The sequence below is a fragment of the Nelumbo lutea genome, chromosome 1, assembly GCF_056320005.1.
Source record: "Nelumbo lutea isolate HS-2025 chromosome 1, American lotus-T2T, whole genome shotgun sequence".
Classification (NCBI taxonomy): domain Eukaryota; kingdom Viridiplantae; phylum Streptophyta; class Magnoliopsida; order Proteales; family Nelumbonaceae; genus Nelumbo; species Nelumbo lutea.
Window position 1 is genome coordinate 138,982,362 of NC_142684.1, and position 72,089 is coordinate 139,054,450.

Genomic DNA, 72,089 nt, shown 5'->3' on the forward strand with positions numbered 1-72,089 from the left:
CTTTTTTATATATGTAATTGTATTGGGCTAGGCCGTCGGGCTACCTGGCCCATGAATAGGTCTAATTATATATATAAACAATTGTATACATAAAAAATCATATGGAATAAAAATTTAAACATCTTTTTCATTTTTTTTAAAGTGGACCTCTCATAACTTGGTCCGGTTCGCGACATGGTCTAGCCCAAGGCTTGGCACGACATGATTCGATTTACACTTCTACTTGAATTTGCCCAATATTGGGAACGAGGCGGGGAAATTCAAGGGTTCCCCATCCTTGATGAAGAGTGGTTGCCTTGCCTTGAACCTGCCTGACATTGGGGACGGGGCGGGATGGGGTAGAGTGTCTTGACTATGGGGCAACAATAGGGATGGGGTGCCCCGCCCTAAATCCAACTTGTTGTCATTTCTATATATAATTGTTAATTATTAGTAAAATTAATTAAAATGTTAGCTTTTGTAATTATTTTTATTTATTTAAAGTTAATCAAAATTTTATTTAAAAGTAATAACAATTATTAAAATTATTAATAAAACTAAATTTATTAAAAAAATATTTGTTCATATTAAATTAACAATAATTATTTTCTATAAATCAACATTAAATAAAAATATAATTATTAAAATTTTAGATATTAACAATAACTTTGAGTACTTTTAGCTAATTAACAACATATTTTAATTATTAAATGGTAAACTTCTTAAGCTACACTTATAGTTTAGTTAATTGACTAAGTGTACCTTTACTGTTTTAAAATTGACTAACATTACCCCCACTGTTTTTGACAATTGATTAACTCTACCTTTTACCATTAGCATCCTTTAAAAGTCATGTGATTAATATATTTTATAAAAAAATTCTAAAAATACCCTTCCCACTTTCATTCCTAAAAATACCACATTTATTCCTAAAATACCATCTCTAAAATCTCTCAGTGGAAAACCAGAAACCAAGAGATGAATGGAGATCGATCATCTTGTTAATTTCCATCTACAGGTAACGTTACTTTTTTCACAAAAAGAAATTTTACTGAAAAAATTCATTAGTTGTTGTGGAGAGAGAGAACCGAACAGCCAAGACAGAAGACGATGAATAGTTGATCGGCCGACCTAAGAGGATGAACTAAAAACGATAGCATCATCGCATGAAATCACCCTCACCTCCGATCTCTCCACAGATCCTTGCCAAATCCAGCACCATGAGCCGACGCTCGTCTTCAGTGCTGGTGGCTACACGGGTGATCTCTTCCACGACTTCAGCGATGGGTTGGTGTTTCTGCTCGTCTTCAGTTTCTCTAATGGTTTTGACAGATCGACTACAACACACCAAAAGCAACAGCAGGCACAGCACATCGAACAACAAAGCCGGAGGGACAAACTAAGGGTGCAAGGGTTCAAGGTGCCTCCACCTTTGGTGGGAATAGAAGCGGAAGCATCTGGGGAGTTGCCGGGTTATGAAACGGGTGGGATGTTATCGGAGATGTTCAATTTTCAGGTAGGTGTCCTCGTGGCTGCCGACCTCTTTATAGAATTAGATCGTGTCAATTTTCACACTATGAGTAAAATTAGCCAATTCGCTAAACTACAAGATAGTTTAAAAAATTTACCTATTTAAAACAGACTAGATAGCGCCGTCATCGATGCCAAACATCACCAAAAATGTCTCCTTTAAATATTTCTGTCTCGAACATAATCCACCGTATAGACTTCTTCCTGGAACGATTACTTGCAACAAAAATATCTCTAAGCCTATCCGAGAGTTACAGATAGAGGATTGAAGATCATTTGACTAGATTAATCAACTGCATGCAAGACACGTGGATAAGGCAATATCCTTTTCTTTGGCTTGGGGGTAAAATTGTGAATATGTACACGGTTTATGAAATGGGCAATTAGATTTTAATATCTCTGTGGTATAAAATCCATGTCTTCTCCACCATAAAAATCCTCCTTTGGTGCTTAACAGAGGATATAACCAAATTTAGGACGAAAGCTCTTGTTATTAACTACATACCCACCCACCATGAATCCCCTATAGACACCCCCAATCACAGTTTTGTCTATATAAAACAGTCACAAGTTCTCCATGACCACCCTTCAGATTTCAAGAATTAACGTTCCAGTGTTCAACGGCTTATCCGGTGATATTAGCAAGAAGAGAAGCTCCTTTGGGCTTAGATTCCTTCAACCCATCAACTGTTGTTCTCAATCAAGAAGAAAAGTCAGTTATTTCCAGGAGAATGCATTCAGATGGAGGGCTTCTGTGGAGAGATGGTCTTTGTTTAGGGAGAGCGCAGGGAAAGATGAGATTTTCATGAAAGAGAAGAAGGGGAGGAAGAAGAGGGATGTTTTAGTTAAAGTTAACCAGGGCTTTGGATTTAATGGTGGTGGGGGCGGAAGAGATAACAGCAACACTGTGAGGGTTTTGGGTAATCTTGCTTTGGCTATTGGATTAACTTATCTTTCAATGACAGGGCAGCTTGGTTGGGTTTTGGATGCAATTGTTTCGATATGGGTAAGTTGTCCTTTCTTCTTTTTAGGCTTTTGGTCCAGTTCAGGTGCTCGTAGTTCTTGGATAAGCTTTTCTTAATGCACAGTGGGATATCAATTGCAACTTCTCTCGTTTTTTTGTGTTGAGAAAATACTCTCACATGTCATTTGTTCGTGATTTTGGTTGCATTTGATGGTAGTATGCTTCACTGGGACTTTTTACTTGTTAATAGTAGAGCTAGAACAGGTAACTATAATTTCGTAGGGCTGAGACCCTGAAACATTCTTGTGAAAATAGCTCCATTGTGAAAAAGATGGTGGGATTAGCATGTTTTAGATGGCGGAATCTCATGTTCACCAGAGGTCCTCCTTTAGAGTATTACATCTTAGATGTTTCTATAATTTCCAGCATTTCTTTCTGTACTTTATGATTTTTCCTATTTCCACTAAAAAGGTGCCTTGGCCAAAGGAACACTAATGAGTAAGCAAAGTTACAAAGGAACTCTCCTAATTATTATTCTTTCAATTTAGTTAATGATGTTTGCATAATCAATATTATGATTTTTTATATTTCAACTCATTTTAGATTCTATTCAAGGCTTTTTTTTTTATAAATAATTTCAAGGATAGCTAATCATATAACTATATGAACATATTATTCTGTCGTGCCTCTGGGGCTTAATGTATCCAACAACAATCTGTTTCTAGTATTCTGCTTCTAGCAGCCAATTCTGCATTAATCTCTAATTGCTTTGTCTCTCTTTATCTCACCCCTCTGGCTTTTGACTGATTCCACCATGCTTTTCATTAACAGCTTCTTGCAGTGCTGTTGCCAATTGTGGGGTTGGGTGCTTTCCTCTGGTGGGCAGGACGAGATATAATTAAAGGCAACGTAAGACCTATTTCACTTGTGATTTTTCTCTTATTATTTGAAAATTCTATTATCTTTTATTGTTTCTTCTGTATGGGGAATATGAGAATATGTTGACTTGCATAGAAGAAAAAGAACCGAGGGAATCTTTATTTAAGATTAATCTAGTCTAAGTGAAACCCAATTCTTGAGCTCATTTCCCAGTTCTCATTTTGCTTCAATGTCTTTGACATGTTTAATAGCTTTGATATTTCCATATGGGGTTCCTTCTTTTTCTTTTCTTTTTCTTTGTATACTCAACCTATAACCATGGGTAGGACCTATAATCACCAGGATACTTATACATGCTTACTATACCCTTGCCAGACTTGATACATACTCAATACAATGCAGCAAAGTGCATGGGCACTTCAAGGTACACTTCATAACATTAACATTTCTAAATATATAAACATTATATTTCAACGAACCATGCTATAAAAAATGTACACAATAGAAATTTAATTAAAGTTGGCAAGATAGTTATTGGGAAATGATGCTTAGGTTGAAAACTAAACATAGGAGTATGATAAGAGAATATAAGACGGGGTACTTGCACTGTATCCATGATTTAGATCTCACAAAATGGAGAGTTGAATTCCTGTCTCCCCTATCTGTGTCCATGTCGATATCCATATTGGGACATCTTAGGATAGGATACTATCATTAGATGTGAAGTATTTCCATTTCTTGGTAAGGTGGTGAAAAGTGATGTGCAACCATATAAAAGGACTTTATATAGCCCAATACATAGTTTGATCTATTATTCCTAATTATCATATGCTTCAATGCCTTCCCCATTTTTTATTTTTATTTTTTTACAACCTTATAATAAGCCCATACATCAAAACCTCTTTCTGTGTCTTTACAAAGACATTATCTTATGATTTTCCATCCATGAACACATCATGCCCATTACCCTCTTGATAACCTCCTCCACTGAACCCTGTTTCCGTTCAAATATGCGAGCAGTCCTTTCTACCCACATTGCCCAAAATAATGCTGCCAAAATAATATTTCATGCCGCTTTACCACCTTTACTCAAACCTTTTAAATCCCATGCTCCTAGAAAACTCTTAAGCACATCTCCACCCCAAACAAATTCAGCATTTTTGTCCATAATGGCATAAGAAAATTCACAATGTATCAATAAGTGGTATTCTTTTTCCTCATTTGTGCCGCACGTAACACAACCAACATCATCTATTTCTATGCCCTTTCTGATTAAATTGTCCCTAGTCACAATCCTGTTCAAAACTGCAGTCCAAAAAAATTATTAGTAAGATAGCCATAAAAGTCTCTTCAGAGAAACATGTAAAGATGGAACTACTCTTCCCTTCTTTCCTTCTTAGAATGAGATGGTGAAAGGCATAATTTAGGGCATATGCTAGAGCTGTGCATACTCTGGCTTAGAGAGCTAAATCTTTTGATGATGATTTTATGAAATTTATATGAGTGCATCACTGTTTAATTGATATTTTTAGAACTCCATTTAAAAAAAATATATTTTATTTTTGTATACCATTATTTTTATTTTCTCTTAATATGTAGAATTAATTTGATATTACTATTTCTAGGAGTAAAAGTGAAATGTCTAAAATATAATAAACTAACAAATAATTTGGTAGACCCATTTATTGAAATCATCTTAGGCCACAATTTTATGTAGAATATGATACTATGGGATACATCTAAAGCCCAATAAATTAAGGCACTATTTTGTTTCCCAAATTGATTAGTGAATAAAACAGTCCGTTAAATATTCTCTATGTTCTTTTTTCTTCTATGGTACTATGGATTATATTTGGTGTCCAGTACATACATGTAATAGACATTTAAACCTGATAAATTACTTAGTAAAATACAAACATAAAGGAGTTAAAAGACAAAATCTATGAAGGGACCCAACATTGGATAAATAGAAACTGACAAACTGCCCATATTGTCCAAAAATACGGGTGATAAGAAAAATCAAATAATCCAGTGGAACCATTCTTTTTCTTACTTGCATTTTGCATCATGTGTATGATTACGGGTTCATAAACTACAAATCAAATGCTTGATACTTGCTTGGCATAGTTCTCTGGATATTCACAGATTGATGCATCCATATAATAGGAATATCTAGATTAGTAGTTTATGGAAGTGTATACCTTTTGCCTATTGCTTCTTCCATAGTTGCATTAATTCTTATGTAATTTGTTTTCCTTAAGCAAAAGGAGCTCTATAATGTTATCTAGGTGTTAATGTTGCATGGTTTTCTGGACAATGATTGACCATTTTCTGTTGCTACTATGGTGTATGTGCAGTGCCCTAACTGTGGGAACGATTTTCAGATTTTCAGGTAACAGCCGTAAAAAATCCTTATCATATACTAGAATAGTGTTGATCCCTTTGATACCTCCCTCTCTCAACCAGATTTTAGAGTGATTTGACTTTCTCTTGCAGATCTTCTCTAAAGGATGGTTTGCAGCTCTGCCCCTTCTGTACCCAACCTTTCTCTGGTAATAACTAATATATATCTATATATATATATATATATATATATATAAGTAAAAGCCAACAAAATTCAATTTGTAATTTAATGCGGTACACTTTACACATTTTAGTTTTCCCTTATTGTGGGGGGAATTCCTCATATTGCAATATGTGGAGGAAAAAAAACACAGAAAGACAATCTAGTTTTGGGGGAACGGGGTCTTGCTTCTCCCAGCAGAATGGTGCTACTCTTAGTTTATTAGGTGAAGTCATATTTAACTACTGTTGATACTGAGGCCCTTGTTATTAATAGTGCCATATAAAACAGAATGTTTGGTCCTTTTTGGAGGAACCCTTTTTTGGTGACTTGGGGAGTAAAGCTTCCTGATGATTTGCCAGAACCTATGGGAAATAAGCTTTCTATGCTGTATTGATGTTCTCTTCGGAGTTTCATCCAATTTATAAACCTAATATTTATATTGTTACCTTCTTGCTTTTGAGGCAAATGCAAATTTTCAAATATATATATATACTATCTTTCTTCCCCTGATTTCTAAGTCGATGTAAATCAACTCCAGTGGAGGGCAATGAGTTCGTTAAAGAACCTACCAAGTTCTCTTCAAACCAGTCTAGGACATTTGGACAAGCATTCAATGGTTTCTCCCCCCGCTCAAAGAAAGGTACATTGTCCTGCCCAAATGATTTCTACTTTATTCTTCCAGGTTATTTGTATAATGCTTGTTACCATAATAACTGGATTTGTTCTTGGATTCTGTAATCCAATTTCAGGAGTTACTGGTTTAGATTCCTCTAACATCCTGTTCCCTGTAAATATATGCAGGAAAAGACTCTTCTGTAACAGTTGTAGACATAGAAGCTGAAGTGAAGGATGTGGATTGATGAGCTGATGGCTATTGTACATGTTAATTTTACCTGGTGACTTTTAAGGTACCCTTTTCTGCCTTCTCCTCATAATGTTATCTTCTTAAACCAGTTTGATATTTACCAAAAAAACCAGTTAGATGCAACATGACATCAGAGTTCTGTCTATAATGGGAAAAGTAGAAAAGGTCCATGTTTTGAGATAAATGTATGCATATATTAGTACAGAGTATTAAGACAATATTCTTATTTCTTATGGTTCTGGATTTTTTTTTCTTGACCAAAAACAGATTATTTTATTAAAAGAAAAAGTAGTCCATGTTTCAACTCCCCTTAACACTTTGAAAGAAGATAACGACCAAAAGAATCACTTCAAATGTAGCATTTTTTTTTTCAAAATAACAATGGAAAAGCACTTTCTTTAAATGGGTTGGGGGTTGATCATGGGTTGATCATATAGTGGATCGTCGAGATTGATCATGGGTTGGGGGGGGGCAATCCAACCATTTTTTTTATGAGTGAGGGTTTCTTTTTCTTTTTATGTTTTTGGAGTGGGTTTATTGTACATTGTGAAAGCTAATGATGCTTTTAAGACTATACTCTAAATAATTTAAACAAGGTCATCTTCCTCTTTTATTTTCTTTTACTTCTATTATTGGTGTTTTTTGTAGGAAAATTTTGCATCGATTTTACCTTAACCAGAAAAGGTTCAAAGTATAAAATAAGGTAAATAACTTTAAATAATTAATTAGAAATAAGAACTGTTCCCACATCTACCTTTCTCAAATATATCACACAAGATCCCACTACTGCATTTTGACTGTAGTACTTGTTCATCAATTTTTGTGGTTATTTGTGGTTCTGCTGTCTTCTACCATGTATTATCACTGATGATAAATTCTAAAGATATGAGATATTCTTGGGCTATGTTTGGGAAATAAGTGCTTGTTCGAGTAAGGACTTACTCAATAAGTTCTTGTTTTTAAGTATTTATTCAAATAAGTACTTATTAGTGTTTGGGAGGTCTTTTCTCAAATCACTTATTTTAAATACTTATTTGTGTTGCAGTGTTTGGTGAGCTGCTTATCCCACAAGAACTTGTACTTTCAGAAATGACAATTATAGCCCTAACTTAACATAGACATATATTTGATATTTATGATATTATATTGACATGATGGAGAGAACGATAGCTGTTGCCACTGCTGTAATTTAACATTTGGTGGTAGAGAACAATAGGGTTCTATTGGCTTTTGGGGGCAGTCCTTTGGAAAATAAACAAAACATTGGGGACAGTCTTGTTTCACAAAAAAAGTGTTTATTGAATAAGCACTTAAAAAAAGCCACCCAACTTTGGCTTATTTTTTAAGTGCTTATCTTTAAAATAAGTACTTATTCTAGTCTCATTTTCCAAACACGAATAAGTACTTATTTTCCACTTATTGTGTGGTTCTAGCACTTAAAATTAAGTACTTATAGTTTTACGTAATAATCATAGTTGTTACTCGAATATACTTCCCGCATTAAATATCTTATTTTTTACAATTTGCAGAGTCTGACACCTGTAACAAGATTAATGCAACATAGCTGCCATAGTTGCTGAAGTAATTGTGTTTTTTTATATTTGATATATCTATGATTCATTTTTAATATATGCTGTGTTTGTAAGAACAATCTATAGATTCTATATCACAATAGTATTTCTCAATAATATCATCAAACTTTGGCATTGATCTTGTGGAGTTGTGCCTTTAATTCTTTCTTGCTTGCAGCCCACTTCATATCCTAACCCACATTTGTGGAAAAAACTCGAAGGCAAAATTTCATAGTGGTCTGTGGTGGAAGTGGAGGTGGACCCAATCCATTTTTAGCTTATCAGTCTGACCCGAATGTGTTAAGTTGGGGTTTTCTCTTTTATGTAGCTTGGGCTTGTACTAGAAGATATCGCGCAGGTCTGAGTGAGGGCTGTATTAGGGTTTAGGATTTTCTGTGAGAGTGAGATTGCACAACATTGCATTTTCCATTGCCATTTTCTTATAGTGGATGTTTGTTACTCTGCCCATTGACATAAGCTATAAGCGCCGAACCACGTAAATCTTTGTGTGCTTTCTTGAGTTCCTCTGTTCTGTGATTTCTTGTTTTCTCTCTGTCAATCAGTTTTGATCTTGGGTTTGTTCTATTGCAACAGATCTTGTTTTGCATGTTGGGCTTGAAGATCTCATGTTATTGTTCTGAGATTACTTTGTTCATCTGATTTTCTTTGTATACTTCCATTTGTAGGTGAACTGAACTGGATTGCAGCGGGAACTGCTATATGAGCTTCTAAAAGCATTTTGTTCACAAGCAATGGTAGCTTTGGCATCAAACGTGAGCACTTTTTGCATACAAGTTGTATATCCTTTACTGCATGCTTCTTCAAAATACCGAATATGTCTCACAATTCAGTACAAGAGTTCAGGAACAAGGGTTTCTTGTTCTCCCATGTGTGTTTATAGTATTTTGTTGATATATAGTTCCTCATCTGTTTTCTCTAACTTCATGTTTTTTTTTTTTTCCTCCATTGGTGTAAGTTGGCATGAACATATAAATAGAAAATAGATCCTGATTGCGTGTTCTGATGGTTGGGTCTAATAATAGACGAGGCATTAACCGTCATGGTAACCAATTAACCATGTTAACTTTGTATCTGGCTTCTGCATTTGATTTTTGAAGCCACTTCTGCTCTGTTGATTTTGGGTAAAACCCGAGAAAGGATTATCTGTCTTGTATTAACGTATGGAATTTGTCGATAGAGTGGTCATATTTCATATAGTTCCCACAAATTCCATTCCATCTTGTTCGTCATCTATTAGAAATAGGCAAGAGGTCTCTCACCAGTCACCCACAGGCTGCACGTCTCAAACTTGAATGTCGTCATTGATGGGGTCGTAAGTGAGATGTATGGCTGTAGTGTCTTGTAAATGGATCGGAATTCACTATTAAATGCGCTTCACGTGCAATCCAAACAGTTCTAAATCTTTCTAAAATCCATTATCTTCAGCGACGATGAATGCCCAAACATATTTTTAGAGTGATATTACTCATGTAACTCGTGTCCTGGTTGGTTTTGGCAATAGGACAACATTCCATATCCATTGCATCGATATCTCTCAAGTATTCGTACTAAGTTTTACATTAACCAATGAGAATTCATCAAAATTTATAGGGTGGTTTTAATTGGTCATACTTTCAAAAGTGAGAATAGGTGTTTTTTTTTTTTTAATACAGAAAAAAAAACTTTTTATCTTTTTAAATCGTAGGTATGGTTAAGGATCAAATTATTGATAATGGGTATTGTATCAGATAATTCAGATATGAATATGAATATAGATATGCTTTAGAACCACATGGATACATATAAAAGCTATGGAAACACTTGGATACTCTAGGGAAATGTATTCAAATCACATAAATAATATTAAATTTAAAGTTTAATTATCTATGAATAAGGTATAAACACATTAAAAATGTACTTTAATAGGTTATATGAAGAGCAACAATACTATGACTCTAGAACATGTAAACATAATTTTGGAAAAAATTATTTATTAGTATTTTTATCTAAATATTAACTCCAGTTTTCAAATCATAAATATATATTCATTTTTAACATATAATTGTTTTATACTACATATTGTAAAATAAAACATATAAATCATTTAAGCTTGATAAAATCAATTATTTTTTAATTTTTATTAATTTTATTGAGAAATTTATTTATTTAGTATTTTTACATAAATAATAACTCAATGTTTTGAATAATAAATATGCTTTCATTTTAACATATAATTTGTATGTAAAGTAAAAACATATAAATCATTTAAGGTAGATAAGTAAATTATTTTTATAATTTGTAGTTTTTATTAAATTTGTGGGGAAAATTATATCTTAAATTATTTGTTTTAGTTTTATAATTATAATTTTCATTTATTAAAATTCATAAACAACCCAAAAGCGGTTAACATGCAGTCCATCAAACTAGGCACTGATTTTATATTTTTATGTGAAACTAAAATCCCTAACGATAAATTAACTAAATTAGCAAATAGTTGACATTATTCTAATACTTATTTGATTCTTTTGGCTGCTACATTATCCTAATGTTTCTCTTTCTTTGGGAGCATGTTAGGGCTCTGATCACCATCCATTGATTTTCAACCTTACTCCTCAAACAATACAACTTCCCAAGCCTTTTAGGTTTTATGAGATGTCGCTCTCTGATAGCTCTTGTAAGGATGTAATTGAGGATGGTTGGAATTTTCAAATCAATGGTCATGCATCCTATAGATTGACTCTAAAAATGGATTGAATTAACACTTATCTAATAAAATGGAGAAAATCTACTTTCACTGATCCAAAAGATGGACTTAAAGTTTTAGATAATCAAATTATTTTGATGGAACAATCTAAAACTTGGGATTCCCAAAATGATTTGTATAAAGGATATGAGGATTTATTATCGCAAGTTGAGAGTTTTTGGAGACAGAAATCTTGACGGTTATGACTGCATTTGTGGGATAGGAATACTAATTTTTCCATAAAAGCACAATTTTTAGGTAGAAGAGAAATTATATTGAAGGTGCAAAGGATGATCAAAATAGTTGGATTTCTTCTCATAAAGATATTACTCAAGTTTTTGTTAAATATTTTTCGGAGTTATTTACCTCTCAACAACCAGAGGAGCTTGATGATCTATCTCATCTAATTTGCCCAGCCATTTCTGAGGAAGAGAATAATTTCGTACTGGCAATACCTTAAGAGGAATAAGTCAAAAAAGTACATTTTAGTATTGGCAGTTTGTGATGTCAGCCTTGGTGTTTAAAAAATGTTGGGATATGATGGGAAGGAGATCATGCTCTCTGTTTAGGAGTTTTTTTTTTTTTTTTTTGTAAATAGACGTTTGTTAAGATGTTGAGTCGCCCATTTATCTCTCGTCTAAAAAGGTCGATTGTACAAAAGTACAAGACTATATACCTATTAATTTGTGTAATGTTCTGTATAAAGTTATAGCGAAAATGTGTTAGATAAATGTATTGCTCCTACTCAAACAGCTTTTGTTTCTATACGTCAGATGGTGGATTACTCTATCATTATTCATGAAATGTTTTACTTTTTAAAAAATTAGAAACGAGGTACAGGCCATCTGGCAATAACGTTAGATATGTAGTCTAAAGCCTATGGTAGATTAGAATGATCCTTTTTATTAAAAATACTCCATCCCCTAGGGTTTTCAGAAGGTTTTTGTCAAATGATTAAAGAATGTTTTTCTTCTGTCTTCTTTTTTCTCTTGATTAATGGCACTTTGGAAGGACATTTCTTTCCCTCTAGAGGCTTAAGACAAGGTGACCCTCTTCACCTTACTTGTTTATTTTAGCTGTGGAGGGTCTTTCCTGCATGATTTCTCACCTCTTTTTTCTTTCTGACAATATCATGTTTTTTCTTAGAGCCCATAGGGAGAATTTGGACAATTTAAAACAAAATTTAGATCAATTTCAGTCCTCTGGTCAGATGATTAATTTTGAAAAATCAGGAATATTTTTCAGTAAGAGCATTCATCCGCGCCATCAAAGGATGATTAAAAGGCAACTTCCTATCAGTCCCCTTAATCCTCATTCTAGATATTTAGAGATTCCCCTGTGTTGGTCCAGAAAAATAAGCATGCTAATTTGAATTGTGTTTTGGGCAATCTTAACTCGAAACTAAATAGGTGGAAAGCATCAACTCTCAGTCAGGCAGGTAAGAAAGTTTTTATTCAATCTGTTCTTCAACCCGTTCCCCTACATTCAATGAGTACAATCCAGTACCCTCAAAAGACTATTCACAGTGTGGAAAAAGTAATTAAAAAATTCTGGTGGGAAAAGTCAGAGGTACGAAGTCACCCCTATAGGTGGTGTTCGTGGTACAAGATTACTTTACCAAAAGCCTTTTTGCCTTTGGTGGTTTGGAACTTAAAAATTTGAAAATGATCTTAAAGAAATTGGGTTGGAGGTATCTTAAATGAGCAATATAAGCTATGGGCTCAGTTGTGGAAGTCAAAGTATTTAAAAAAATAAAAAATAATAGTCTCTTTCAGGTCCTAAACGTTTTGGGAGTTGGAATTCATTTATGTTTTTTTTTCATTGTTTTTTATTTTTAATTATTTTGACAGATAATAAAATAATGGATAATTTCTATCTAATGGAGCAAAAGCGTTTGGATGAAAGACATATTAATTGGGACATGTGTCACACAGCTATTACATGCCCACTCATTGTACTTATCTAATTAACGTGCCTACTACATCCTGACCCATCTCCTTCCTCATTCCATTTAGAAGTGAGGATTATTGGAAATCAGTAGCTCTAAAAATTCGAGAGTTGGCCTCAAAATGTGAATACTTGATAAAAGAAAACTCTGAAATCACTTTGGATCAGTTCCTTGGATCCAATCAAGTAATGCTTTTACAATGGTGGCGCAGCCAATGTCTTCAAATCTTAGAAATTCTCCTATTTCAAATCTCATTTCTTCAAGTCCGGATCTCCTGCCCACGTTTATTGCAACCACACATGGAGAACATCTCATCCTCTGCATAGTATCAGGGGGAGATGTTTCCAATTCATGGGGGGTAGTGTATTATGGGTAGGCATGGGCAGGGTTCTTGGGCAGGAGATCCAGACTCCATTTGTTCAGGCCAATGGAATGAACTTTTGATTCCACAAAGGCTACTAAAATTATTCAAACACCCATTTTTCCTCCCGAAAAATCTATATGCATTGGGACTGGACTCCTCATAAATCAGGTAAATTTACCACTAAAGAGGCTTATAAAAAGCTTCAACAACTGTTCCTAACAAGGTTTTAAATTTCGACTCGAAAATAGAACTGTTTTGGGCATCGTTTTTCGGTTCGGCAGTTCAATTATTTGGGTTGAACCGTTCAACCCACGATGTCATAAATAAATTAAAAAAATAAAAATACCATAAAAATTAAATAAAATACATAGAAAATTATAGGAAAAATAAAACGTAGTATTGCAATAAATACCACAAAAATACAGTGGTTCTTGGCTCCAATGGAGTGGTCGCCAGCGCAAATGGTGATTCCTGATGCAAGAAATCGTAGTATTGCAATAAAAAGGAAATGAATAAATGGCTTAATGCACGGAGATTGGTGGTTCCTGATGTGAAACAAAGATCAAATGAGAGAAAAACAAAAAGAAAAAAACACAATCAAATGCAAGTTTTTTACCTTATAGTCGTCGTTGTACCCCTTCCAGAGTGGTCGTAGGCAGCCGCAACGAAGATTGGTCACCAGAGGTTGGATGTCCACAGCGATCGCCATCTTTCTCTTCAAGAGATGTCGTTCCTTTCAAGAGATCAGAGATGTTTAGAAATAAAGTGTTCCACCGTGTTTGCCGGTTGCTGCTGCAAATCTTGGTCGCTGGCGGGTGGTTGTTCAGACTTCGGGAAGGTAGGTGTCAGTGTGCCGTTGTCGTCTTCTTCGGCGAAGCTGGTGAAGATGTTGGATTTTCAGTTTTGGAGGGATCATCGAATGTTTAGGAGTTGGGATATGTTTGTCATTTTCTTTTTTGTTTTACTTTTATTTTAAAATAAAATATAAATCAAAATAAATTTAAATGCCAAACCGCTAACTATTGACCGGGTCAAATGGGTCAACGGTTCGACCATCTAGGTCAACGATTTTTTGACAATTTCAATGGTTTTGGACTAAACGACGGTTTGAGGTAAAACCGAAATCATTCAAATGATCATTTTCTGGTCCAAATGGTCCGACCAAAAACTTTGGTTTTCCTACTGACTTCCAATTTTGTCTTAAATGGATTTGGAAATTGACTATTCCCCCCTGGTTATCAGCTGGAGGGTAGTTAAAGAGTTGCTATGTTTGGAGCAGCAAGAGAAACATTGTGTGTTATGCCATGGGTTTGTGAAGTCTTTTAATTATTTATTTTTTGAATGTAGTTTTGCACAAGCTATCTTCTTTGCGGTGCCATGGAATATTAACCTTGTGTTCATATCTCTGTGAGATAAACATTGTGTGTTTTAGGTTGGATTGCAATTGCCATTTACTATATTTAGTTTGCTAGGAATGAAAATGGTTTTAGAAACCACCAAATTTTACCTCAGAATCTTTTAATTATTATTAACCAAGCATTCCAAAATTCTAGATTGTCACAATCTGATCTAAGTCGTACACAAGATTTTCGGCCAAAAATTTTTGCTTCAAGTAAAACACTCAACAGGGTTGATAATTACTACCAAGGAATCTATCATGTTTGAGAATATATGGGGGCAGGGTTGATAATTTTGATTTTATTGATCAAGCTGAGCTCTTTGCTGTACAGCAATTAATGGAATTCTGGGAGTGTAGTTTTATGTTCTGATTCGCAAAGGCCAAAGCGCCACAAGAGAAGTTTCTGTTGCCTTGGTCTTGCCATTGGCTGGCTAAACTTGGCGATCGATGTCAGCCCATGCAGCGGCCCCAGTTGGCTAAGCGCCATCCACAGAACTCCCTTTCTTTTGATACTTATCCCACTGCAATACCGGTGGTTCAGGACTATGTAGATATAACTGTTGTTTAATATATTATTCTTGTCTTTCAAAAAAAAAAAAAATCAAATTAGGCACTGATGCGCTTTCATATCGGTGCATGTCTGACCGTATCCATATTCATGGCTAGACCTGTTCATGGGCCGGGCCAGGTCGGGCTTGGGTCGGGCTTTGACTCTTTATTAATAGAAAAATATTAGGCCCAAGCCTGAACCCGGCCCGACTAACGAGCCTACAACTTGAGCCCGAGCCCGGCTTTGATAAAAAGCCTGAAGCCCGACCTAATAAGAAAAATTCAAAATTTTCTCTATTAAAATAGACATTATCTATTTTAATTCAGATTTTTCCCCTATTTAAATGAACAATGGGCCTACAAGTGAATCAATAACATTCTCAAATCAAAAAATTTATTCAAATGGACATCACATAGGGTTTTTACTTAGGTTTAACTATAAGTCGGCGGGCCGGGCTCGGGTCGAGCTATTTTGGCAAAGCCTGAGTCCGGTTCGAATTTTATGCGGGCCTTTTTTGCCCAAGGTTAAGCCCGCGGGCCAAAAAGCCTGTTCAAACCCGTTCGGGGGTCGGGCCGAGCCAAATCGGCCCGTCGGGCCACCCGGCCCATGAACAAGTCTATTCATGGCCATGTATTGGGCTTATTGTATCAATACTTTAAACCTTGAGTATAATTGCTTTTCATGTGGATGATAAGACTAAACCTCCTCATTTTTGTAAAAGCTTGTAATAGAAGCCAAATTTCTCTTACTTCTTTACCAAAAAACAAAACAAATTTCTCTTTAGATTTGTATCCATGCTTGTGAAAAGAGTTCACTTTTGCTGAAACAATGTCATAGTGAGGACTAAAACCCAAAATCATGGCCTTAATGTATTGTTGTGGTCCTAGTGCCCTACCAAGGTATCATTCATTTAATTCATTTATCACATTATGGTAATAAAAGTGGTTTACAAAAAAAAAAGGGTTCACTTTTGCTGAAACAATGTCATAGTGAGGACTAAAACCCAAAATCATGGGCTTAATGTATTGTTGTGGCCCTAGTGCCCTACCAAGGTATCATTCATTTAATTCATTTATCACATTATGTTAATAAAAGTGGTTTACAAAAAAAAAAAAAAGAGGTAAATTGCTGAAGCCTCCTTTGAAGTTTTGTGCCGTCACTAAAACCTCCTCTGAAGTTTGGTAGTTGCAATTACATCTCCTAATCTTTCTAACACAGTTGAAAGTACACCCCCTCTATTAGGATCTTCTAAAAATAGGCATAAAAATGACCAAATACCCATACAGTTACTATTGAGGCTAGTTTTACAAATAAAATAATACAAACTTTATTAAAAAAAAATGGTCTACATGCAACTATGTCAGAAAGTTCACGAGAGGTGATTATAATTATCAAACTTCATGAGAGGTTTCAGCAATAACCTAAAACTTCAGGGGAGGTTTCAGCAATTTATGCAAAAAAATAATTATTTCTATATATATTAAATGTGGGCTTCATTCTTTTAGACAAAATGGGTTATTAATTGAATATTAGATTTGATTTAATCTCCTAAATTAAATATTAGATATGACATTCAACCAAAATTTATCACAAGAGTCATGAGTAGTGAATCCCAAACAAAATATATATAACAGCTGTAGTTGACCTGTATTTAGTATGGGTGGCCATTGGTTAATTTTATATTTAAACTGCAACAGTCTTGGATTATTGTAAATTTGTAACTTGTCAGGTTGAATAGCCATATTTAAAAGGGTATATTACAAATAGGCACCCTGTACTTTTGGGATAGTGACTGATAGGTATCCTAAATAATACTTGATTACCCAAAATTTTCAAAAATATCATGCAGATATTAATCTGGCACAAACAAACACTCTTTTTCAGGTTAGTTTGGTTCAGTTTAGTATGCAAATATATACAAAATATAAGGTTTTACACTCTACAAATTTGTATTTATACTCCTTCCAAACTGAGCCTTAGGGACCAAAACGGAGTTGGAGATGGCTGATGGTATATATGCATGGAAATTATATTATATAAAAATTTCACAGATAAATTGTTCTGTCATCAGAAACATTCCAAGGAAGGTGCACAAACAATGCCATCTCTCTAAACCTCTAACCCAGGTGATGGTGTGCATGGTAAATTATGGTGTGTGAGAGAGAGAGAGGGAGGTGAAGCTTGGTTGCTTGGTGAGGTGCTGGAGTGCATTATACGTTTGAAGAGGAAGAACACAAGTGGAGAGAACACTCTGAAAACGAGCATGCTTTTGACCTCAGAGTCTCAGACTACCTTCTGCCTTAATCAATGCAAAAAGACAGCGCACTCTTGACTCTCCCTCTCCTCGAGACTTTGTCTAGAGAGACCAACTTCCCTATATATATTCTTTTTCTCTGCTTACTATTACTCTATTGCTTGAAATAATATATAAACAAAAGTAATCTTACACTCTTACGTTTACTCAGAAGTCAGGAGTCTATGGATCTAACTAAGATTTGGCTTCTAATTTCTTTCGAATATAAAAGAACTGCATGTCCATGCCTATGGCTATCGAGCTTGTTCTTGATACTGCACTCATCGATCTGTCTGTCATTTGGAGAAGATATCAAGGGCATTGTAGTAACTGTGATTGGGTTGGTGGGAAGTGTGGGAATCAGCGCCTGACACAATTCCCATGCTTCTTCCACCTTGCGACTTCCGTTTCTACGTGAGATGCTCGCTACCCTTGTGTGAACCGTCTGTGAGGGGAGAGAGAGAGAGAGAGAGAGAGAGAGGCAAATTAAGCAACTTCCTCAGCAGGGTTCTTTAGATTTGAAGCAAATAGGAGCTGCGATATATTATAAAAACCAAACAGGGAGGCCGGTCGGAGGAACAGAGAGACCCTGTTGCTTCTCTCTCTTTACTTAGAGATATCCATTTCCTGGAGACTTGAGAGAGAGAGAGAGAAGGATGGCGGCAAAAGGGAACTGGAGTAGCAACAGAGGGAGGCCATATGCGATGATGCTGCTTTTAGCGTTTGGGGCAGCAGCGTTGGGTGTAATGGTGCTCCACAAGCTTAGGGAGAGGCGCATTTTCAACCTTGTTGTTCAGGACAAGGACCGCCAGATCATGTCCCTTCACCTCCTCTTGCAGGTATATATGATCTCTCTCTCTCTCTCTCTCTCTCTCTCTCTCGCATGTGTTACAGGTTCTTATGAAACTTATCAAACCGTGATCTGTCTGAATCCATCACATCCTCCACCACCGGAAAGAGCCTGTTGTGTTGGTCTCTTTCGCATTCAAAAGAAAAACTAGTCTTTTAATTTTGACGTTGGTTATGATCCGAGTATAGTAAGTCAGCTAGTAATTCCTCCAAATTGGTGATCTGATGCCACTTCAAACCCCAAAGAATTTGGAACTAAAAAAGAGAGAAGAGGGAAATTTCTATCCAACTGCTCTTTGATGTTATTTGACGGTTGTCAATGTGGGAAGCATGGTCATAGAGTCGATCAGATGGGTGGCCTTGTCTCTTGTCAACCTCCTTTTTCCGTGGAGATCAGACTCAAAATTTTCCATAACTTCGTTAACACCCCATCATGCAATGGAACATATCATGGATTTCGGGTTGTGGATGACATCTTTCTCTGTATCATTAAGCAGAGGCCAGACCCTCTTCAGACTTCAGGGGTTTCTTTTGAAATGTAGTTTCTTTGGTTGTTGTTTCTCCACTATTACTTTCAATTCTTCCTCCTCTAAAAAAAAAAAAAAAAAAAAAATCACTCAGGTCTCAGCAGTAAATACACCCACGTGATGTTTCTAAACTAAACAAAGGGATTTCACGTGCCACCCACGTGACTACTATGACTCAATTCTCTCAAAACCTGTGGGACATGAAGTTCGGTTGTTTACAGTATGCGCTTACAGGGTCTGGATCTGGCCAGTAATGGTCAAGGCATAAACCCACATAGCATGACTAATTCTGTGTTTGGCTGTGTGAAAGGAAACTGGTGAAATTCTCTCTCCCTTTTTCTTGTTTAATTCCAAGAAAAATTACATCCAATCAATAGACTTGGACCACACCAAAGTTTTTCAATCACCCCCCATCTCTCCAGTCTTTTTTTGTCTTGCATAGAATTGAAGTTATATCACTATCCCAACTATCAAGCTACATGGTTTTCTGTATCTAACTACCTGTTGCATTTGAAAAAGCCAAGTGCTGCTGGCATAGTGACTATCATCACCATCATAAGCATCTGTACCCTTTTCTCAGCTATTATAGACAAAGCGTAGGTATTACATTTCACTAATCAACTCAGCTTGATCACATACATCCTTCACTGCTGAAAATGTTCTCAAATATATTCACATTACAATATGCACACTATGCTGAATAGTCCTCTGAACTTTTATCTCTCTAATTATCAATCTGAGATCCATATCTCACCTAGAATATGATGATGTTGTTTCTTGATTGCTCACCATTTTGTCCATAAATTAAGTTTATCTTATACCCATTGCATAAAGTTTAAACTTCAATTAGTCTATGTTGAAATTGTTGATCATATGGTACAACTTGTTGTAAGAACATGGGGAAGTATGGTTCAGTATTTTCTTTTTTTCTCTGTTCTTTTTGTTTTTGGTGAGGGAAAGGTATAACTTTCTTAACATCTCAAAAGACCTCCTGAACTGCTCCTCATGTCAATGTCCTTGCTCCATGTATCAACACTACCAGACTCTAGTTGATGTCTCAAATCTTTTGTAATATTTTGGAATCTATCTCTAGGACCCTATGTTTATGCATGAGTTTTCAGAGGACTTGCATTAAGATTACACATCTTGATGCTAGCTTCCACCTTGCCTTTGACTTGCTGACACTATAATGTTACATATATGATATTTATAAAGCTTAAAGTAATCATTAATAATATGATCTGTAAATGATGCAAATGTTTTTGTTCGATTGTTAAAAATGATTTAAAGACTTAGAATATGGTAGAAAACATGGCTTTTGACAAAGCACAATGGTAGGATAGGATTCATGTAGCCAACCCCAAATAGTTAGGATCAAGGTTGAATTGAGTGGTTTTTGTTCAATTGTACTGCAAAAATCTATCCATTTTTGTTTTCAAAAGAGGATAAGAATGTTAAAGATGTCTGTCATCCTTTCATTTGTCTAATTTCACTCACCTTCACAATTGATTCTGTGACCTAAAACATGTAGTGGGTAAAAGACCTTGTGTGTGCTTATTCACATATTGTGTTCAAACAATGAAAAACATGGTAACCTTTTTTGGAACTAAATTGTGATGCAATGGAAACTGTTTGAAGCTTGTGTGCAGTCCAACAGTAGATGTACATCAAAACTAGATCATCATGGCGTGGAATTTGAATTTTTAGAAGGAAATGGGTGCCATCAAGTATGACACAGAACCAGATTGTTGATAAGTGCTTCTATTTTTTACCTTTCTTCTATTATGGGTAGAGTGCAGAGTTGAAAAATATTAGTAATAGAAATAATTAAAGATGATATCTCAGCTTTACATGAACTTCTAGCCATTTCACAACATTCAGTGGCACTCTATGATGGTATCAAACAGCAATAGCAGCTGTTAAGATCAGGAATGACAACACAAGAAAAAGAAATAATTAAAAATCGTGTTTCAACTTTACATGAATTTCTAGCCATTTCACAACAACCAATGGCACTCTAATGGAAATATCAAATAGCAATTATCACTTCTTCATATCAAGAGTGATAGCATCCCCTTGCCAAAGAAGAAGAGAGAAAGAGAAAGAAAAACCTTATATGACATCCCATTTAACAGATCCATAATTGAAAAAAAAAAACTGCATAATCATTTACTCTTCTAAATTATTAAGCTGGACTCAAAACATTGTAATTTTAACATCAGATATGTAGATGAATTTCCATGTTGAACAGTTTCTACCAATGGAACAACTATTTTTCTCTCATTTATGATTGGTTTATATGGACATAGTATAGATAGGTTTTAAGCAATGATTCTAGTTGTTCTCATTTTACAGAAGGAAAGAGATTCCACAAAGGAAGTAAAAAGGAAAAATGAAGAGATGACAGCAAAATTATACTCCCTTGCAAGCCAAAAGATAGAGCTGAGTAACAGGATCATTGAGATGGAATCCATGTCAGATTCCCTTAAAGAGGAACAGAGAATCCTGGAGTCAGCACTCGAGGAGAAGCAGAATGAGATTAAAATATTAAGAGAGAAGGAGATGGATTCAACCAAGGCAATCTCTCAAGTAACAGCTCTAACACAACTCTTACAGCAGAAAGAATATGAAATTGAGGAAATGAAGCACCACCTCAAAAGCACTGCTCATATCTGGTCACCAAGTATTGATGATCCATCAAATCCACCTACAAATCTAACTGCAACAAGGAATATAGTCAGTGAAGTTGAAAATAAGGTGGATAAGAAGAAAGTGGATGGTGCCATTGCTAAAGAGGGGGGACTTCAAGAATCTAAGAATGCCAAAGATGGCCAGAATCTAACAATGCACGAAGGAAGGATTGAAAATGGAAAAGATGATATAGGGCAGACAGAAATTCTGAGAGAAGGCTTGTTGCAGAAATTGGAAAATAATATGGATGGTGAAAGTTCTGAAGAACAAGGTGAAAATGGTAAAAGGATTTCAGATAAGAGTCGAGGAATGGGAGAAAATAAAGATGAGAAGTTTGAGAAGCCTAGAGGTTTTCAAGATGGTGAAGTTTCCAGAGTGGCAAGTACAATGAATAACAGAACTAATGACGGAAACTCTCATGATTCTCAAGTCTCGGAAACTAAAAATGAATATGGTGATTCAAAAGTAATGGACAGTAAAGAACATGGCACCATCAGAGATGAACAGCCCAAAAGACTCCACTATGGAAAAGGTCGGGATCCTGATGTGGTTGCTAATGATGGGATAAAGTTAGAAATGGCCAGTGGCTCTCAAAATGGTGACGGTTCTAGCATGAGAGGAATACATGGTTCCAGAAGTAAGATGAAGGGTAAGAGATGGAGAATGGTTTCTGAAAACAGGGAATTGAAGAAGAATCCGTTGGATGGTATTGGTATGGACTTACGGTCTAGAACCTCTGATAAAGATGAAGCGAAAACAGGCAAAAAGAGACAGATGTCAGAAATTGGGAAGTTGGAAAGGTTTATGAGCTACCAAGTTGATAAAAAAGGCCTGAATACGAGAGATGAACATGCTCATGGAGATACAGTTGCGAATGAAGAACAGGGAAATGGGCAACTGGAAATGATTGAAAAGTCTAAAACTGTTGAAATAAGAACGAATGACGATAACCAAATAAGATTGGAGGGTAAAGAGGAGAAAGAACTTCCAAATAGAGGAAGATCAGAGATGCCCAAGAATTCCATAGGTCGAAGTTTTCAACATGCTGAACATTTGATGGTCGATGATACAAGTGCCAGTACAGTTCATCAAGAGGGGAGGAATGGCGGAGTTATTTCTAAAAATGAGAAATTGGGAAAGCCACAGAGCTCTCTTTATGGAGAAGGGTTAATCAGAAATGTCATTGATGAGGCTGAAGGACGTGCTGTAAACGTCTTTGAACAGCCAGTGGACCAAGAAGCAGGTAGTATTCGAAGGCAAGGCATGATGACAACTACAACCAACAGCAGAGAAAGTTCAGAGAAAGCCACTGGATATGAAGAGCAAACAACTCTGGAGGTTGCCCATATTGGTGAACAAGAAGAAGCAAATGATATTGAAGCTGATGAGGAGGCAAATGGAGGGAAGGATGGCGAGACTGAATTCTAGATGACAACCACGGGTTTTCCTACCAAGCTGTAATGTTTTCACACTTCGTAGGAAGATTTTACTTATTTAGGCAGAAAGAAAATTTTCACTTACATGAGTCAGTTTGACAATCGCTGATGTGGCTGAATTGAACGACTTATAGCCTTGTGTTTTTAGTGATCAAATAATAAAATATTTGCAGGAATAGTAAGCAACCAATCTCGTATCCAACAAAAAAAGAAAAAATAATCACAGCTTTCATCCATTTAAGAGCTTGCAGTCTCCCTAGTAATTTATGAACTGAAAGACGAAGCAAAGAGTCATCCAGTAACAGTAATCAGTATAGGCTGTATAGCAGCTTCAGCTGTTAAAAAGCGGCCCAACTTTAGTGAGGATCGTTTATGTTGGCAAAACAGTTGACTTTGGGTAAATAATTTGACCTCCCAAACACAAACAACCTTCCTACCACAGTTTTTTACTTCCATTTTACCTCACAAACAAAGAAAACAAAGCCAAACCCGATCCTCCCGGTTTTCTATCTGATACACAATAATACATTACAAGTGAAAAACTGAAAACACGTCAATGGTTTCGACTTTCGACTGAAGGCTGCTCAATCCCTCGATCACACACTGTGTCTCGACTCTCGATATGGGAAGAACCAGCGAAGATAGACGCCAGATGCTTGGCTTTATTACCAACTACCAAGATAAAACACCGAGATGTGCATTGGGGTGCTGAGCTCGACTAACCAATTTGATTAAAGAAATGAAATGAAAAAGGCCCTCGGCATTTTAACGCCAAATCACTCATCAAAGTCATGTACACAGAGAACTGCTGATACAGAGAAAGCAAAAAAAAAAAAACACATCTCCCTAAATGAAGTCCTTGCACATACTTTATTTCCAGCTGCAATTCGAGATGATAAAACCAGCTTAAGAGTTGTCCTTCACTCCTAGTGTGTTGCTTCTGCGGGTTTCTGCACCGAGATTAAAATTAAATCAATTAGTTTATAAAAAGAAAATTTCATGCAATTTCATCAGTTTATGAGTAGTAACAGTTGTGTAATGGTGGAGCTGGCGCAGAGAATGTTGTGGGTGCCCTCCAAGGGTGGAAAGGAAACATCAGATAAGGAACTGCATCATTTTGTGTAAAGCTCAGGATGGGATTTAGTCATGTAGGTATATAGACCAGCAGTACTAATGCACGTAAAGCTATAGCTAAGCTGTTCCAGCAGGAACTACCACTAGACCTCCACCATGGCAGGGAACTACGGATCTTCGGGTTCCTTGATAAACTATCTAATTACATATGAATAAAAAACTTCTTAACAATATTTCTTTTTTTTTTGATAAATTCTTAGAAATATTTCTTATTTGTAAAGAACAAAAAAAGAACACTATCCTCGCTATTACAATTGCCCTATGTCACACCTGGGCACTCGTATAGACCATTCAGTATTATAATTTCCCTACTCTTGCACAAAATGAAGCAGTGAAGAATCTATTTACCAGGATTGAAATCTAATTATAATCACAAAGAATTTTATTATAAATAAATAATCACAAAGAATTTTTTTAACAACAATTATTTAGATAATTATACAATTAAAGGAAATTCCTTTCAAATGATCAATCTATTCAATCAGATCTTGATCACATTGCTATGAATATCACTGAGTAAGATGATCATGCAAATCATAAACCCTAAATTGCTGCTATTCTTAAGCTATAGTCATAAAAGATAATGTCAGAACGATTTAGAGCTACCTCTTCCTTGTCCTTCTTGCCTCCATTAAAGAACTTGTAACCTCCGTAGAAAAGTAAACCCCATCCAGATAAAGAGACAATCACAAACTGCAAGAATTTTGAGTTGAAGTTTAAGATATAAATCTTCATTCAGATCACTAATTGGAGATTCAGAAAACCTTACAAGCTGACAAGATCCTAAACATACAGGAAATAATGCTTGTCTTAATTCTCTTTTCCTTGTAAAAGTGACGGAGCCCACAACAATATCTTTGCATTTTGACAAGGCTTACATACACTTTTAAACATGAATTGAATCTTGTAAGGGTATCCAAGCAATGCCCAAACAACAATTCATTTAAAAGGTGAATTTCCTTTTTTGAAGCATGCATTTTCAAGAGGAAAACATTGGCTTAGAGAAAGATCACAAAATTGACTGAGCCAAAACATAACTGCAACATAACAGCTATTTAAAGTTTCAAGGGATAACTCTTGCCTTGGAAAACAATCATTTCAGATGCCAATGGTTCAGAGGTTACTCTGTTTCAAATTAAGAAATGCCAATAAATATCGCAAAGGTGCATGGTTGGTAAGGCCTCCTGCTGGTTGCAGTGGAGACTTGGGATCAAATCCCGCCCGCACCTGGGGTTGGAAGGGTTATGGGTCGGGGGATGGGCTACCCCCATTGTGTAGCCCTTCAAAAAGAATTAAAAAAAAAATGCCAATAAATATCATGAGGTTACTCTGTTTCAAATTCTAAGTGTATCAGCTTGATATGGTTCATTATGTTCAATAGTAAGAAACAAAAGGAAATGTTTGTTAAATTACATAAAGTGAAAACATGATAAAAAAAAACAAGGTCCTCTCTAAAACTCCAAGTACTAGTCTAAAGAATGTATCTAACAAAGGTGCCAGCTAACTTGCTGGTTGTTGCAGAGACCTGGGATTGAGTCCTTTCTTCACCAGTGTCGGGAGCCAGGGGTTTTGGGGATGGCTACTCCCTGTTGTGTAGCCAATTTTCCAACCCAGAAAAAGCATCTATCTTGATTTAAAGAAGTCAAACAGTCATGCATTTACATGGATTCACAAAAAATATGACACTAGAACAGTCATGCACACCAACCAGGTTGGTAGAATTGCCAGTTCAACTCAGTCAAAATGCCATATTATTCCAGGCAGCTTGCTTGGTGATGGTTTCCAAAATCAAAACTAAATAATAAAAAAACCTATTGTTTAGCAAAAATGGGACAAAAATAGTCATGTATTTGAATGGATTCATAAAAGTAGAAATTAAGAACCAGCTTTTCCAAACTTGAAGTGCAAGCCAACCAAATTGGTCACACTGCTCCAGCCAGCTCAGTGATGGTCTCTGAAACTATAATTAAATAATAAAAGGCCTACTGTTTTCCCAGTTCTACAATTCAACCATCTGTGTTGATTACGTTGTTTTAACCATTAATTTTTCTCAATTAAATCCACGTCTAATATATCCAAGTCTAAGATTGGAACAGACCTCTTGATGTCTAGGCTCCCAGGTCATCCAGTCTGACCATTCAATCAGGTCCTGGATTTAAGAAAGTTTGAAAGTTACAGGAAATGGCATCCAGGTAGTATATTTAGATAATACCTGTGTTTTTTTATCTGATACATAGATATACCTGTATTACTGGGTACATGGAGCAGGTGGCAAGGTGTTCATGCAATGGAAACATGCCATGCCATGTCAAAGTGCCAACAGCCCAACAACTCTAGATATCCAAGGTTGCCTGCTCCACTAAGTCATGTGGCTAGTATGCAGTTTTCTGTAGATATTTTTTAAGTAAATTATCAAATTATAGATGTTATAGTTTAGAATTACCCCAAGCCTCTATTAACCCAAATTTCAAAAGACATGGTACCACTTAGGGTAGAAAATAGAAATGCATCACCTAAGAAATTGGCCTAGTCCACTGATCTAGAAGGCTTTAATGTCACTTAAGAGAAGTAACAATAGCCCAATTTTGGAAGAGGCATGGCTGACCAAAGTGGATTAGTCTACTTGACACTCCCTAGCCCAACTAAGCTAGAAAATGATTAATCCATCTAAGACAAGTCAAAAGGAATGACCACAGCCAGCTACGGGGAAGGTCTGCTGTCATCCATGGCATGGGAGGATAGCTTAGCTTTTTTGGTTGTGAATGCGCATTGTCATAAACAAGCCTATGAAGTTGTTTGGAAGGGCAATTTCCTTTGTCTAGCAGCAGAATATACAGACATAGGAATACTGACCTGGAACCAAATTTCCCTTGACCTGGAAAGATGTTAACTCCTAAGGGAGGTAAAGCAATGGCAGAGACCGTAGAACACTCCCTTGACCAGAATGTTGTTTCTCCCCTCTAAGCCCGGTTCCATGCAAGATTTCCTCTCCAACATAGCAAGCAATAAAATATCCTCATCACCCCCTCCCCCCCCCCCATTCAGATTCTCCATAGACCATGTCCTTATCCATCTTGTGCCACATCAATTCCCAGAACCATACATCTAAAATGAACTTTTGAATCCTTTTAGAAAATGAAATATGGAGTTTTAGGATATATATTTTGTCTAGATTTTAAGGAGAAACCAAGTGATTGGCCTGAGGGATCATACAACCATTAAATACAGGTTGACCATCCAATATCTGGGAACATGCTAAGCTCAGTTGGATCAATAGATTTTCCATCCTTACATTAGTGTGCCAAATTCCATCATGCCCCTGATGAAAATAGTATCCTAGATGAGATTCTAGCTCTAAGATCAATAGTTTTATTGCATTTATACACATGACCTTATCAAGTTTTCTGTTTCTGAAAGTGGAAAAAATGTACAATTGTGAGAGTTCATATTAAGTTATATCCAAGACTAGCTAATTGATTGGGACATTAGATCATCCAGACATGAAAGAAAAAGGAGGAAAAAATAGCAACACCAATAGGTCATTTCATACAAACCTATTAATTCATGCTATAAATTTGGCGTTCAAATATAATGAACTTAATCAAAAGAAACAGTTATGAATTCCCTAGAAAGGCCTCAACCATAACACAAAATCTAGACTGAATTTGATTTCCTAGGCCCAAGAGCATTACAATTTGCCTCAGAACTATCAAAGGCAGACACATAAACACCAAGACAAAGTCCCAAGTAACCATGTCATCACCTAAGTACCATCCATGTCGATTTTCCTAATCATTTTGACATCACTAAGCATCTCTGGACTTGGAACACTGGAACTGTGAGAAACAGCATAAGATTAAAACCAAAGAAAATGAACATTTAAAATCTTATACATCCAAATTCCAAGAAATAGGAATGGGGAGAATTCAAAGTTCATCTGATGTTTTATAACACTTTAAAATTTCGAAACTTGTTAATTGGAAACTAATAAATTAGGTATTATCTTTATAACATAACATACCTTTTAAACACAAAAAAAAAAAAAAAAAATTACTTACATGCTCTTCTTTCCATTTAGATGGGTTCATAGGGTCCTGCCAGAAGTTCACCTTAGGGGGTCCATGATGATCTGCAAAAGAGCCAAACTCACATATCATGATTCATGAATTTAACAAAAGAATCTTTTCCTTTTTTGAAATTGTAAGGCATCAGTGAAATAAGTCAAAAGATATTGTGTCAAAAGATATTGTGATAGTAGACTATGTCAATGAAGTCAATCTTGCAAAAGACAAGAGTTGTCTAGCTAAATGATAAATTTGATAGATGTATATTCCATATACATTGAAGCAGAAATATTTTGTTTATTTAAAAATCATCATTTAATAAAAATAGGATAAGAAAGACATATCAGAAAACTACCACCATTAGAGATACAATGTTCTTTAGAATCATGACCACAAATTTATTATTCCCCCTCTTTGAATGCCAATATATATATATATATATATATATATTACGAACAAAGGGAAAGAGAAAGAATCAAAAGCAAATTATTAATTCCATTATAACTCCATTTAAAATTTATTTAATTTTCTTTCACTCTCTTTTATATCCAAAGTTCCAATAGTGGTATTAAGTTAAGGGTGAGGAACCCTAATTTTTTACATATTGCAGAGTCTGGCATTGATCAAGCTCGCTCTTTTCCGTCACTTCTTATTCACATTGATCAAGAAAGTGAAACCGGATTCTCAACAGACCATATCACAATGGTCATCTAAAGGGTTTCTTTACCAGCATAAATACATTCAATTAACCTGAATATGATGCATATAAGGTATAACATTGTTAAAGACATCATCTCAGATTATTGTGGCATTGGAGGTGCATTAGTACACTCTACAATAGTTCAAAAGGAGAGAAAAGAATGTTCTGTAAATATGTCTATCCGAATTAACCAACTAAATAGCCAACTGTCACCATTTAGAGGTTCTTAACCCAGATAAATAAAATGGGGGAAAAACAAATTTCTTTCGTGGAACAATGCAAACAATAGAAGTGGAGAACCTCTGATTTAAATTTCGTTTTTCCAAATCTAAGAGTGAGATCAAGGTCTATGGAGAAGAAAAAGATGTGAAATAACAAACATCTAAAATTGAGATCAAAACTGATGGGTTACGGAAGAAAATGAGATTCTTACCTCCACCACCTGCAAGACCGCGCCGCTGGATCAACTTAGAGGCTTGGGCAGCCGACGCTGGGGTGGAGAGACGAGTTAGAGACGCTGCTTGACGAGCCGCTGCCGTCCATGCCGCCATCGTTAAGAGGTCGTCGAGGGTTTTCTTTCGATAGTGTAAGATGGAGAGGAGAAAAGAGCGTGTCCCAGACGATGTGAGGACTTTAGATAGAGGAAGGAGAGAGGAGAGGGGCAACAAAAACTAAAACGCCGAGAAGCATTAAATGACATTATTACCCTTCTCTGAATTGACCTGAAAACGAGAAACAATGAATTATGAAGCATCTGGATGGGGCATGGGGGTCTATTTTTCTCCAGTTCTGGATCTGGGCTCAGCATGGGCCTGAGGCAACCCATAATGGTAAAGTCCAACGCTTAGTTCTCTCTTTTCTATTTTTGGTATGGAGTATGGACTAGTGCAATCTTCTTGTAGAATTCAACCATACAAGAGACAACTGGGCTCCATGTAAAACATAAAGATACTTACTTACCAAAGATTGTCAAGTGCCAACCAACCAAAAGACTAATTCGAAAACAAACTGAATTTTCTGCCCACTACTCTCTACCCACACTCTATCCAGCCACACATCGGCATGTTGTATCATGAGATGTAGGACTGTACTGATATCACATCTTGGCCGTGTATTGGAAACATCTCCCGATAATGGCATCATCAAGATTGGTATTATTATGGGGAGATGTTTCCAATACACGGGTGGGGATGTTCTGTGGGACATTGTGGAGCAATCCCTTGTGGGGCGGAGATGTGAACTCGGTTGTAATGTGGGTACGGCACGAGTAGAGAATGCAAGTAGGAAACCTGGGTTCATTCCAAAAATGCCATGTTTGGTTTGAAAGAAAAGGTAGGGAAAGGAAAGGGATTCCTATATTTTCATTCAAACCAAACACAGCCTATCATAAAACACAAAAGGGCAACAGTAACGGCTTCTCTCTCCTTCTCTTTCTCTCTCGGACCAGTTGGAGCCAATGGCCAGTAGCTGAGATGGTCACTTGACTTGCTCCAGTTATGGAGAGGAGGGATTTTATTTTTTGGCATGGTTTTCAAAACCAAGCCGGATCGGACGGTCAGACTGGAAAAAATCGGGAACCGGTTCCATCTTCCCCAAAAATCGGACTTCCCCCAAAACCGTTTATTTTGGTCAATGAACTGTTGATCCGGGTAGTTAACCGTTTGAACGGTTTTGACCATTTTTTATATATTGATTTTTTTTGAATTTTTTATTTTCTTATCAGAATGGACCGAGCATTCAATTCGAGCAGTCGGACCTTTCAACCCGATAATCGGACCCCTGACCTGTTTGGTCATCGGGTCAGTTTTAAAAACCATGTTTTTTGGTAAATTGGAGACAAGGGATCAAACATTCATAGTTGCAAGCGCCTAAAGATAAGGTTGGTGGACCTCATGTGCACCCTTCTCTACCCCCACTCCCTTGATCCCTTGCAATGTAATACATAATGAGTAATATGAAAAACTTCCAAACTGAGCCTTAAGCCTTTAAGAGTTGAAATAGAAAATGATGAGGCACAAAATATGCCCACCAATAGATGAGGCAAAGAATCTGTTCACTCCCTCATATCTAATGAGATGGCTCAGACCGGGTCCAATCTACAATGAGCCGAGCTATTTGTGTCGAGCTGTGAAGCCGAGTTGAGGATCCAAACTGAGATCTAGAGAAGAGAAAGAGAAGTTTGAAGGGATGAGAGATCCATCATATGGATGGCCGAACCCTGCAGGAAGGTTGGGCGAAATTTCAAAATTTTCTCTCTCTCTCCCATGTGGGAATCACATTCCTTATTTTAAAAAGCTACATTTTCAAGGATCAATCTTGAACCTAAACTAGACCAGATCGGAAACCAAAAGGGAGTGGAGGGATATACCTGATACGAAGTAGTAATAACCTTCAATGAAGGTGTTCACGCCCAAAGAAAAATCCAAAGACTACTTCCACCGAAAATGACACGGTGCAGGATGAAGCAAAATCAACAGGATGGTTCTTCACCCGATCCTCATAGTTCCCATTTACCTGGTTTACGACTAGCTATGAATCGTTGCATATGGCTATGTGTTAGGCTCCTACTTCCTTCTCTAATACCAATCCTGCTAGCAGGGCCTCATATTCAACTTCATTGTTTGATGCTCGGAATAAAAACCGAAGCGCATATTCTAGCTTTGTTCCACAAGGTCCATATAGTATTAATCCAACTCCACTTTTGCCCCAATGAGTCGAGTCGTCTACATGAAGAATCCATGGCTCCTCGTCCCAGCTCACTATCTCGCGAGGTGGGGGCACCATGTTGGATAAAACTTCTATTGCTAGCACCATCTGCCCTGGCGATGGCGAGTTGAAGGTATACTCGGCAATGGAATCTGCCAGGACTTGTGCTTTAATTGCTGTGCATAACTGATAACTCTGTATTTTGATGCCTTAATAGGCATCATTTTAGGGTTACTTAGGCCTTAGAATAGTCAAAATGTGCCATTTTCCCAGTTAAATTCAATATTGTGACCTCTGAGGGTCCCTGTGCAAATCTTGGAAAAAACTGGGAAAGTTTCAGGGCTGAAATGCAATTTTTTGGAAGCTGGTGTGAATTCCAGCTAAGAGAGAGGGTGTTTCTATGAAAAACCGAGCACAAGTGAGCACCTCCTATCTTCTAAAACCAGAATGGCACCCCTCCTAATGTATTAGCATACTCCCCTCTCCTCAGCAAACCCTAGGGCTTCACCTAACTTCTAATCCTCACCATTCAGCCTTTACCCACTAGATCTCAACCCTCTATTTCACTCTCTATCTCATCCATTCACTCTAGGGCACCACCCACTCTTTTTAATCTCCACCTTTCAGCCCTAGGCGCCTAAATCTCCACCATCCAATCTTAGGAGCCCAAATCTCAGCCATACATAATATTGGGCGCCCTCTCCTTCTCTTCTCAGCCTTAGGATCACCTTAGAATAATCTTAACCCTTCATTCTCAACCCTAGGGCACCCATATTTCTACAAAAACCCAATTTCCACCCCCTCTTTCTCTCTAATCCCAGTTTTATCCACCATTCTCTATAAAAAGGACCCCAGGGGCCTTGGAGAAGGGGTTGGTCGATTTACCCAGTTCATAAGGCTAAGGTTTCTTGAGGAGTTCAAGGGTTGTAAAAGAGAAGGATGTCGAGATTTTGTCAGGAGGGGTTCCTACAAGCAGTCCAGTCAATCTGCAACTACTGCCACTGGATTTGATTAACCATCCTTTCAACCTAACGAAGTGGGAGGTTTTTGGAAGACTCGTATGAGATAAAGAAAGTTAATGAAGAAGAGCAGGAGCTAGAAGACCATAAGTTGGGGGGCAGGGGGAAGAAAAAGGAAAGGGGAACTTAGAAGAAGAACCTATAGTGAACCCACCTATAGTTCCCTTTCCAACTGCACTCACAATTAGGCCGTTGCGAAAGACGAAAGGGACTCGCAATGAGGAGATTAGGGAGTTATTCAAGCAAGTCCATATTAACATCCCTTTCCTCAATGCTATCCAACATGTCTTGGCCTATGCCAAGTTCTTGAAAAAGTTGTGCACTCAAAAGAGGGAGCCACGATCGGCCCCACAAAAAGCGATGCTCTCGGCAGATGTTAGTGTGATTCTCCTAAACTAACTTTCCCAAAAAATGAAAGATCCCGGTGCTCCTCTCATAAGGTGTGTCATCTCTGGAATTACTTTCAATCGGGCCCTATTGGATCTTGGGGCTAGTGTAAATTTGTTTCCCTCTATTATTTATGAAAGGTTCGGGATCGACGAGTTAAAACCAACCCCGGTAATTCTACAACTCATTGATCGGCCAATCAAGACTCCTCAAGGTGTTATTGAGGGCGTCATTGTCAGGGTAGAGGATTGTTACTTCCCAATGGATTTTATCATCCTAGACATGACCCCAACTGAAGAATATTGAATTTTGTAGAAATTGGTAGCAAGTGATAGGAGTTAAATTGGTCATGTTTGAATGTTGTCAAAACCGTTTAGAATTTGAAAATACTCTCAAGTTTGCCCCTGTCAAAATAAGAAGAGAAAGATTGAGAAATTAGACGCAAAGTTCTTCAAATTATTAGAGGACAGTGGACTACCCTGAACAATGTTTCAAAAAAAAAAAAAAAAAACTGAGAACAAAAGGTCAATGTACACCCTAGACTTAGTAATTGAGTCTCTTCACCTAAGTCAAGTGTCGAGATTCACGTCAAATAGAAAAGGGAATGCCAAAGACAATCACCTAACACTTAGTAAATGAGTCTCTTCACTTAAGGCAAGTGTCGAGATTTGCATCAAACGGTGGAACGTAGCAATAAAAATAAGTGTGCATATCAAGTTTAGGGGTAGAAATCCACTATCATAAATGATAAGAAGAATACTCACCTGATTTTAAAAATCAATCTTATCTTATCGAGACAGTCTGCAAATGGAAGGGTATATAATATTTTTAAGCCAAATTTCTATAATGATCAAAGAAGGATGACTTTACCCCTTAATACAAAGTTTGAGAATTGTGGCATCAGGATACTTAGCTGATTTTGTCAATGATGATCTTGCTATGGGAATGACTTCTTTTTATACTCAATGTGGTTTTAAGGCTGCATTACTAAGGAACTAGCAATGATCAAGTTGGGGGTGTGATAACTCTGTATTTTGATGCCTTGACGGGCATCATTTTAGGGTTACTTAGGCCTTAGAATAGTCAAAATGTGTCATTTTCTTAGTTAAATTCAATATTATGACCTCTGAGGGTCCCTGTGCAAATCCTAGAAAAAATTGGGGAAGTTTCAGGGCTGAAATGCAGTTTTTGGGAAGCTGGTGTGAATTCCAACTAAGAGAAGGGATGTCTCTGTGAAAATTTGAGCACATGAGGGCACCTCCTATTTGCTAAACCCAGAATGGCGCCCCTCCTACTGTATTAGCATACTCCCCTCTCCTTAGCAAATCCTAGGGCGCCACCTAACTTCTAATCCCCACCATTCAGCCTTTAGCCACTAGATCTCAACCCTCTATTTCGCTCTCTATCTCATCCATTCACTCTAGGGCACCACCTACTCCTTTTAATCTCCACCTTTCAGCCCTAGGTGCCTAAATCTCCACCATCCAATCTTAGGAGCCCAAATCTCAACCATACATAATATTGGGCGCCCTCTCCTTCTCTTCTCAGCCTTAGGATCACCTTAGAATAATCCTAACCCTCCATTCTCAACCCTAGGGCACCCATATTTCTGCAAAATACCCCGTTGTTAGCCTCGTCTTTCTCTTTAATCCCAGTTTTATCCACCATTCACTATAAAAAGGACCCCAGGGGCCTTGGAGAAGGGGTTGGTCAATTTACCCAGTTCACAAGGCTAAGGTTTCTTGAGGAGTTCAAGGGTTGTAGAAGGGAAGGATGCCCAGATCTTGTCAGGAGGGGTTCCTACAAGCAGTCCAACCAATTTGCAACTATCGCCATTGGATTTGATCAGCGATCCTTTCAATTTTGTTTATTTTCTTTTATGCTATTTTTTTGCAAAAATCTTTTAGGTTTAATTTCTGTTCATTTGTGTGTTTTGCAGATCTAAATTCGCCCGATTCAAGGCTAAGGTGTCTCATGGGGTTCAAGGGCTGAACGGAGGGAGAAAGCTTGTATTTCGTCTTCCCGGACAGCTACCGCCACTGGATCTGAATTTTGGATCACTTTTGTTGATTTCAATGTTCTTTAATTTCTGATTTTTAATTATTGTCTTGTTTAATTTTGAACCTTTAATTTCAGCATTAATATATTCTATTTACTTATTTTTTGCAAATCCCAAATCTATTTTCCTTTTATTTGTCTGGAACAAAAATAATATTTTTTCCCTTGCTTCCTTGTGGGTACAACCCCTTCCTTCGTTAATACCAATCCTGCTAGCAGAGCCTCATATTAATTTTCGTTGTTTGATGCTCGGAATAGAAACTAGAGCGCGTATTCCAGATTTATTCCGCAAGGTCCATATAGTATTAACCCAACTCCACTTCTACCCCGATGAGTCGAGCAGTCTACCTGAAGTATCCAAGGCTCCTCGTCCTAGCTCGTTATCTCACGAGGTGGGGGAGTCGCGTTGGATAAAACTTCTGTTGCTAGCACCATCTGCCAGGGCAACGACGAGTTGAAGGTATACTCGACAATGAAATATGCCAGGACCTGCGCTTGAATTGTTGTGAACGATTGATAACTCTGTATTTTGATGCCTTAACGTGCATCATTTTAGGGTTACTTAGGCCTTAGAATAGTCAAAATGTGCCCTTTTCTCAGTTAAATTCAATATTGTGACCTCTGAGGGTCCCTGTGCAAATCCTAGAAAAAACTGGGGAAGTTTCAGGGCTGAAATGCAGTTTTTGGGAAGCTGGTGTGAATTCCAACTGAGAGAAGGGATGTCTCTGTGAAAATTTGAGCACAAGAGGGCACCTCCTATTTTCTAAACCCAGAATGGCACCCCTCCTACTGTATTAGCATACTCCCCTCTCCTTAGCAAATCCTAGGGTGCCACCTAACTTCTAATCCCCACCATTCAGCCTTTAGCCACTAGACCTCAACCCCCTATTTTGCTCTCTATCTCGGCCATTCACTCTAGGGCACCACCTACTCCTTTTAATCACCACCTTTCAGCCCTAGGTGCCTAAATCTCCACCATCCAATCTTAGGAGCCCAAATCTCAACCATACATAATATTGGGCGCCCTCTCATTCTCTTCTCAGCCTTAGGATCACCTTAGAATAATCCTAACCCTCCATTCTCAACCCTAGGGCACCCATATTTCTACAAAAACCCCTTTGTCAGCCCCCTCTTTCTCTTTAATCCCTGTTTTATCCACCATTCACTATAAAAAGGACCCCGGGGGCCTTGGAGAAGGGGTTGGTCAATTTACCCAGTTCACAAGGCTAAGGTTTCTTGAGGAGTTCAAGGGTTGTAGAAGGGAAGGATGCCTAGATCTTGTCAAGAGGGGTTCCTACAAGCAGTCCAACCAATCTGCAACTATCGCCATTGGATTTGATCAGCGATCCTTTCAATTTTGTTTATTTTCTTTTATGCTATTTTTTTTTACAACAATCTTTTAGGTTTAATTTATGTTCATTTGTGTGTTTTGCAGATCTAAATTCGCCCGATTCAAGGCTAAAGTGTCTCGTGGGGTTCGAGGGCTGAATGGAGGGAGAAAGCTTGTATTTCGTCTTCCTAGACAGCTACCGCCACTGGATCTGAATTTTGGATCACTTTTATTTATTTGTATTGTTGATTTCAGTGTTCTTTAATTTCTAAATTTTAATTATTGTCTTGTTTAATTCCGAACCTTTAATTTCAGCATTAATAAACTCTATTTTCCTTTTATCTTTCTAGAATGAAAATAATAATTTTTCTTTGCTTCCCTATGGGTTTGACCCCTTCCTCACCACGTACTACGTTGTTTAAGGTTACGTGAGGATTGGAAAAATTTATAAATCTCTAAACTGGTGTTCTGAAGTGGTTAATGACACGCTTCCGATTACACCAATGGCTCAAACCAGATATCATATTCATTGGGCTCGATTGCCCATTTGGTGAGTCTTTCCAAGGTCTCTAGTTTCTGGAGAATTTGCTTCAATGGCTGATCTGTTAGCACCACTATGGAGTGCGCCTGGAAGTAGGGTCTCAGCTTCCAGACAGCTAATACCGAGGTGAAGGCAAGCTTCTCAATGTTTGGATACCTTATTTCGGTGGCATGAGTACTTTGCTAACATAGTATATTGGTAACTGTGTTTTGTCTACCTCTTTGACAAGGACTAAGCTTACCACTTCTTCGCTTGTAGAGAGATAGGGTTTGAGCTTGTCTCCTACCTCTGGCCTAGTCAGTAGAGGGGGCGGGCTGAGGTATTGCTTTAGTTAATCAAAGGCGATGTGGCATTCCGCGGTCCACTCAAAGGCCTGGTTCTTTTTTATGGCTTTGAAGAAGGGAAGACACTTCCCAGCCGATTTGGACATAAACCGGTTCAAAGCTGTTATTTGTCCTATTAATCTTTGGGTTTCCTTAACCATCTTGGGTGGTCTCATGTCTAAGATCACATGGATTTTTTCTGGGTTAGCCTCTATACCTCGCTAGCTGATGATGTAACCCAGGAACTTTCTTGAGGTCACACCGAAAGCACACTTGTTTGGGTTTAATTTTAGGTTGTGTTTTTGCAAAACTTCAAATACGAGATTTAAATAAAAAACTAATTCTTTTGAAAATAGAGTTTTTATAATCATGTCATCAACATAGCATTCAACTTTATTACCAATTAACTCCGAGAAAACAAAATTCACTAATCGTTGATAGGTCGCTCCAGCATTTTTTAAACCAAATGGCATGGCCATGTAACAATGCAAGCTTTTCTCGGTGGTAAATGTAGTCTTCTCTCGATCTTTAGGATCCATCAAAATCTAGTTGTAGCCCGAATGGGCATCCATAAAGCTAAGCAGTTCAAATCCTGAGGTCACGTCTACCAACCAATCTATGCTATGTAGGGGGAAGCTGTCTTTTGGGCAGGTGCGGTTTAAGTCTGTGAAATCTATACACATCCGCCATTTGTTGTTTGCTTTTTCCACTAAAATTGGGTTCATTGCCAGCTCTGGTACTGGACTTCCTCTATCAAGTTCGCAGCTAGCAGTTCCCCCACTTCTTCATTTACTATGTTCCACCTTTCTGGGGCAAGGTTTCTCTTTCTTTACCAGACTAGTCTAATTGTAGGGTCCACATTAAGTTTATGAGTTATAAGATTGAGGTCTATACTAGGCATTTCAATAGCTGACCAGGTGAAAACATCTAGGTTTTTTAATAAAAAGCTTACCAATTCAGATCATAGAGGATTTTTCAGGTGGGCTCCTATCCATAGGGTTTTCTCAGGGTCAGTTTTGGAGACCTGCACTACTACTATATCCTCAGTAGGGTGATCTCTTTCTTCAGTGTTTTCTAGCGGAGGATCCAGATCGATGTCAACTATCATTTTACCTTTTGCTTTTAGTGATTCCACGTAGCATTTCCGAAACTCTAGTTGATCACCATGTAGCACTCCCACCCTTGTGCCCGTTGAAAATTTCAGTTCTAGGTGGTAGGTAGACACCACAGATCGCAATGCATGTAGAATTGGTCATCCCAAGATTGCATTTTAAGGCAATGAAGATGCTACTACTAGAAAATCATGTTCCAGGCAAGCTGAGGGGGGGGGGGAGCCTACTTCAATCGGTAGCCTAATCAATCAGGCAAACTACTTCCCTGCTAAATCCTACCAGTGGTATATCAGCGGGCTGTAGGTCGGCCTTACTCAATTCCATTCTTTTGAAGGCTTCAGAGAACAAGATGTTAGTCAAACTACCTGAATCTACCAAAATCCTTTTTACTTGAAATCATTTATGAGCAATTTTACCACCAAAGCATTGTCATGAGGGTATTGGATCCCTCACATGTCATCTTTAGTGAAATAAATAACTTCTTCTGCTCGGGGGTGTTTGTGTGGCTGGTTATCTTCTTGTTCCAGTTCATGTATTACATTCCTCCCAACAGATGAGGTGCATCTTGCTATAATCGAGCCCCTTGTGATCACGTGGATAGTTCCTCTAACCTGTCTCTCTAGTGCTTGTTGGTTTTTAGCAGGTGGTTCCTGATGTATGCTACTCTGCGATGCTTCCTTGTTAGCTTCTGCTTCTTGAGTTCGCTCATCCTTGATGAAACATTTCAAGTAACCTTGCCTAATGAGGTCCTCAATTTCATTCTTCAAGTTCCAACAGTTCTCAGTATCGTGCCTGAAGTCCCTGTGGAAATGGCAGTAATTGTTTGGGTTTTTGGTGTTGGGATCCCCCCTCATCTTGGGAGGCCATTTTACATAATCATTAGACTAAATATGCATCAGAATCTCCTTTCTACGAGTATTCAATGGCATAAATACCATACTGTATGCGGGAGATGTTCCCGGTCATCGCCCTGCTCTTCTGTTTGGTGACCTGCTTTTTTGACATGGCGAGCTGCTACACCTTCTCCTTGGGGATCTAACTTTTATGAGGTGACCTGCTTCTTCGCCTGGTTCGACTTGTGCTTGCATCTTCGTCTGTCTGCTTCCTTTTTCCTACTATTTTGGTCTCCGGTCCTACAACTTCTTCTGCTCTAATGAAATCATGGGCAACCATGAGGAACCTTTCCATGGTAGCTGGAGGGTGGAGTTCTAGTTCCCATTTTAGCTTGCGATGCTTGATGCCTTTTTTGGCTACTATCAGTTGTACAGAGGGATCTAAATCAGGAATCTGCAACCATTCCATGTTGAAGCGTCGGATGTATTCTCTAAGTGGTTTGTTAGGCTTTTGGATTATGTTAAACAAGTACATAGCTAATTTTGAAAGTGGCGTGCTTGTGATAAATTCATTGATGAAGAGTTAGACGAACTGGTCCCGGTTTTTTATGGATCTTGGGGTCAATCCCAAATACCATAGCTAGACTTCTTCTTTTAACGTAGTGGGGAATGCCATACACATACTAGCATCATTTGCTCCATGAAGGAGCATTAGAGCTTGGAAACTGTTAACGTGTTCTACTGGGTCTGATTTCCCTCGGTTGGATTCCAAGGTGGGTGCTTGGGAGTTTTTAGGGCATGGAGCTTTAAGGATTTTTTATGCGAGAGGGGTTTCCCTGGTCAAGTCGGGTTGTTCTGATAAAGTAATTATTCTTCCTGTTGTCGTGCTACCTTCTCCCAAACGAACCTCGCCCGCTGCCCGGGCAAGTTGTATCTTCCTTCCTATGCGGTGTGTTCTTTTCTTTTTTTTTTTTTGGTGTCTTCAGTGGAGCTAGCTACATTAGATTCAGTAGGGGCCTCCACTTGGCTCTCTTCTAGTCCTTGCTCATCTAGAGCCGTAGTATCTTCTCTGTTTGGTGCATGGATTTGGCTACACACTCGCGATTGGGGTAAACCTTCTTGATTCAAATTGTTGGATTGTGAGGGATGTTGGTTTTATGAGGCTGATTGTCCAGACATCATCGGATGTTGTGGTTGACACTGCTGTTGAGATTGTTGGTGAAGTTGTTGAGACTATTGATGAAGCTGCTACTGAGACTGTTGTTGGTGTGGATGCTACTTTTGTCCAGCGATAAACACAAACCTGTTCTCCCATGACCGCATTGGTTCAATCATGGTATTGACACACCGTACTAGGTCATTAACCTGTCGTAGGAGGTGCTTCTGGTCCCATAGATGGGGGGCATATTCGTATTCTTTTCTTGTGGCAGAGGAACATCGATTTGGCCAATGGTGATGGTTGGGATCCGGTTGTTGATGTTATTGGTGGAAGGATTTCCTGAGAATGACATTGAAAGGTTTCTTTGAGTAAAATGAGAGGGATAAAGAGATGAATGAAAGGAAACACATGCTTTTTATTGTGTTTCCTACAGACGACACCAATTGATGAGGCACAAAATATGCCTACCAATAGATGAGGCACAGAATCTATTCACTCCCTCGTGTCTGATGAGATGGCTCGGACCGGGTTCAATCTGCGGTGAGCCGAGTTGAGGGTCTGAGCTGAACTCTGTAGAAGAGAAAGAGAGGTTAGAGTGCCTAGGTAAATTTTATGCAGGAGGACACACAGATGCTTAAGTCAGTGAATGGTTTTATCAAAGAAATTGGGAGAGAGTGAGAGCTTATGTATGCCTACCTTTTGGAGTGGTCATGGGGTCTTTTTATAACTACTAGAGGTTCAGGTGTTGTTGGGTAATGTCTCTAAGCCTTGTATAGAGTTGTTTCCTAAATTCTGGGTTGTACTAGTCAGTTGATTAGTGGATCTGTGTGTCGATTACAGGTCGCTTGCTAGTCTTGAGGCGGTCAATTTGGTGGATTGTTCCCTGTGTTTTGGCTACAGCGCTTACGCGGGCATTGCCTTTGATACTGTTTCGAACGAGCTGGTGCTGTCGGAGGATTGAGCTCACCCTAGCTCAATCGCATGCTAGATACTGACTGCCATGTGTTACTTTGGCGAGTTGCTCTGCTATGTCGGACGTTATGGATCGAGCTCTCCCTAGCTCGATCGTGTACCTGATGTTGGTTACCATGTGTCGAGCTAGCGAGCTATCTTGCTGAGTGGGACGCTATGTTGTTGACAGTGTCCACGTGTCCACTATCAATTAGGTTGACCAAAATTCCCCTCATCAGAAAACAAATAACAATACAAAGAAAGAGCTCATCCACTTTGAATGGTAAGACACGAATTTGTTGCAATCACATGACTAATAAAGTTCAAAATATCAATACGCCTGATACATCGGTAGGGGCATATCGGGTGAATCGGTACATATTTTTATTGCTTTTTTATTATTTCACAACCGGTTCAGGGGGCCAGTTTAGGTTTCCTTTACCCCTGAACCAGTCAAACCTCCGATACACCCCTATTGGAGGGGTCCTGGAATGATACGTATCAGTCGATACATGTCAATACTTTGAACCTTGAGCACATGTACTTCCTATTGTTTTTTAAATTCAAAACACCTTTTTGATTTGGGGTGTTGGGAATGTGGATAAAATACACCAAACCCATTAGTGTGGCATACTCTGAAATCATCCAAGGATAACTCTGATCAAAGGTTCCAAGTATCAATATGTGTGATACTAAAAAATTGTGATTTAAAGGGGTGATACTCTTAAGTTGAAATTTTATTAAGTTTCAAGAATTGGGTAGAACATCTTTTTAAAAGGGTATTATCCTTCAAAAGTGACCAGGTGACCTAACTCCTAATATTTAACCTATCAATGTGTACAAAAACCAATACATTTAGGGCTTGTTCGTTTCCTCTTAATTCTTATATTTTAGGAGGAATCTTATAACTTTAAGAGGAAAACGGGTGTTCATTTCCTCTTATCTTTTACCTCTTATCTCTTAAAGAGGAATCTTACAACCTTTTATTTTCCAATAATACACTCAAAACACAAATAAAAATTTTTATATATGGGGATAAAATATTCAGAATTCAGAAATACATTCTCTGAGAAGAAAGAAAAGTTCACTAATACCAATATACCTCTTAATGTAATTATTGCAGTTAACCAGCAATGCCCTTAGTCTTGTTTCTGATCAACAAAATATATCCTATGTTTGTCCATAGAAGGCAGAGTATCATGGGTCCATGACTCCATGTAGTTGTCATTTGATGATTATTAACTACAAAATCATGTATTATATGACAAAAGTGCACTTTAACATTATGAGTTCTTATTGATGAACCATTACAAAACAGCTTGTGGACATGGAACATAAAGTGGTTTGAACTAGGGAAAATTCCTAATGAGTACCTTGAACTTTAGGGGTTGTCTCAAGTTAGTCCCCAAACTTTAAAACGTGTATTTGCAGTACTCAAACTTTCAAAATGTGTCTAATAGGTCCTTGTTGTTAACAGTCCATCAGTTAATTTTGGAAATATCAAAACTACCCTTCAATGGAAGTCATTGTTCATTGGCTTCTATGTTTTTAGTTCTTAAAATAAAATGGCAATAGGTAATTTTGGAAATGTTATAAATGTTATAAATTGGCTTCAGTGAAAGACATTGTTCATCGTCTTCTACCTTAAGACTGAAGATGGAAATGTTATAAATTGTTACCAATCTAACAAGTTCTATGGATCCTGTATTTTCGATTCTTAAAATAAAATGGCAAGAGGTAGCAGAACATATTTCCCTGAGATATTTGAGGACTAACATGAGGCTACAATTGCGAAACATGAGTTATGTACATCATAAACTTTTAACGATTTTGAGTTTGGCTTATTCATTTACCATGGTTTTTATCTTTGCCATTGTAGAGTTTGTTGGGGTTCCCTCCTTATGAGGTGGGACCCACTAATAAATTTAGAGAAAAGAAAAGAAGAAAAAGACAAAAAGAAATGAATGGAAAGTCAAGAGACTTTTTGCATTGGCTTGCAAGGCAAGCCAGCACGTCCTTGGCTAACCAACGAATTGGAGAGAGCTCACTCTCCACTCTCTCAACTCCAAAAACAGATCTCTAGAAAATATTAGAGAATAGAAAAGGGATTTAGAGAAAAAGGTTTTTACGAAGAAGAAGAAGATTTACAAGGGTTGAAACGAATAATACAAATCCGTTTTCAGCATCTCTTCTTGCTTCCATTGTTGTGCTTCCACCTTTGGTGAGAGATTTCTTGTTTGCTATCCATTTCAGTGATGTTTTCTATTATTGGTACACAAGAGTTTTTGATGTTGATCATTTAGTTGTAACTAAATAGAAAAACATTGTACCCCATTACTATTGCTGATAGTGGACGATTTAGACTTTGGTCCTGTGGTTTTTACCCTCACATTGAGGGATTTTCCACGTAAAAACTTGGTGTCTACTACTATTGCTTGCTCAATTTTTGCTTATTTGTTTTATTATTGTTGTATGCTTGGTATTTGAATGGTGATGTTGTTGAAAGGGTATGGATAGGAAAAGATATTTCCTATAATCATCTCAAGGTATTTGGTTGTAGGGTCGTTGTGCATATACCCAAGGTTGAGCGGTCTAAGCTTGATGACAAAATCAAGCAGTGTGCTTTCTTGGAATATGCATATGAAAGGTTATGAGATCCAGTGGCAAAGAAAATCTTCAGAAGTAGAGATGTGGTCTTTCTTAAAGACCAAACAATTGAAAACTTTGAAAAATTTTGAGAAGCCTCAAGTAGATGAAGGTGAACTTGTAGACTTGGATCCAGTGTCTCCTCCCTTGGTGCACAGAAATAATGGAGGAGATGTGCAACAAGAAAATGTGAACTCAAAAAATAATGAATATGCTCCCAATGTAGATGTTGACAGTGATTATGAATAGGGGGAGCAACCCCCTCAAGAGCCCCCAACTAAATTTAGAAGATCAACTAGGGAACGTCAACCATCAAGAAAATATCCACCAAATGAGTACATAATGCTTTCAGATGCAGGTGAATCCGAAAGCTATCATGAGGCTCAAGAAAGTGAGCACAAGAAAGAATGGTTCAAGGCTATGCAAGAAGAGATGAACTCCTTGCATAAGAATCATACCTATGATTTGGTAGAACTACCCAAGGGTAAAAAGGCACTCAGTAATAAATGGGTATACAGGTTGAAGCATGAAGATAGGAGCTCGCAACCAAGTACAAGGCAAGATTGGTTGTGATGGGATTTGGACAGAAAAAGGGCATAGATTTTGAAGAAATTTTCTCTCTAGTGGTAAAAATGTTATCAATACATATTGCATTGGGATTGATTGCAAATATGGATTTGCAGGTTGAACAATTGGACGTCAAAACGACTTTTCTCCATGGTGACTTGGAAGAAGACATCTACATGCAACAATCGAAAGGATTTAAAGTCAAAGGAAAATAACATATGGTTTGCAAGTTAAGGAAGAGTTTGAATGGTTTAAAACAAGCTCCAAGGCAATGGTGCCGAAAGTTTGAATCATTCATGACAGAGCATGGGTATGGTAAAACAACTTTAGATCATTATGTTTTCACTAAGTATTTTTCTAGTGATGATTTATCACTCTTTTGCTATATGTTGATGACATGTTGATTGTTGGGCAATATAAGACAAAAATTAATAGGTTAAAGAAGTAGTTAAGCAAGTCTTTCTTCATGAAGGACTTAGGTCTAGCTCAATAAATCTTGGGTGTGAAAGTCTCACATGATAGGAAATCCAAGAAATTGTGGTTGTCACAAGAAAGCTACATAGAAAATGTGCTTGAGAGATTTTGCATGGATAAAGTGAAACCAGTTAGTACTCCATTGGCAAATCATTTCAAATTGTCTGGTGATCAAAGCCCAAAGAATGAGGAAGAAATAGGAGAAATGAAGAACACCCCATATGCCTTTGCCATAGAAAGTTTTATGTATGCTATGGTTTGTACTAGGCCGGGCATAGCACATGCGATTGGTGTGATTAGTAGATTTCTTACCAATCCAGGCAATGAAATGGATCCTCAAGTATCTAAAAGGCATATCCAAAGTATGTTTGTGTTTTGGTGGTGGTAAACCTATGCTTAAAGGGTTTATAGATGCTAATATTACAGGTGACATTGACTCCAGAAAGTCTACATCGGGTTTCTTGTCTACTTTTGTTAGGAGAGCAGTGTCATGGCAGTCCAAGTTGCAAAAATGTGTAGTCTTGTCAACTACAGAGGCTGAATACATAGCTATCATAGAGGCTTGCAAGAAGATATTGCGGATGAAGAGGTTCTTAAATGAACTTGGTTTGAAACAAGAAAGATTTACACTCCAATGTGATAATCAAAGTGTCATTCACTTGTGTAAGAATGCAAGCTCTCATTTTAAGTCTAAACATATTGATGTGAGGTATTATTGGATTCGGAATGTTCTTGAAGAAAATGAAGTGCAATTTGAGAAAATTCACACTGACAAGAATGGGTCAAACATAATGACCAAGGCCTTACCAAAAGAAAATTTGAATATTGTAGAAGCATTGCAGGTTTGGGCATGGTGCATCCCTCCTCATAAGTTGGGAGGGGGAACCCCTCCTTATGAGGTGGGACCCACTAATAAAGGTAGAGAAAAGAAAAGAAGAAAAAGACAAAAAGAAATGAATGGAAAGTCGAGAGACTTTTTGCATTGGCTTGCAAGGCAAGCCAATACGTCCTTGGCTAACCAACGAATTGGAGAGAGCTCACTCTCCACTCTCTCAACTCAAAAAATAGACCTCTAGAAAATATCATAGAACAAAAAAAGGTTTTTAGGAAGAAGAAGAAGAAGATTTACAAGGGTTGAAACGAAGAAGAAAAATCCATTTTCAACATCTCTTCTTGCTTCCATTGTTGTGCTTCCAACTTTGGTGAGAGATTTCTTATTTGCTATTCATTTCAATGATGTTTTTTATTATTGGTACACAAGAGTTTTCTTGATGTTCATCATTTAGTTGTAACTAGATAGAAAAACATTGTACCCCGTTACTATTGTTGATAATGGATGATTTGGACTTTGGTCCCGTGGTTTTTACCCTCACATTGAGGGATTTTCCACGTAAAAACTTGGTGTCTACTACTGTTGCTTGCTCTATTTTTGGTTATTTGTTTTACTACTATTGTATGCTTGATATTTTTGGTTAAGATCTTTGTGATTTTTCATAAGGAAAAATATTTGTGTTTAAGTTCCCTTCACGAAAAGTGCATATCTAAACTAAGAGCATACATGAAGTAACTAGGCTTAATAATTTGGGCAACCAGTAGATGCAAAAATCTTCGATTGGTTGCTTGAGGTGTCGACTGCAGTGATTCTACTACCTTTGTTGCATATTGACTTAAAGTTGCACACTAAAGGTTTATTCGTCTAATTGTATAAATTCTGTGCAGGGGAATTTTCAAAATAGAAAGTTGGGCACATGATAACATTTCCTCTGATCATTATCTACAATTGGTTTGATTATATTCAGTCTTGGAGCTGATGAATTAGTAGCTTTTAGGGTCTAAGGTTGTGGTTGAATTGCTTGTTCTAATTTGCAACCATGAAACCTGGATCCTAGTATACTCATTTACATAGAAAAAAGAAACAAAAGTGGTCATGGTAAGGTTATATTGGTCTTACCAAAATCAATCTAACTGGATCTTGTTATCTTCTTTCTATATTTTCTTAGTTCCTTCCCCACCTTTAGAAAAAGGATTAATGGCCTAAAGCATATGATCAAGTTTACATTTACAATACATTAAGGAGAGCATTATCTTCTTAGCCTCCGTCCCTGAACACAATTGTCCTTGATGATTAAATGTTGATGGGTTCCTAACAACTTATAGTTTACCAGATTTTAATTTGATGAGTTACTAAGGCATCACTACAATGTTTTCAAAATCGTGCAATTCACGATTTGAACCATATGATTCAAATAGAATCGGGGCTAAAACTAGGGGTGATCATGGGTTGGGTCGAGCTAGGCTTTTCACTTATGATAAGGGCTACAGCTTAGGCCCGGGCCCAGCCCGGCCTAGGGTTCCAGGGTTGAAACATAAGCCCTAGCACAGGTCTATACGGGCCCGGGCCGGGTCGGGCCTGATTTTGACCCAATGTCACTCATATATAAAACATTACATATCTATATATTAAATGACATAACATGGATATAAACTTATTTTATACATTACATAATATAAAATATTACATATAATATAAATTATACATGTCATGTTATAATATTTATATATAAAATATATATTATAATGCAAAATAATATGTATACATATGTATACATTATACACAAAATGTGTAAGTTTATTTATATGTGGGCCAGGCCCGGGCCGAGCTTGAAGTATTAAGCCCAATCCCGGCCAAGGTTTTAAATTTCGCAATGTATCGGCCAATACAGTCCAATACGTATCCTTTTGAAAGAGTTCTGATATATGGAACATGTATAATTATGTGATTTTGTATTTTTTCGTCTGTGTCGAATCGATACGGGTCTGTATTGGCTTTGTATCAGATTGTTTCGGGTATGTATCGGCCGATACAACGCAAAACATGCCAATACATACCCAAAACAAGCCGATACACATTATGTATCAAACCCATTTAATTTCCCTCTTCTTTTTAAATTTAAATTATCTCTTCTCTCTCATTAATATCAATTTTAATTAAGTCTTGAAGTTTGAGACGTCACTAAATGCTAATATAATTTAATTAAATGCTCATTTAAATTACCTTTGATTACAACATTTAATATGCCATTAAATGTTATTTGAGTGAAATAACTTGTTAAAAATAAAAAACCAAAGGTAACAAGTTTCAAACCCAAGTCATTTGCTTATAATAATAATTAATTAACCGTTATGCCAACCTTAATTACTTATTAAAATGACATGTTTTTTTATACTTAAAGTAACCTTTCTTGCCTTGGTGGATGTTTCCCAACAAATGCTATAAATTTGATTATTAATACTTATATAATGATAAGATGAATACAAGTAATATTTATTTATTAAAAATTAAGGTATATATTAACTTGTATACATAATAAATATTATCTAAATCTATATATAATAAATATTAACTAATAAATGATTTCAAAATAATATTAACTAATAAATATTAGTATATACATACACACATTTTAGTTCTTCTATTATTTTTCAATGGTTATTAATTATATCTCAATAGTTTATATAAATCATTAAAGAATGGTTTTTATGTTTAAATAAATTAGTTATACTCACATAAAACTCATTTTTATCATTGTTCATATTTTTAAGGATTTTTTTTTTATTTTCTAGTGTATCCATGCATATCTTGATTTTTCGTCTGTATCTATATGTTTACAAAGCATATCTCGATATATCTCTTAAAATTACCTTTCTGATACACCTTGCATTTTCAATACTTTGAACCTTGATCCTAGCCCTAAAATTTGTGGGCTAGGACCTAAACACAAAACCAAGGTCCAAACCCAAAATTTTTGGGCCGCGCTAAAATTATCACCCCTAGCTAAAGCGATACAAATCGTATGTATAAATCGTTTTTTGAATTAATCGTACGGTTTGTAACCAAATCGGTGGCTTAAATCGTAAATCACAGTTCTTAGGTGATTCAAACAAATAGAGTTTGAAAGATTCTTTTGAGATTAAATGACCATTTAACCCTCTTCCTAATTAAAGTTTCACTTTTATAAAGGGGTAGAATCATCATTTTAAATATAAAACATAGAATGCCCACTTTGGTCGATGTGAACATCGGGAAAATACCCATGGTGGTTCACTTCACAGCCAGATTATATGGAGTCACCACTCACCAAAAAATAACTAGGAGTGATGGGCCTCCCGAGGATTTCGTGAAATACTTAGAAATTAATAGTGACTCCATAGTTTGACAAGGACAAGGCCATTCTGGGTAAGTTGAGAAAGAGAGAATGAAGGGGTTAGGCACCCCTCTCTCTTGTCATTGCAAATTCTAGATTTCCTCTTTAATTAAAATCTGAATTGGAGTCTTGGATCCTCTAGTAGCTCGAAAGGATGCTCCCTTATGTAGTCCCAGACCAATCCCCTTTTGGATGTAGGGGCCTGAGCAAAAGGGTGAGAAATTGCTTCCTCACCCCTTTTCTATCAGAGCCCCCACCTTCGGACTCAGCTAAATGGTCTAAAGAAAAAGGAAGTACAAGCCTCTTAGACTCCTAGGGGATGCACACATTCTCGTGTTTGAACTCGAATGCAAGATAGAAGACTAAATCTCTGAGCCCATTTCGTAAGGGGCATAGAGTATGATGTAATCGGTTTTAGCTCTTGTAGCTTAGAATGAGTAAATGATGCAACAAGATGACTTAGAGATTCGATCTACTTAGATGTTTTCTTTTAGACAGCGGCGTGGTGTTTCAACTTGGCTTTCAATCGATCAGACCCTTCTCTTTGAATTTGATGAGGAAGCTGAGACAAGACCTTTGACTAGGGTTTTCTTCTTCATCAGAACCCTAACTCATGTTTTCCCTTCCTCTCATCTCTCATACCAGTTCTAAAACCGTCCTAGCTCTCCCTCATTTCTTCTCTATTTTCGAAGCCCTTTCTCTTCCATCTTCTCTCGCTCTTGACTTACCCTAGCCAGACTATTAAATAGTGTATGCCCTTAGCTCCAATCAGAATGATGTATATTATGACATTTAATGTAAATGAATAAATTACATATTTGATTCATATTATCATGGTGTGTTTCTGTGTAATACCCTTAAATTGGACACATATGAGACTCTTATTAGTTTAGAATCTTCATAGCCATTGGATAGATTTGGGGAGATTTATCCTACCAAGGCTGACACTGATGTACCGCCAAGTTGGTTGGGGTGGCTTGTCTCAGCTACCAAGGTGAGACCTGAGGTACATGCAGTGTGAGTTTTCTTGAAACCCTGAACCAGACCAGAATTCCAGTATTGCCCTGGACCTTGGAGATAGATGGGCGAAACTGGAATGTTACACCTGACCCCTAGACTTGATTATTATACTACACTAGGTGTTGGATTGGGCTATCTTTGATATGCCAATCAGTGAGATCTTTAGAGGGGGTCAAAACCTGGGTATGTTGGAACAGTCTGAGAATTCATCTGAGTGGGTGATCATAGTGGCAGGATCAGCCCCTTTGTCGGACAAAGTGAATGATCGGGGATGCACTCTCTCTGATGGAAACCAAAACTACCAGTAGTTGATTTCAACTATTGAAATTTGTTTTGCAAAATATATTTATATAGAGATATACATACACACACACACACACACACACACACACACACACACACACACACACACATATATATATATATATATATATATATATATATTATGGTTTCAAAATGTCTGCAAAAGGTTTTAATTCTCGAGATCCTTGCGAGTATAGAGTGCAACACTGTACCTTGCAGTCGAGGGAGAGGTCCTCTCTTGTCGGGCAGTGTTTGATCATTATGGGCTGAGAGATTAAGTGCAAGACCATTAAGGTTAATACCTGATGGGCTAATCTTGCATCTGCCCACAATCCTTGGGTTTTTATAAGGTGGCTTGACCCAATGACCATTTAGTGTAAATGTTGGGCCCATTAAGAGCCCATGGTGTTGGACTAAGGGGTTCACTATCTCCTACAATGAATTCGGCCAAGCCTTGTAACAGAGGTTGGGCTGAACCCATGTGGCTAATGTATAGATCAATGCTTGGGTCCCATGCCATACAAGGATATCCAACTGGGCAGCAGTTTGGAGGGTAAGTGAGCAGATGGACTTAATGGGCCTAAAGCACAATTCGAAATGGCCTAATGAGATTAATTAAAAGGGGTGGCTATAGGATTTAGATCAGCAGATAGGATAAGGGATTGTCCCTATCCACGTAGAGTGTCCAGATCCAAATAAAGATTTCAATCAGAAAACTCCTAATTAGATTAGGAGGGTTGATCTTTATCTGTAGATAAGATAAGGGATTATCCTTATCTCTTAAAGAGAGCCCAGATCCAAATACAAGATTTGGATTAGGAAACTCCTAATGGAATTAGGAGATGCTCTCTTTAAAGGCTATAAATAGAGGAGCATGGAGAACCTCCAACATACAATTCTCAGTTCAGAGATTACAAGAGAGAAGAATCTGTAGTTCGATTGCTATTGTCTTCTGCTCTTTCCTGCTCTTGCCACCATACCAATTTGATCTCCACCTATGGGAGCGACCAAGAAGGGTTCTTGATATTTCCTTTTGGCTAAAAAGGTAATATGAAGTCGTGCTCACTAGCCCTCCATTAGATTCTTGCTGAAGAACCATCCTGTTGATTTTGCTTCATTCTGCACCGTGCAATCTTTGATGGAAGCAGCCTTTGGATCTATCCTTGGGCGTGAACACCTTAATTGGAGGTTATTACTACTTCGTATCAGGTATATCCCTTCACTCCCTTTTGGTTTCAGATCTGGTATGGTTTAGATTCAAGATTGATCCTTGAAAATGCAGTTTTCTAAAATAGGGAATGTGATTCCCACATGGGAGAGAGAAATTTTTTAAAATTTACCCAACCTTCCTATAGGGTTCGGCTATCCATATGATGGATCTCTCATCCCTTCATAGACAACTCCTCCCTCTTTCTTAAAACCCTCTCTCACCTCTCAATTTTTCTCTCTCAAAAACCTCTCACGTGCTTTTTATCCTCCTCTAATCTCCCTCACTCTCTCTCTCTCTCTCTCTCTCTCTCTCTCTCTCTCTCTCTCTCTCACACACACACACACACACACACACACACACACACATAGACTTTCTCCCTTAATCCTCAGCTCGGCAGCTCCTCAAAAAGGAAAGCATCGAGAGCTTCTCCCCTTCTAACTCCTCCCTTCGACCCCTTCTTATAATGGGAAGAAAGGGAGGCTAAAAGAACTTTTAGTAAAAGAGGGGGCTGATTTGGTAAATTAGGTTTTAGAGTGGGGTGGTACAAGCTAGAGGGGGTGTTTAGCTTATTCAAGTTTGAAAAGGGTATTTTGGTAATTTGAGGCCTAAAGGATATTTTGGGAATTTGGGATGGAGAATGTGTCGTGAATGGCAATATGGTAAATTGGGGTTTAGAAGAGCAATTGGGTAAATTAGGTATCATAAAGGTGATTGGGGTAATCTAGGGTTTGAATGAAAAGGTTTAGAAGGGTATTTGGGTAATTTAAAGAATGAAGGGCATTTTGTCAATTTTAGAAGAAGAGGTATTTTGGGAATTTGGGTAAAGGGGATTTTTGGGAACTTGAGCGAGGGGTATTTTGGTAACTTTGGTCAAGGGGGTATTTTGGGAATTTGAACAAGGGGTATTTTGGTAATTTGGAAGAAGGGGGTAATTTTGGTAAGTTGGAATGAAGGATATTTTTGGTAATCTGGTCAAGGGCATTTTGGGAATTAAGAAGTCATTTTGGAAATTTGAGTGGGGTATTTTGGTAATTTTGGTCAACGAGTATTTCAGGAATTTGGAATGAAGGGTAATTTTGGTAATCTGGTCAAGGGTATTTTGGAAATTTGGATTGGAGGGGTATTTTCGTAATTTTAGTTAAGGGGTATTTTGGTAATTTAAAAGGGGTAATTTTGGTAATTTGGAATGAAAAGTATTTTTGGCAATCATGACAAGGGTATTTTGGGAATTTTTGTTAAGGGATAATTTTTGTAATTTGGAATGAAGGGTAATTTTGGTAATTTGGTTAAGGGTATTAAGTGGGTTCAACAATGGATTTTAGGGATTTGAGGGTTGAGATTTGGGTTCTTTGGATTCTGAGGTGAATGCTAAGGTCAGATTGGGCCAATTAGGCTTAGATTGGATGGGTTTGGAATCCGGTTAATCTAGAGTCTTGAAATGGAATCTTTGTACAATTGAGGGTAAATGAAGGTTCTTCAGGCTAAAAATTTACAGGTGGGTATTTGTAGGTGTCTGAGATATGATGGTGGTGTCTGATTAGTCTTGGAAGGTCAAGATCGTAGGAAATCAGGTCAACAGTTTATTTCGAAACGAAACCTTAGTTTGATGAAAGGGAAAATGGGGAAATCTGGGGTTGAAATTTTATGGGCAGGTGTTTTGATGTATCCTGAGTCTAATAGCATGGTTTGATTGGTTCAGATGTGTTTGGATCACTGGGATCTAGGTTGTAGGTGTTTCGAGCTAATGAGAGGTATCAGAATGGAATCTTCACTTGATGGAAGGGTAAATGAGGCAATCTTGAGCTGAAATTTCATGGGTAGGTGTCTTGAGAGGTCTTGGGTCTGATGGTTGTGTCTGATCTAATGGTTAAGGTGTAAGTGGGGGTCGATCGGGGCCATCAGATAGGTATCAAGCAAGTTTAATGATGGATTTGAGGGCTCTTGGGGTGAAACTCGGGTTTTTGGTTGTTTCAAATAGATTGAAAAGGTTTGATTGAGAATTTGGGGTGAATTAGGGTTTTGGTAGCAAACTAAGCAAAAATCGGGTGCTGACAGTCGATCAAAGAAGACTTGCCATTGAAGGAAAAGACTTGAGCGGGAGATTGGGAGAAAAGAAACCCTCTTCCATTGCTTTGGTGAAACTCCAAACTTCTTTCTTTACTGGTCTGCATTGAAAGGTAAGAGATTTTATTTTATTTTTTATTTCTATTGTTTTTCTATTATCTATACATGGTTTGTGTTCTCCTTCTTCTTCTTCTTCTTCTTCTTCTCTATTTCTATTGTTTTACAGTTCAATTTCTAAAATTGTTCTTCTTGTTTCTTTCTTCCTCCTCCTTTTCCTCCTTTTTTCTTGTTTCTTGTTTCTTCTTCTTTATTTCAGCCGGTTTTTTGGCATGAAAACAAGGGCTCCACCCCATTTGTTTTAATCAATTTTTTACATGAAAACAAGGGCTCCGCCCCATGTCTTTCATTCATTTTTTCATGAAAATTATGGGTACCTAGTTTTGGCCTTTCTTTTTGAATAAAAATAGGGGCTCCGCCCTATTACATTTCCCCCTTGTTTCATTATGTTTTGTCTTGCATTTTTTTTTTGCATAAAAATAAGGTCTCCACTCTTTTACTTTTCACCCTTTTTCCTTGCACAAACAGGGGCTTTTCCCCAATAATTTTACTTGTTTTTCTTGCATGAAAATAGGGTTTTAGCCCTGATATATTCTCCTCACCCTTTTTCTAATCACAAAACAGGGGTTCATCCCCATTTTTTTCATTACTTTTTTCACAAAATACAACTGTATTACACAAAAGTAGATATGTATTTGCACTTTGTAGGTTAAAATAGATATGTACTTCTTTTTTTTCTTTTTGTTAATGTTAAAATAGATATGTATTCCTTCATTTCACATGAGAAGTTAATTTTGTTTAGTTTGTATAACTTTCATTTGTAGTGTAGCTTGTTAATATTAATTGATGACTTGATGTGTGTAGTTTGTTATTTTGTTGAACACTGAAAGTTGAAACTTGAATTGAAAGTTAAAAGTTAAATTTTAAAACAATAGATTAGAGACAATACTCTATACTTCTAGACTTTAGATTCATTATTCAAAACTCAAAAGATATTAAGACAATAGTAGCCTTGTAGAATGTAGATAGAAAACTTGAAATGTAGACTTGTAGTGATTAGTGACAATTTGAGAAAGTTCTCAACTTATTCTATTTTTTTAGTAGGAAATATGGTGAAGGGTCAAGATGGTATGTGGGTGCATTGTGTCAAAGTTGATGAAAATAACAATTTGCATGTGAGATGCAACTATTGTGGAGGGGAATTTTGGGGAGGTGTCTTTAGGATGAAACACCCCTTGCACACATAAACAAGAATACTCAAGTCTGCAAAAAAAATAGAGGAAGTATATGAAAAGTTCAAGGCATTATTAGAAACTAAAGAAGGGACAAAGAAACAAAAGGAGAATGGAATGTATGAATCCAATGCCGGGGCCAATTTGAGGGACTTCTACTTTGATGATCACCCGAAAGCAAAGGATCCCAAAGGAATGTGCAAGGCATCATGCACATTTGATACTTATGTAAGAAAGGAAGAAAAAGTCATCAACAAACAACTTTGAATCACGTGTTGAAGAAGGGTTATAAGAGATAAAGTTTGTCAATCCATTGCTCAATTTTTTATACAAATGCCTTGTCTTTTAATCTTGTGAAAAGTCCCTTTTTTGAAGTTCACATATGCGCCCCACAATGTCTCACAGCACATCTCCGCCATGTATTGGGAACATTTCCTAATGCTACTACCAAATCCAATGATGTCATCATCGAAAGATGTTCCCAATACAAAGCGTGGATGCGCTATGGGAAGTTGTGGAGCGCCCCCTCATGGGGTGCAGATCTAAACTCCCTTTTTTGCTAAAATGGTCAATGATACAAGTACATTTGGACCAGGACTTAAGCTTCCAAGTTATCATGAAATAAGAAATACTTTTCTGAAAAAAGAGGTAGGAATTATTGAAGAAATGATCGAGGAGTACAAGGAGTGCAGGAAGACTGGCTGCACACTCATGTCAGATGGATGGACTGATGGTTGTAGAAGGTCCATTAAAAATTTTCTAGTGAACATCCCAAGTGGAACATTACTTTTGAAATGTGTGTATACTTTAGAAATCATAAAAAGTGGAGAATACTTGTTCAAGTTGTTTGATTCGGTGGTTGAAGAAATTGGAGAGGAAAATATTGTTCAAGTGGTGACAGATGGCACATCAAATTATGTAACAGCTGTAGAGTTGTTGATTTAGAAATGACCAAAATTATTTTGGACACCATGTGCATGTTAGACAGTTTTGTATGCCCTTAGCTTCAATCAGAATGATGTACTTTATGAGTTTATTGTAAACGAATAAAAGTGTATATTTGATTCATGTTCCCTTGGTATGTTTCTATGTAATACCCTTAAACTGGACACTTAATGAGACTCGTGTTAGTTTAGAATGTTCAGAGCTAGTGGGTCGGTCTGGGGAGACCTATCCTGACAAGGCTGACACTGTGGTGCCACCAAGTCGATTGGGGTGGCCTGTCTCAGCTGCCAGGGTGAGACCCTAGGCACATACAGTGTAGGATTAATTGAATCTTTGAACTAGACTAGAATTTCAGTATTGCCCTGGACCTTGGAGACTGATGGGAAAAATTGGAACGTTATACCCGACCCCTAGACTCGATTATGATACTACACTAGTTGCCGGATTGGGTTGTCTTTGATATACCAATCAATGAGATCCTTAGCGGGGGTCAAAACCTGGGTATATTCGGACAGTCTGAGAATTCATCTGAGTGAGTGATCATAGTGATAGGATCAGCCCCTTTGTCGGACAAAGGTAATGATCGAGGATGCACTCTCTCTGATGGAAACCAAGATTGCTGACAGCCGATTTCAATTGTTGAGATTTTGTTTTGCAAAATATATATATATATATACAGCCGATTTCAATTCCCGGGATCCATGTAAGCGGAGAGTGCAACATTGTTCCTTGCAACCGAGGGAGAGGTCCTCTCTTGTCGGACAATGTATGATCATTATGGGCTAAGAGGTTAAGTGTAAGACCATTGAGGATAATACCTGATGGGATAATCTTGCATCTGCCCACAGTCCCTGGGTGTTACAAGGTGACTTGGCCCAGGGACCACTTAGGGTAAGTGTTGGGCCCATAGAGCCCATAAGATGGGTTTCAGGGGGTGCACTGTCCATAACAGTGTATTCGGCCAGGCCTTGTAACAAAGGCTGGGTTGAACCCATGTGGCTGATGAGTAGATCAATGTTTGGGTCCCACGCCATACAAGGAAGCCCAACTGGGCAGCAGTTTGGAAGACTAAGTGAGTACATAACCTTAATTGGGCCTTAAGCCCATTTCGAATTGGGCTGATTTGATCAGTCAATTAAAAGAGGTGAATTCTGAGGTGGATTGGTTCATAGGATTAGGCCTAGACCTTATCCACTTAGAGAGTCCAAGATATAAATAAGATTTAGATATGGAAGCCTCCTAATTAGATTAGGAGATGGCTTATCTGATCTACAGATAAGATAAGGGTTCTTCCTTATCAATTAAATGGATTTCTAATCCAAATATAATTTGGATCAACAACTCCTAATAGGATTAGGAGCTTATCCTTTTAAATATATAAAAGGAGGAGGGGGTGGCAGCCTTTAGATATACAACCTAAAAAACTCTTATCTTTAGAGCTGAAATCACAAGAAGAGAGAATATTGCACCCTGCGAAATCTCTCTTGCTGCCTCCTTCTTGCCGCCGCCATTATCTCCAGTTCATCTTCGGTTCTTGGGAGAAATCAAGATCTGATCTTGATATCAATCTTTTGGGAAAAGATTGATTGGAGTTGTACTCACAAGCCATCCAGTTGATTCTTGCAAAGGGTCAAGTTCTTTTGAAGAACATTACTGATTCTGCTTCATCCTGCACCGCGCCATCTTCAGTGGGAGTAGTCTTTGAATCGTTCCTTGGGCGTGAACACCTCCACTGGGAGATATTATTTCTCCGTATCAGGTACATCCTCCCTCCTACTCCTTTTCGTTCAGATCTGGTTTGGTTAATAGTTCAAGACTGATCCTTGAAAAATATGTTTTTCTAAAATAGGGAATTCGATTCCCTGCAAACATGGAAGAAATTTTTGAAATTCACCCAGTCCATTCCACAAGATTTGGGCGTCCATGTGATGGATATCCTATCCCTTCAATGCAGCCCATTGCATAAACAACATGTTAAATGGATATTTGGAATCTACCTACCCAAGCTGAAACAGTTAAGAAAGCAAGATTCTTAACTAGATTCATATACAAGCATTGTTGGGTTCTCAATTTGATGTGCCATTATACTAGAAACAAAGAATTGACAAAACCAGCTATTACCCGCTTTGCAACTTGTTTTCTTACATTAAAAAGTGTTCATCAACAGAAGGATGCATTAAGGAAGATGTTTAAATCAGATGAATGGGAAAGAAGTCCATTTGCAAGGAAAGAGGAAGGAATTAGAGCACATGACATTGTGTTGATTGATGTTAACTTTTGGGCATCAGTTAAATATTGCCTAAAAAGTACTCTTCTCTTGGTGAAAGTTCTTCGACTTGTTGATTCGGATGAAAGGCCTGCCATGGGAGATATTTATGAAGCAATAGATAGTGTAATTGCTGGTTTGATCAGTTAGCTTGTTCTGGGACTGATCTCAACTTCCTATGTGTAATTCCTTATCAATAAATATTACTTTACCTTTTCCAAAAAAATATATTTATGAAATGTAAGGAAAAGATACAAGCCACTACGGGACATTATTGATAAACGTTGGGGTTTACAACTCCATGGGCCAGTACATACAACAACTTATTTTCTAAATCCAGCTTTTCGATATGATGAAAATTTTAATGCAGATTTAGAAATTAAACAAGGCCTTAATGATTGCTTGGAGAAAATGATTCCCAATACACGAGAGAGGATTATAATTGAGAATCAAATTGACAAGTTCAAGGCAGCTGAAGGTTTATTTGGTAGAGAAACAACAAAGCTTACTCGGAAGACAAATCAACCAAGTTTGTTATCAGACAACTAAGTCTACTTTTTTTTTCTTTTGATTGTGTTATGCTTAGTCACTTACATACTAATGCTTGGCAAAGCAGCCATATGGTGGGATAACTATGGAGATGTAATGTGTGTACAATTTACATATAAATTTTGGTGTTTATGCATGGTTTGATGCCGATTTGTGTGAACTCTTACCCCAATTGAGTTTGATTTCAGAAAATTGTCAAAGGGGACAAGTCTAGGTAAAATAGCATAAAACCATGCTAAAAGAGGCCAAATTGAAGGTGATACAGCCCAACAAGGAGCAAGGCCCAGCCGAGAGGTCAAAAGAGGGCTATTCGGCCCTTAAAGCCCATGCAACACTCTTTAGGAGAGCCCAAAGAGAGAGCCCAGCCACAGCCTTCCAAGGGAGCCGATTCGGCCCAGCAAGGAGGAAGTCCATTTGCAACTCAAGAGAAGCCCAAATTGCAGCTCAAGAACAGCCTAAATTGCAGCCCAAGAGCAGCCCAAAGTGCAGCCAAGAGAGGCTAAGGGCCGGTAGCTTCTAGAGAGTTCAAGAGAGCTAAGTGCAGCAACTTCTAGAAGGTTTAAGACGCTAAAGGCGCCAAACTTTCTAGAGGAGAGAACTTTCTAGATGAGAGAAAGGGGCTAAAGAAAATATTCTAGATTCAAGAATATTCAAGAGAAGAAGAAGCTGATTTCGAATTTGGAGGAGAAGCCATTGAGGGAGATCAATCTAGGTTTTCTTCTTCCTTGATTTCTGCACAAGTGGTAATCGAATTCAGCTAGGGCTTTCATGTTGATTTTCTCCATTAATTCAATATTTCTTGTTGTAATTGAATGATGTTTCATGTAAATTTAGATCTATAATTAGCTCTCTAGGGTTATTCAAATGAATTAGATTCAATTTTGATTTTTTTACTAGAAATTCAATTGTAGAACTATTAGCCGAGCTGCTCTCTTGTAATCTCAGATCTGAAATTTCAATTCATGCAATTGTGATATCCGAAACTACTATTTTGTAATCTCAGATCTGTAATTTCAGATCATGAACTTGTAAGGTCTAAATTGCTAGTTTGCAATCTCAGATATGTAATTTTAGATCATGAAATTGTAATATTTGAATTGCTTGAGAGAGATTCAAGTAACTTTAACTCAGTTTGGCCGATTTGTTCATTGAAAATCCTAGAGTGCTTGAGAAAGACTCTAAGATTTCAGATTTACTAATCAAGAACCAAATTGAGTGCAAGGTTAGAGATAACTGGCATAATTCGGTTGGTGATCATTCAATTATTAAATGATGCCCTAGAATTTCTAGATCTTAATGCATGCATGGGGATTAGATTCTTGCTAGAGATAGAAGAATCATCACTCATGCATAGAATGAACATGCGCTTGAGAGAGGTTGTTCATTACCTTAGGGTTTCACCAAACCAAGGCTGAACCATAATCTAATCGAATGACCTAGAGATCTAATTGCTGAATCAATTTTATGCATAGTTAGCTTGTCTGCTCAATTTGATTGCAAGGTTTGATCAAATTTGTTAGAGCTAGTTATGCAGTTAGGATTTCATATTTGAAGTAGATTGAAATTTCAGCTAATCAAATAAGAGTTGGCTGATGTATTACTAGTAGTTACTACATAAGTTCTCATGGGAACGATACTCTATTCATCACTTTATTACTTGTGAGGCTAGTGCACTTGTTAGTGTAAGTAAATACGCATCAAGTTTTTGGCGTCATTGCCGAGGACTTATTGCAACAATATTAGGAACTATTAGCCACTGTTAATCTGATTTCTAATTCTGCATATTACGATTCGGATCTGTGTTTTGTAGCCTCCATTGTTGATATAGATAGTTCTCTTTCTATTGTTGAATTGCTTTATCCTTGATTTATGTTTTAGTCTTAATAGCATAACTGCATTTTAGTTCTGTTTATTTTATAAAAAGAGTGTGGTTCAAATCTGCATACATTAACTTTCATTGCTGAAATCATAATTCAGATTTGAACACACACAAAAAAGTTATAGTTGTTCTAATTCAGTAGTATAACTAATAGAGATAGTCTAGTTCCATACATTACAGTTCAGACCTGCACACACTAACCTACTATTTTAGGTAATCTCTTTCTTCTTGCTGAATGTTTCTAGCCCTATACTATATAATATGATTTTATTTCTGTTGTATGATAGGTTCAAATCTGTAGATGGAATAACTTCCCTTGCTGATATGAGTAGTTTTCTTGCCTAGTGTTAATTGCCTCTTTCTCAGTTTTCTATTCTAGTTTCTAGTTTAATACCTTGTTGTTCCATTTCTGGTTTAATAAATCTGATATATTTCTAATTTGAAGTAGGATTCAGATCTGTATTTTCTGATATCTATAGCTTCCCTTCTATTGCTGATTTGTTTAGTTTTGATTACTGATCTAGTATTGCCAGTCGAACTGATTTCTAGTTCTCTATATCTCATAAAATCAGTGGAGTTCAAAACTATACACATTAGCTTTCACTGCTGAGTGCAAAAATCATATCTGAGCACATAGAAAAATCTTAGGCTGATATCCAGATCTATGTATATTAATCTTCATTGCTGAAATCAGAATTTCTTGCCGATTGTCTCTATGATAGGCTGCTTTTCTTGCTTCAAGTGTGCAATCTACTACAGTTGATAGGCTACTTCTCTGATTTCAAGCTAGTATTTCAGAGTACAGATCTGTCTATATTCAACCTGCTGATTGTTATTGTGTTTAAAGCTTTGTCTTCTTAGATAACATTCAATCTTTGCCTTGTAAATTGCTGCTAGATTAGGATTGCTAATTGTTTAATTATTTACATTTCTGATTTGATTACATTAGTTTGGTCTTTTTCTTGCTTTGACTTGTACAATTGATTACAAGCAGACCTGAATCGGAGGAAGTTCCTTACGACCCGGAGATTGAAAGAACCCTCCGCATCCGCTTATGAGCTACTAGACAAGTTAGAGCTGAAATTGAAGAAATAGTCGAACCAAGGACTATGATGGACTATGCCAAACCAACTCTAACCGGAGCTACTTCAAGCATTGTAAGACCAACCATTGTTGCTAATAATTTTGATATCAAACCAGCCATAATTCAGATGATCCAAAACACACTTCAGTTTTGTGGAATGACTCATGAAGATCCAAACTCTCATATAGCCGATTTCTTGGAGATTTGTGACACTCTCAAGCACAATGGAGTGAGTGATGATGTTGTTAGGCTAAGGTTATTCCCATTTTCATTAAAAGACAAGGCCAAGACTTGGCTGAATTCATTACCAACTGGATCTATAGCGACTTGGGATGAAATGGCTAGCCGATTCCTCTCCAAGTACTTCCCTCCATCCAAGACAGCAAAGATGAGAAATGACATCACTACTTTCTTCCAACAAGATGGAGAATCTTTATATAAGTTGTGGGAGCATTATAAGGAGTTGTTAAGGAAGGGTCCCTCACCATGGACTTCCTATATGGCTGCAAATACAAACCTTCTACAATGATCTAACCGAAGCCAACAAGACCATCCTAGATGCGAGAGCCGGGGGCTCCATCAACAAAAAGACCCCTGAAGTGGCACATGCTCTCATAGAGGAGATGGCAACCAACAACTACCAATGGCATTTAGAGAGAGCACAAGTGAAAAAGCAGCATGGTCTTCACAATGTGGACACATACACAGCTCTATCTACGCAAATAGGAGCACTTAGCAAGAAAATTGAGGAGATGTAGATGGCAGCCTTGCATGTGCAGTCTGTGACATGTGATTGGTGTGGGAGAGACCACATCAGCACTAAATGCCAAGTTGGCAATCAGTTTAGGCAGTCCACAGAACAGGTTGGAAAAGGAATTTGGTAAGTTTCTTGAAGTGTTTAAAAGATTACATATTAATATTCTTTTTGCTGATGCTTTAGCCTAGATGCCACACTATGCAAAGTTTTTGAAGGAGCTATTGGCAAATAAAAGGAAATTGGGAGATGTGGCTATGGTTGCTCTAAATGAAGAATGCTCAGCAATCCTTCTTAACAAGCTGCCCCAAAAGCTTAAAGACCCAGAGAGTTTCATTATCCCTTGTACTATAGGCAGTTTAAAAATTGAAAAGGCATTATGCGATTTAGGAGCTAGCATAAATTTAATGCCATATTCGGTTTACAAAAAATTGGGATTGGAAGAACCCCAACCGATAAGAGTTGCATTGCAATTGGTTGATAGGTCCATCAAGCATCCTAGGGGAATTATAGAAAATGTGCTTGTTAAAGTAGATAAATTCATCTTTCCAGTTGATTTCATTGTATTAGACATGCAAGAAGATGTTGATGTTCCTCTCATCCTAGGGAGACCTTTCCTGGCTATGGGGAAACACAAGACAATCTTGGCTTGGAAGGTAGCCGACATCAAGGGCATCAGTCCATCGGTATGCATGCATAGAATTCTGATGGAAGATTGCAACAAGCCCTCAATTCAGACCCAAAGACGCTTGAACCCAAACATGAAGGAGGTGGTGAAGGCTGAAATCATTAAGCTCTTAGATGCCGGAATTATTTATCCTATCTCTAACAGTTCTTAGGTGAGCCCCGTGCAAGTAGTACCCAAGAAAGGTGGCATGACCGTTGTTCCAAATGAAAGAAATGAACTTATCCCGACTAGAACCATCACCGGGTGGCGAGTATGCATTGACTACAGAAAGTTGAATGAAGCCACACGCAAGGATCACTTTCCTCTCCCATTTATTGACCAAATGTTAGAGAGACTGGCCGGGCATGAGTACTATTGTTTCTTGGATGGTTATTCAGGTTACAATCAGATCCCAATTGCACCAGAAGACCAAGAAAAGACCACCTTCACTTGCCCTTACGGTACATTTGCTTATAGAGAATGCCATTTGGGTTGTGTAACACTCTAACAACTTTTCAGCGGTGTATGATGTCAATATTTTCTGATATGGTTGAAAAGTTCATGGAAGTTTTCATGGATGAATTTTTAGTCTTTGGTTCTTACTTTGATGCATGTTTGAACAATTTGGAGAAGGTGCTTAGGCGGTGCAAGGAAACACATCTAGTGCTGAATTGGGAGAAGTGCCATTTCATGGTGCAAGAAGGCATCGTGCTTGGGCATAAAGTTTCACAAAAAGGTATAGAGGTTGACAGAGCTAAGGTGGAGACAATTGAGAAGTTGCCACCACCATCATCAGTCCGTTCTGTGAGAAGATTCTTGGGACATGTCGGGTTCTATAGAAGATTTATCAAGGACTTCTCCAAGATAGCCAAGCCATTGTCTACTTTGCTTCAGAAGGATGTGGCCTTTGAATTCACAGCCGAATGCCTACAAGCCTTCAACATTTTGAAGGACAAGCTGATCAATGCACCCATCGTGATTGCATCGGATTGGACACTTCCATTTGAGCTAATGTGTGATGCGAGTGATTCAGCCGTAGGAGCTATTTTAGGACAAAGATTGAATAGACACTTTCAGCCGATCTACTATGCTAGCCGAACCTTGAATGAAGCACAACAGAATTACACCACAACAGAAAAGGAACTTCTAGCGGTAATTTTTGCTTTTGATAAGTTTCGTTCATATCTGATTTTGTCCAAAGTCATTGTGTATACAGATCACTCGGCATTGAGGCACCTACTCACCAAGAAAGATGCAAAACCGAGGCTGATTAGGTGGATCCTATTGCTACAAGAATTTGATGTGGAAATCCATGATAAGAAAGGTGCCGAGAACCTAGCTATTGATCATCTCTCTCGGTTAGAGAATGCGGACTTAAAAGAGAAGACAATCAACACCATTCGAGAGGAGTTTCCAGATGAGTAGCTCTACTCCATTCAAGTAGACTCATCGCCTTGGTTCACTGATTTTGCAAACTATCTTGCTGCACACATTATTCCCCCAAACCTTTCATACCAGCAGAGGAAGAAATTATTCTCTGATGTGAAATACTATTTGTGGGAGGGTCCTTTTCTGTACAAGCTATGTGCAGATCAAATCATAAGGAGATGTGTTCCCGAGGAGATGGAGTCGGTGCTTTGTTACTGCCATGATAGAGAAGCGGGAGGACATTTTGAAGCCAACCGCACTGCAGCCAAGATCTTGCAATCAAGTTTCTATTGGCCCACATTGTTCAAAGATGTTCATAGGTATGTGTCTTCATGTGATCAATGTTAGAGAACATGTAACATTTCCCGGAAAAATGAGATGCCCCTCACTAATATCTTGATTTGTGAAATTTTTTATGTATGGGGTATAGACTTCATGAGACCCTACCCGAATTCTTTTGGGAATAAGTACATCCTAGTTTTTGTTGATTATGTGAATGAGTGGAAGCCACGGCTTTACCCACAAATGACTCTAGGAGGGTAGTACATTTCTTGAAAAATCTATTCACCTGATTTGAAAAATCTGCAAGACCCAATTTGAACGGATGATGCGGAAATATGGTGTTACACACAAATTGGCGACCCCATATCACCCTCAAACCAATGGCCAAGTCGAATTAACCAACAGGGAGCTCAAAAGAATATTGGAGAAGACGGTAGACTCTGCTAGGAGAGGCTGGGCAATCAGGTTAGATGATGCATTATGGGCCTATAGAACTGCATACAAAACACCCATCGGCATATCCCCATATAGGCTAGTTTTTGGTAAAGCATGTCATTTACTTGTTGAGTTAGAACATAAGGCTTATTGGGCACTAAAGCTCTTGAATTTTAATTCACAAGCCATAGGAGCCAAGAGGCGGCTGTAGCTGAATGAGTTGGATGAATTCAGACTTGCCGCCTATGAAAATGCCAAGGTTTACAAGGAGAGAACTAAGCAATGGCATGATAAGAACCTGTTGAGACATGACTTTCATGTAGGCCAGCAAGTGTTATTATATAATTCCCATCTCCGGTTGTTCCCGGGCAAGCTAAGATCCAGATGGTCGGGGCCTTTCACCATCACACAGGTTTTTCCCCATGGGGCCATAGAGGTCACCCACTTGGAACAAGTCACATTTAAGGTGAATGGTCAACGCCTCAAGCCATATTTAGTGGGAAGAATGTTGCCTACTCCATCCACTATATACTTAGATGACCGGTGATCTCACTAGATTGTCGAGTTTCGGATGAGCTGTCATAAACTTTTCTGTTTGCTTTCTGCTTTTCTTAGCATTTGAGTTTAGTTTTTTCAGTTAAGATGTTAATTTGGTAGGCTACTGTTCTCTCTAGTTTTATGAGATTTTTCACAGGTAGAGGCTTCCCATAAAATTCAGAATTATCTTCAGGGAAGTCCCCTCAACCCCTCTCCTTACTTGATATTGCTCTTCATGCCCTTACCCTCATTGCTGGATTTATTGTTGCTCCCTAACACTAGGGACATTGAGGACAATTTTCATCTTAGGTGTGAGGGAGTTAGGCTGAGGTTATGCACCTCAATCATCCCAACACTTATATACATGCATTGATAAGCCAAATAAACTGAAAATCCCCTTAAGATCATTGTTGTTTATTAGATGAATTCAAAGAGGGAATACAATGAGTTGAGGGAGACTACTGTAAGTGTCCGTGTTTATTCTTGTGAATGATCCAAACTTATCACAATTCATGAGGTTAAGGAATCTGAATATGACTTTCAGCATAACCGATCCTAGCTACCTTCATGTGTAGAATGCACTTGATTAAATAATTGATGATCATTCGAGCTAGTTCACATTTAAACTGTTAATGCATGAGGTTCAAATAACCGAAAAAAAAAAGTGTGAGATGGAGCATAAAATGCACTCACACCAAAAGAAAAAGAAGAAAGAAAAAAATACCTTGTGTGAGATGGAGCATAAAATGCACTCACACCAAAAGAAAAAGAAAAAAGAAGAAAATACCCAGTGTGAGATGGAGCATAAAATGCACTCACACTTAGAGGCCAAGGTGTTGATTTGTATATTGAATGGAAGTGAATGTTGGAGCATGAAGAATTTCATATTCTCCCCTTCATTGGCTCTTATGTATGTGATAAGAATGGTAGTTCATAGGAATGGAGTAGAATACTTACACAAGTTTTCCGACCACTCAATGCATTTTCCTCTTAAAAAATTCATCCGATAAAAGGTGAGAATAAGGGGGATGATCTGTTTATGGGTGGTGTCTTTGCTTGAAGACAAGCAAAAGCTTAAGTGTGGGGGTGTTTTGATGTGTGCACAATTTACATATAAATTCTGGTGTTTATGCATGGTTTTGATGCCGATTTGTGTGAATTCTTACCCCAATTGAGCTTGATTTCAAGAAATTGTCAAATGGGACAAGTCTAGGGAAAAAGAGCATAAAACCATGCTAAAGGAGGCCAAATTGAAGGTGATACAGCCCAGTTGAGAGCAAGGCTCAGCCGAGAGGTCAAAAGAGGGTTATTCGGCCCTTAAAGCCCATGCAACACTCTTTGGGAGAGCCCAAAGAAAGAGCCCAGCCGCAACCTTCCAAGGAGCCTATTCGGCCTAGCAAGGAGGCCCATTTGCAACTCAAGAGCAGCTCAAATTGCAGCTCAAGAACAGCTCAAAGAGCTCAAGAGCAACCAAGAGAAGCTAGGGGCGGCAACTTCTAGAGAGTTCAAGAGAGCTAAGGGCAACAACTTCTAGAAGGTTCAAGAGGCTAAAGGCACCAAACTTTCTAGAGGAGAGAACTTTCTAGATGAGAGAAAGGGGCTGAAGAGAAGGCTATAAAAGGAGAAGAAAACTAAAGGAAAAGGGGTCAAAAACCTTTTGGGCGAATTCCTTTTGGGAAGAAAATAAGGATAGGCGCAAGAGAGAAGAGAGGAGAAGATTCAAGAATATTCAAGAGAAGAAGAAGCTGATTTCGAATTTGAAGAAGAAGTCATTGAAGGAGATCAATCTAGGTTGTCTTCTTCCTTGATTTCTACACAAGTGGTAATCGAATTCAGCTAGGGCTTCCATGTTGGTTTTCTCCATTAATTCAATATTTCTTGTTGTAATTGAATGATGTTTCATGTAAATTTAGATCTATAATTAGCTCTCTAGGGTTATTCAAATGAATTAGATTCAATTTTGATTTTTTTACTAGAAATTCAATTGTAGAACTATTAGCCGAGCTGCTCTCTTGTAATCTCAGATCTGTAATTTCAGATCATGAACTTGTAAGGTCTAAATTGCTAGTTTGAAATCTCAGATATGTAATTTTAGATCATGAAATTGTAATATTTGAATTGCTTGAGAGAGATTCAAGTAACTTTAACTCAGTTTGGCCGATTTGTTCATTGAAAATCCTAGAGTGCTTGAGAAAGACTCTAAGATTTCAGATTTACTAATCAAGAACCAAATTGAGTGCAAGGTTAGAGATAACTGGCATAATTCGGTCGGTGATCATTCAATTATGAAATGATGCCATAGAATTTCTAGATTTTAATGCATGCATGGGGATTAGATTCTTGCTAGAGATAGAAGAATCATCACTCATGCATAGAATGAACATGCGCTTGAGAGAGGTTGTTCATTGCCTTAGGGTTTCACCAAACCAAGGCTAAATCCTAATCTAATCGAATGACCTAGAGATCTAATTGTTGAATCAATTTTATGCATAGTTAGCTTGTCTTCTCAATTTGCTTGCAAGGTGTTTGATCAAATTTGTTAGAGCTAGTTTTGTAGTTAGGATTTCAGATTTGAAGTAGATTTAAAATTTGGTTAATCAAATAAGAGTTGGTTGATGTATTACTAGTAGTTGCTACATAAGTCCTCGTGGGAATGATACTCTATTCATCACTCTATTACTTGTGCGGCTAGTGTACTTGCTAGTGTAAGCAAATATGCATTAAGATGGCACACCAAAATTGAAGAAATTGGCAATCCATATTTTGAGTTTAACGTGTAGTTCTATGGGTTGTGAAAGGAATTGGAGCACATTTGAGCAAATAAACCTTCTATTCCTTTAATTATTTAGTTTAGGAGATTAAAATTTATGCTAAGTGCATATTATATATGGATTTATATAATTCTTGAATCTTGATTTTTAATGTTTCTAGATACATTAAAAAAGAAGGAATTGTTTGGAACAAAAGTGATTGAATACTTTGGTGTTTATTAAATACAATCGCCAACTTGGGATTCGCCATGAGAAGAGAAAATTTGAGCAAGGGCTTGATCCAATTTGTCTATCAGACATGGAATCAGATGATGAATGGATAACTGAGAAGGAAGACCCTATCCTTTCTGATGATACAACATGGATGGATATGGGAGAGTGTTTTACTGAAGTTGAAGGAGTTGTAGATAAGTGAAGGAAACGTGGTAGGTTTTATTTTGTTATTACTATAATTTATAACTTTATTATTTATTCAAATAATCATAATTTTCTCTACCTTAAGTCCTAGGGATCTACACAGGAGGAGAAGAAAAGGGACTGATGAGGGGTAATTTGGTACGACCTAGTAAGTAAAGGTCACGTGGATGCGATCTGCCAACAGGATGACAGCTCGGCAAGGGGAGCCTAGTCAGCAGTTTGGGAGCCCGGGTGTTCGGGCACCTCGGTACAAAGCCACCTCGGCACCTAAGCCAGTTCGAACTTGAGAATGGTAGAGTCAAACCGGATGTTCCAACTCCTAGAATCTTGCTTAAGTCCATATATGGATCAGTTGAGTTTACATACCATGTGTTCCTGACTTGCAACTATAAAACCTTGCGATTGCTACATATAGATGTCTTCAGTAAGATCTCTATTCAGGAATGCAATTTTGGCATCAATTTTCCAAATCTCATAATCATGGTATGCTTCTACAACTAGTAGGATCCTAATGGATTTAAGCATGGCCACAGGCAAAAAGGTTTCCTCATAATCGATTCCTTCTTTATGAGTGTACCCTTTTGCCAAAAGATGAGCCTTGTAGGTCTCAACCTTACCATCGGGGTGCTTTTTCCTCTTATAAATCTATTTGCAACCAATTGCTTTTACCCCAAGGGGCGGATCTACTAGAGTCCAAACTCCATTGGTCTCCATTGAGTCCATCTCTGCTCTCATGGCATCTACCCATTTCAAGGAATCTATATCCAACATAGCTTCCGTATAAGTCATGGGATCCTCCTCACTGGTCGTTGCTTTGACCAAGTAACTTTCTCAGTCATAGCCGTAACGAATTGGAGGCCTAGAATCCCAGGTAGGTCTCCTAGGCTGGTTATTAACTGGAGCTTGTGGTACATCTCCCACTACCCCTGAGCTCTACTCATCAAGAACAACTTTTTGACAATGATTGTTAAGGATGTAATCCTCTTCCAAGAAATGGACATTTCGACTACAAAACACTTTCTGTTCTCTTGGGTCATAGAACAAGTACCCTATAGAGCCTTTTGGGTAACCTACAAATAGGCAACGACTGGTCTTGGATTCCAATTTGTCAGCACTTTCTCTTTTAACATGTGTTGGACAACCCCAAATCTTCAAGTGTCACACTTGGTTTCTTGCTGGTCCAAAGCTCATAGGGAGTCTTCGGAATGGATTTGGTTGGAACCCGATTCAGCACGTATATTACAGTCTCTAATGCATAACTCCAAAAGGGTGTGGGTAATTCCGAGTGCACGAGAAGTGATCGGACCATATCCAATAAAGTCCGGTTCCTTCTTTCTGATACACCATTTAACTATGGTGTATCAGGAGGAACTAGTTGTGATACTATCCCATTGTCCTTTAAGTGCTGCCTGAATTCATCAGAGAGACTCGCCACATCGATTTGATCGAAGGGTCTTATATTCTCTCCCTAACTGTTCCTCGACTTCTTGTTTGAATTCTTTGAACTTTTCAAAAGATTCAGAATTATGTCTCATTAGGTATACGTAACCATACCAAGAGTAATCGTCGATGAAAGCTATAAAATAAACATGCTGATTAAGTGTCCTAACATCTAGGGGACCACATACATCAGTATGTATAAGGTCAAGTGTGTCTGTCGATCTTTTAGGTTTACTATTAAATGGTCGTTTCTTTATCTTACCCTGAAGGCAAGGTTCACAGGTTGGAAGATCTTGTACAGTTCCAAAGGACCATCCTTTATCAACCTTTTGATGCGATCTATGTTAATGTGACCAAGTCGGTAATGCCACAGGCACGTAGGATTAATTATATCACAGGTTCTTTCATTGGGGTTATTATCTGATGTAGTTTCGGTTATATTTGTTTCCAAAGAATGATGGAGAACATAGAGACCATTCTCAAGCTTCTCAGCGGATTTCTAACCTCCCGGGATCACACCACGTAACGGCAGGCCTTATCCTCTCCCTACCTGAATCGGGTGGTAATGATATTGACTAGTACATTAATCCCCGTCTAAAGAGGAAACAAATCTCATCTACTCAGGGCGAGGATCCTGAAATCATTTTGTGAGACTCACTGCAGTTCAACTATATAAGTGCATCAACCCCTCCAAGGCTCAGGTACCCCCGGTTATTTACACACAAGCTCTCTAGAATTCAAGCTTTCAGCTCGCAATCACAACAAAGATACTAACTTAAGCATCGGAGCGGCCTCCCCGGATCATCCACCCCAGTCTCTCTGATATTTGTTTTGCAGCTTGATCCAGCTCACTACGCAAACAACGTCCAAGCTTCCTTCCAACTAGGAACTTTCAGATCGCGCATCATCAGGGACGATCCAGCCTCAAGATGAAGAAGAATTTGTTTCTTCATCATACGAAAAAGTAGAAGATGAAGACATTCAACTTGTTGATGATGATAATGGGAATAATGATAGAGAGGATGAAGATTGATATATTTGACGGATAAGGCTTATTAGTTCTTAGTTTTTTAGTTGACAACTTGGCAAACGAACTTATACAGATTACAAAAGACTTATAGGGCTATTCTGCTATATATATTTATGCATAGTGGGGCACCTTTTTTGTATATTTTGTGTAGGGAACCTAAATAATATATTGGGTTTTGCTCCAGCTTTTTTGTTGACTAAAATAAAGTCTTGGATACATATTGTCATTGTCATGTAAAGCTCATATTCATTCATAATTCAAGATATTGCTTTTTATTGACACTGGTGTAACTATAAGCCTATCATTACTATATATTTATAAGATGTGTAAAGTCATTTTCTCTAGAGAGATTTAGG

General features: G+C 37.7%; 2 protein-coding genes, 2 long non-coding RNA genes and 1 other non-coding gene across 8 annotated transcripts; 2 read left to right on the plus strand and 3 right to left on the minus strand.

The window, feature by feature from the left end:
• The first annotated feature begins 877 nt into the window (after nucleotides 1-877).
• LOC148877897 (uncharacterized) lies at nucleotides 878-9,375 on the plus strand. 4 transcript variants are annotated; one of them, XM_088946202.1, is made up of 8 exons: nucleotides 878-997; nucleotides 1,312-1,495; nucleotides 3,305-3,382; nucleotides 5,710-5,744; nucleotides 5,849-5,904; nucleotides 6,457-6,558; nucleotides 6,720-6,826; nucleotides 9,041-9,375. In XM_088946202.1, exons 2-7 carry the CDS (start codon nucleotides 1,469-1,471, stop codon nucleotides 6,776-6,778), a joined length of 357 nt encoding a protein of 118 aa, XP_088802328.1. In that variant the 5' UTR covers nucleotides 878-997; nucleotides 1,312-1,468; the 3' UTR covers nucleotides 6,779-6,826; nucleotides 9,041-9,375. The 4 variants fall into 4 exon arrangements, 3 of the variants coding, with proteins under 3 accessions (XP_088802328.1, XP_088802322.1, XP_088802314.1); XR_016099510.1 differs by lacking the exons at nucleotides 878-997; nucleotides 1,312-1,495 and adding exons at nucleotides 1,911-2,515; nucleotides 7,432-7,486; XM_088946196.1 differs by lacking the exon at nucleotides 878-997 and having other exon boundaries at nucleotides 1,014-1,495.
• Nucleotides 9,376-13,737: 4,362 nt separating this feature from the next.
• Nucleotides 13,738-14,279, minus strand: LOC148877898 (uncharacterized). The gene is made up of 2 exons (XR_016098361.1): nucleotides 14,026-14,279; nucleotides 13,738-13,954 (listed from the first exon to the last, which is right to left on the minus strand). It is a non-coding gene; the product is annotated as an uncharacterized LOC148877898 (long non-coding RNA).
• A 3,631-nt stretch (nucleotides 14,280-17,910) lies between these two features.
• LOC148877899 (uncharacterized) lies at nucleotides 17,911-23,344 on the plus strand. The gene is made up of 2 exons (XM_088946221.1): nucleotides 17,911-18,490; nucleotides 21,383-23,344. Exons 1-2 carry the CDS (start codon nucleotides 18,308-18,310, stop codon nucleotides 23,144-23,146), a joined length of 1,947 nt encoding a protein of 648 aa, XP_088802347.1. The 5' UTR covers nucleotides 17,911-18,307; the 3' UTR covers nucleotides 23,147-23,344.
• Nucleotides 23,345-23,894: 550 nt separating this feature from the next.
• LOC148877900 (uncharacterized) lies at nucleotides 23,895-29,771 on the minus strand. Its single transcript, XR_016099526.1, has 4 exons — nucleotides 29,486-29,771; nucleotides 28,347-28,417; nucleotides 24,895-24,981; nucleotides 23,895-24,104 (listed from the first exon to the last, which is right to left on the minus strand). It is a non-coding gene; the product is annotated as an uncharacterized LOC148877900 (long non-coding RNA).
• A 32,586-nt stretch (nucleotides 29,772-62,357) lies between these two features.
• On the minus strand, nucleotides 62,358-62,465 carry LOC148877901 (small nucleolar RNA R71). Its single transcript, XR_016106361.1, has one exon. It is a non-coding gene; the product is annotated as a small nucleolar RNA R71 (small nucleolar RNA).
• Between the last annotated feature and the right edge of the window lie 9,624 nt (nucleotides 62,466-72,089).

Excerpts from the sequence above, each read along its gene's own strand:
- LOC148877899 (XM_088946221.1), top strand. The coding sequence starts at position 18,308 with ATGGCGGCAAAAGGGAACTGGAGTAGCAACAGAGGGAGGCCATATGCG. Across the intron at positions 18,491-21,382 it reads CCCTTCACCTCCTCTTGCAG|AAGGAAAGAGATTCCACAAA; the intron begins GTATATATGATC and ends CTCATTTTACAG.
- LOC148877897 (XM_088946188.1), top strand. The coding sequence starts at position 2,087 with ATGACCACCCTTCAGATTTCAAGAATTAACGTTCCAGTGTTCAACGGC. Across the intron at positions 3,383-5,709 it reads GAGATATAATTAAAGGCAAC|TGCCCTAACTGTGGGAACGA; the intron begins GTAAGACCTATT and ends GTGTATGTGCAG. Across the intron at positions 6,559-6,719 it reads CTCCCCCCGCTCAAAGAAAG|GAAAAGACTCTTCTGTAACA; the intron begins GTACATTGTCCT and ends AAATATATGCAG.